Here is a 72,089-nt window from a genome sequence, read left to right as displayed (position 1 = left end):
TGAGCAGGATGCTCTCAGAAAAAACTGGAAAGACTTGAATAGGCTGATGCAAAGTGAAATATACTATGTACATAGTAACAGCAATATTATAAGATAATCAGCTATGAATGACTTACTATTCTCAGAAGTACAACGATCCAAGTCACCTCTGAAGGACTTATGATGAAAAATGCTATCCGTCCCCAGAGAAAGAACTGATGGTGTCTGAATACAGATTGAAGCAAACTTAAAAAAAAAAGACATGGAAAGGGCTTTGCTGCTGTTACTAGTTAGCCTACTAAAAGACAGGCTTGTTCATCTCCCCATCTCTCTAGTACCCTGTCACTGCATATGTTTGGTTGGGCAGATGGCTAAATCCTTGCTCATTTACTTGGGAAAGGAACAAGTGAAAATTAGGCCTCTAGTTAGAACTCTGTCTTTATGGTACCCAAAGAAACAACCAATGCCAATGGGGGGCCAATGATGGGAGCAGTGGTGTCTCGTGCACAGTTTTCAGGTTATTTATTTCTAGAGTTTGGTTTGGGTCCAGTTCTTGCTCAGTCCTTTAGGGGATTTGCTTTAGAAGCAAATTGGTTAGGAGTAGAGCCAGGGAAAGATTTAATACTAGTCCTGCAGCCTATCAGAAGTTCAGAATTATTTTGGGTCCCAAACTAGAGCTAAATCTGGGTTAAGTATGTGATTCTGGGCATCAGATCTGAATCTTTGTTCTATCAGACAAAGCCTTCCATTGCCTGTTCTTCCTCTCCGCAATAATAAAATGAAGCCCAAACAGAAAAACTGATAATTTAGCTTCCCAAAGTCTAAGGAACTAGGAAGAGCCTATTCCTAGTCGGGCTCTCTTGTATAACAGCAAGACAAGCTATGAAATGAGATCTAGAACTCTTAGTCATTAAGTTGTGGTGTAGCAGAAAGAGAAGTGAAGTCAGGAAATGTGGGTTTTTTCCTTATCCTCGTGACCTTGAGTAACTCATGTAAACCTTTTTGTGAAATGAGGGGCCTGGAGTAGATACCTGAGGCAGCTGGGTGGCATAATAGATAGAGCACTGGACTTGAGAGTCAGGAAGATACAAGTTCAAACTCTGACTTAGACATGCGTTAACTGCGTGACCCTGAGCAGGTCTCTCAGCCTCAGTTTACTCATCTATAAAATAATAGCCCCTACCTCCCAGGGTTGTTTCGAAGACCAAATGAGATAATATATACAAAATGCTTTGCAATCCTGAAAGCATTAAAAAATGATATCTATTATTATTATTGGGCGGCTAGGTGGCACAGGGGTTAGAATGTTGGGTCTGGAGTCAGGAAGACTCCCGTCTCCATGAGTTCAAATCTGGCCTCAGACACTTATTAGCTGTGGAACTCTGGGCAAATTACTTAACCCTGCTTGCCTCAGTTTTCTTATCTGTAAAATGAGCTGGAGAAGGGAATGGCAGACTACTCCAGCATCTTTGCCAAGAATGAAGTCATAAAAGCAAGGGACACAACTGAATGACAATGAAAATTATTGTTATTATTTAAAGTCCCTTGTATCTCCAAATTCTATGACCATTCTGGTTTCCCAGTTTTCTAGGAGTGAGTGGAGCTTGTAAAGTTGGAGAAGAACTTTTCCGATCTTTTGCAGACATCTCTTCTGTCACTGGCTGTAATATTTATATTAATAATCTTCGTTTTCCTTTGACTGAGTAGAGGGAAGGGAATAAGCATTTATTAAATGCCTACTATGTGTTGGGTACTGTGCCAAGTGATTTACAAATATTATCTCATTTAACCATCACAACAATCCTGGAAGGCAGGCACTATTATGATCTCTATTTTACGATTGAGGAAACTGAGGCAGACAAAAGTTAAATGACTTAGAGTTATATGGCTAGTAAGTGTCTGAGGCTAGATTTAGACTCAGGTCTTCCTGACTCCAGACCTAGTGCTCTATCTACTGGACCATCTAGGTACAATTTTTCCTGAGGTTGGAGGGGAGAGGGAGAAGGAAGTTTATGGGAGCAGAATTAAATGCTTCTAGAACATTAATTTGTGAGCCTGTCTTCTGGAGGGATGAATCTAAAAAGCTGGTATTCCCCAGTGTTTATGTTTTTCCATTGCAGATACCTTTAATATGAATAATAGTTTCTGTCAGGAAGACAGAATGAGTCCTGACAGGATTGTCTGGGGGCCATGACAGGGCAGAGAAAAATGATGCCAGGCAGCATAGAGATGCGTCATCAATGCCATGCTTTGACCGATCAACATTCAATCAGATCTGTTCTTTCAAAATGCTGGGCATCTGTTCAACAAATGACACGCTTGGTGTGACTTGGGAAGCACTAGGGTGGATTTCTGAGCCTGGCTTATGGAAACTGGTCTCAGTACTTTGTGAGTTCTAGACTACAGTCTAGCACAAAGGTAAATTTCCATGAAATTTTATGGGCATGAATATCTCATTCATAGATTTCCTTAATGTTTTGGGGTCCTTACTGCAGCAAGGTAATCCTCCTCCCCTTCCCAAATTGATTCCTGAGCCCCCTCACCACATTGGCTATTGTAAACCTTCTCCTTAAGCCTCCCATGCTACCCTCCACGCCCTCTTTAGCTGAGGACTTCATCTCATGGGTCAATGAAAAATTTGAAGCCATTTGCCAAGAGTTTCTTCTTCTCCCCTTTTCCTTATTTTATATCCCTTTAACATAATCCCCCAACTATCTCTTTCTTCTCTTCAGTTTCTAATGAAGAGATGGCACTTTTTCTTACTAAGGCTCACCCCTCTACTTATATCTTTGATTAGATCCCTTCCTATCTTCTCCAGCGATTGCCTCTACCACCATCTCCGTTCTCTACCTAATTTTCAATATTTTCCTATTTACTGGATCCTTATCTGCTCCCTCTAAACATACTTAAGTCACTTTCATTCTTAAAAACCCAACCCAACCAAAACAAAATCAAAACAAACCTCCACTAGCTATTTTCTTACATTTCTCTTCCTTTAATATCCTTGAAAAAGTCTTTTACACTTAGGGTTTTAATTTCCTCTCTTCTCCTTTCCTCTAAACCCTTTGAAATTTGCACCTCCAGTCTCCTCATTTCATTGAAACTGCTCGCTCCGAGGTTATTAAGGATATTTTGAATTGCCCAATCGGATGGCTTTTTTTTTCTCAATCCTCATGCTTTGTGACCTCTCTGCAAGATTTGAGGCAGCTGACTACATTTTTCCCTTATCTCCTCTCTTCTTTCTGGGTTTTCAGGACTCTGCCCTTTTTGGATTCTCTTCCCATTGTCAGACTGCTCTTTGTCATTCTCTTCATTTGTGCCTTGCCCACTAACAGTGGATGTGCTCCAAGTTCCTGTCCTAGGTGCCCTTCTTTCTTTCCTTCCTTCTTTCTTTCCTTCCTTCCTTCTTTCCTTCTTTCTTTCTTTCTTTCTTTCTTTCTTTCTTTCTTTCTTTCTTTCTTTCTTTCTTTCTTTCTTTCTTTCTTCCTTCCTTCCTTCCTTTCTTTCCTTCTTTCTTTCCTTCCTTCTTTCTTTCCTTCCTTCCTTTCTTTCTTTCCTTCCTTTCTTTCTTTCCTTCTTTCTTTCCTTCCTTCCTTCCTTTCTTTTTCTTCCTTTCTTCCTTCCTTCCTTCCTTCCTTCCTTCCTTCCTTCCTTCCTTTCTTTCTTTCTTTCTTTCTTTCTTTCTTTCTTTCTTTCTTTCTTTCTTTCTTTCTTTGTCTTGCTTTCCTCTTTCATTTGTTGATCTCATCAGCACAAACGGGTTCAATGATTTCTCCACACAGATGATTTCCAGATTTACATGTCCTAGTTTTCCACCCCAGCTGTAGTCCCCCAGGCCAGCTGTTTGCTACAGTGACTGAACTCTTAAATTTCTCAATGCTGATTTTTTTTGGCCAATTATTTTAGTTAGGCTAAATGTGAAACAATTCTCTGCTTTACCTCACCACATGCCTCCATTCTCATCTGAAGTTGGAGTTTGTTGCTTCATAATCACCACAGAATAAGATTTATAGAAGAAAGCAAAAAATATGTCTCAATTTAATTCCACAACACTTGTTAAATGCTTACTCTATGTGAGGCACTTTGTCAGGTTGTAGGTATATAATGATGAAAAAAGATGTAGAGTCTACTATCAAGGAGCTTACAGCCTCATAAAGGAGACAATCAAGGCGAACAAATGCTTATGATATGAGGCAGAATGTGATATGTTCAAAGGTGAGGTATAGCTAAAATGCAATGGCAAATTTGGAAAAGAAGGCAAACTTTTAAACTGGAAGGATCAAGGAAGTCTTCATGGAAGAAGTGAAGTATGAGTTGGATCTTACAAGAGAAGGATTGCAACATTGAGATATATAGGGGGAGTGCATTCCAATGACTCTCAACAATGTCCCCTTATTGCCAAATACAATGGACTTGTCCCTGTTCTCATCCATCTTGGCCTCTTTGTTGGATTTGACCTTACTGACCACCCTTTCCTTTTGATTGCTCCCTCATCCCCGGGTTTCTATGGAACTTCTCTCCCTTGGTTCTTTTCTTCCCTATCTGATTGATTCCTCCCAGTCTCCTTTGGAGGATCATCGTCCACATCCTGCTCCCTAATTCAAGAACTGAGGCTAAGTTCTGGGGGGCCTTGTGGACTCAAAGGAGAGAAGGCCCTGAAGTTTTTCCTTTTACTGCATTGTGTTTTACCAGATGCTGTGAGTAAAAGAATGACACCCAGCTGAATTGAGAATGGCCAAAAGAATAGATGTAGCTAGGTGGTGCAGTGGGTAGAGCTCTGGGTCTGGAGTCAGGAAGATCTGAGTTCAAATCCAGCCTCTCATGCTTATCGGCTGTGTGACCCTGGGAAAGTGACTTAATCCTGTTTACCTTAATTTTCTCATCTGTAAAATGAGGAGAAGGAAATGGCAAACCACTCCTGTATCTCTGCTCAGAAAACCCCAAAAGAGGTCATGAAGAGTTAGACACTGGGGCAGCTAGGTGGTACAGTGAGTAGAGCACTGGCCCTGGAGTCAGGAGGACCTGAGTTCAAATCTGGCCTCAGATACTTGACACACTTACTAGCTGTGTGACCTGGGGCAAGTCACTTGACCCCAATTGCCCTGCCTTCCCCCTTCCAAAAAAAAAAAAAGAGTTAGACATGATCGAAAACAAGAACAGACGCTGACTCTTTCATCTATCTCTATACCTTTGTTCCTTCGTGCTTGGGATGTCCTCCTTCCCAAACTTTGCCTCTCAGAATCCCTTGCTATTATTGTTTAGTTGTTTGGTTGTGTCCAACTCTACCTAACAAAAGTCCATGGGATTTTCTTGGCAAAATACTGGAGTGCTTTGCCATTTCCTTCTCTAGTGTGCTCCCATTTTGTACATGTTAAGTAATTTGTCTAAGGTCACAGAGCTAGTACATGTCTGAGGTCAGATTTGAACTCAGATCTTCCTGACTTCAGACCTGGTACTCTAGTCACTGTGCCACTTACCTCCCCCTAGAATCCTGGAATCCCTAGTCCCCTTAAAAAAGACTCAGCTCCAGCGTCACTTCTTTCAAGGGACCTTTGCTATTTCCTCCAGTTTTCAGTGCTCTCCCTTCCCCAAAATTACTCATTTTTATTATATGTATTTATTTACCTATGATACATTATATCATATAATATATAATGTTTATATATAAATATGTCATTATATAGCTTTATATATGATATAAAAATTTTATATATATCATTATAGTTATACATATAAATACATGGTAATATAATAAATATATTGTGTCCCCAAAATCTTAGTGTAACTTTAAGCTTTAGTAACTTTTGGGACATCCTATATTTTCCATTTATTCTTTTATGTACATGTTGTTTTCCCCAAGAGATCTAAGCTCCCTAGAGGAAAGGTCTGTTTAATTTTGTTGTCTTTATATATCCAGTATCAGGTACTTATGGGATGAAATGGGATTCCAGGCTGGAAGATGACTTATGGGCATATGGAAAGTGGAAAGGTGAGAATGGGGGTGGAGAAAAGTCTGCTTCAGCCAAAGTAAGTGATGGGAGCTAAAAAGTGGGTGAGAACGAGATGCTGAAGACCTTGCATGCCAGGAGAGTGCATTCACACTTGACACAGTAGGCAGTGAGGAGCATCAGGAAGGTTTTTTGGGTTTTGAATAGAGGAATGGATTGATCAGAATTTTGAAAAGGGACTTAGGGAGGAGCAGACCACAGATGGCAAGACCAGCATTAGGAGACTATTAAAATAGATCTGATGAAGGACCTAAACCTGAGAGGTTATTTTAGAGTGGGAGTATAAAGAAGTATAATGCAAGATTGTGGGAGGTATAATTGACAGGACAAAACCACAAATTGTGGGTGATAATGGATAGGGAAGGGTCAAAGAGGACTCAGGTTTTGAATCTGCTTGCCTGGGAAGATAGTATGGCTATTAGCAGTAATAGAAAAGCCAAGAGAGGGCTGTGGTCGCCTTTTTTTTTTTTTTTACTATTTATTTATTTATTTATTTTTGGCAGCTTGGTGGCTTCATGGCTACAGTGTTAGACTTCCATTCAGGAGGACCTGAGTTCAAATCTTGGCTCAGATACTTACTAGCTATGTGAAAGTCACTTAACCTCACCCGGCCACAGTTCGTTATCTCTAAAATGGGGATAGTACTCATTCAGTTGTTTTGAAGATCAAGTAAGATAATAGATATGAAGTATGTATATCTATATCTAGATATAGATAAAATATGCAAACTTTGTAAACAATAAGAGATAAATAGTATATTTTATCTTTTTTTTTTGCAGAAGGTGGGCTTAGCTATGGAAAATATTGAGTTTCAGATGCTGGTACAAGCATAGCTATCCCTCCGGTAGTGAAAGAATATAGAATGAGTGTTCTGGGGAGAAGCCCTTAAGTGAAGGATAAATGAGAAGGATGGAATAAGAAGGGAAATTCGCTTGGGATCAGAATATCTCCGCAAAGTATGTCTGAGACTTTTACATGGTGATATGCTATTATGAAATTTCTAGACCACAGCCTTTACTCCTCAAAGGGCAAGAAGTACAAGTGAGCCTCTTCGCTACTAGATGATTTGATTGGTTACCTTCTGGGGGAGTCCAACCCTGGCAGGGTACTATTCGAATTCTGACAATGAGATGCCACAGTGGGAAGCCGTATAAATAGGCTATATAATTTTCTACAGCTTGTGATCATGTGTGATGAAATAGGGACTGGCCTCCAAAGTCCTATCCAAACATCAAAAGGGCAGGCCTCTTAAACAAGCGACTGATTAAAGGTTCCCCCAAGCTTTGTTCCCTGTCCTTTCCTTCTTTGGGCCTCGGGTTAGCTTTTTATTGCGAAGGTTAAAAGGCATCATTGCTTTCTCAAAGACTACAGTTTCTGGTCCTTGCCTTTCCACACTTCATCTCTTGTTCCATTGGCACCTCTTTTTCGTACTCTGTTTGGTATAGTCCGACATACACAATCAGTTCTTTGTTGAGCATAGGAATTAAGGAGAATAGTGTATATATTCTGATACTTGGATCTGAGTCAAACCTGTAATTTTATTGGTGTGATCACTCTCCCGCCTCAATTCATATAACAGAAAACATATCTCTTTATAGATAGTCTTCATGAGTTGCTGTGACTGGAAAACTTATCAATCTGGGGCTATCTTGATGATGATCCTCTCTGCATTTAGGTAGACTGGTCCGTGGACAACAGATCTATGGCCTAATACCCAAAGCTTTTGGAGGTTGGTGCAAACTGCTAAAACTTGCAAAGCAATGTCCTTCAGGTGTTGTGTGTGCTGCCGTTATATGCTCACATAGGTTATCTAAAGGTGTCTCAAGGGGAGATGTTGATAAATTTCTTTGGAATCTTGCCCACACTTCTCTAAGGATACTTGCAGTTCTTGCCTTGAGAAGAGTAGAAGGGTCTCTGTTTTCCTTTGAGAGAGGGGTACTAGGTTAAAATTTTATCCACCTATCTTTTTAAATATTGCTTGTGTAGAGGCATGATTGGTTCAGAACAAAAAGTTGCTGGTTTCCCTGGTTGTTATTCCTTAAAGAGAGGAGAGAAGGGTAGTGTTCAGCTTAAACCCACTGGCTTGGTCCCTTCCCACCAAATATAAGTCACACAAAGGACATTGTAAATGGTCTGTAAGTGATCATGAATTGGGAATAGTGAGGGAACCATTTATCCAAGGAAACAGGAAACACAGATTTGAGGAATTATACAGATTAGGATATACCTGAAAATACGGAGTAAATTACCTCACCCTGCTCAACTGAGAGCCCCTGTTATTACCCAAAGGGAAAATATTTCAAGTCTATAGAGAGCTTTTAGGAAAGGAGGGAATTCCCTTTTCCTAGGAAGTCTTTAGGAAATCAGAGCACTGTCCCTCCTGTGTGTCTGCAAGAGATTCTTTCTTTCTCTTTCCTGAAATCAGTCACAATGACAGTCTGGCCCCATGAGGGACTCTTGAAGAAGGATGAAGAGTGTCTCCTTTCTGAAACTCTCATACCAACTCTATCCCCCCACACAGAATCTCATAAAAAATTCTTTTGGCTGGAACCCAAAATCACTGCCCTACCATGATGATGTGTTATAGAGAGAGTTGTTTTGGGAATAGCCTGGCTCTTTTCTTTTGGGGACCCCAGGTGCACCCTTTTCTGGTATTTGGTTGGAGTTTCTGTCTGCTTAACCTCAACTCTCAGCAAATTGACCAGTGTACACCTGGAATGTGCTTTATGGGAATCTATTCTCTTAGCCCTTTTTGGAGAATCTGGTTGGCCCTTCTTTCAGTTTCTTTATTCAGTATACTCTCAATGTGCTAATTTTTCTATCTTGGGAGGGGTAAGGATAAGAATTTACCTTCAAAATATTTTTGGTTTGGAAAATTCCTTTCCAGTGGCCTAGGAAAACAGAAAGAAAAATAAGAAAAGTGATAATTTTAGGTCTCCTGGAAGTCAGCAACGAGGTATTGGCCTGGAGTAACTTCTGAGCTCCTCAAATCATGCCTCATAAATAATGTGTTCTGCCTATTTTTACATCCTCTTTGGGTTCAGATGAATGACAATAAACACAGTATTGGAGGAAAGAAAGAGGAACATGATATATAGTCAGTCATGTTTGAACTAAGAATGCACATTATTTCTAACTGACCTGTCCTGGCCTCCATGTAGTTCACTTCTTGGTAGGATTCAAGGGGTTGAGCTTCTCTATACCCTGGTAGGCAGAGTGGCCTTTGTGCTCACATGCATTCTAGGGAGAAGTAACATGGACTATTGTATTCTGTTTCCATTTGACTTTGGGGAGCCCAAAATAGTCTTATTTAGAATAAGTATTTTGATTTTAAAACTGGGGCTGGGGAGGGGAGAGTATTTCTATTACTGATTAGATCACGCTTATAGTATTGTGTTCAGTTTGGGGTCCCATATTATAGGAAAGACACTGATTACCTGGAAAGCATCCTGAGGAGAATCAAGGTGGTGAAACATGTTAAGATTATGCCATGAGGCTTGGTTGGAAGAACTGGGGGTACTTACCCTGGACAGGAGAAAACCGAGGAAGGAAATGATAGCTGTCTCCAAGTATCTGTAGGGCATTTCAAATATTTGAACACTGTCATATAGAAAGACTAGATTTGAGGGCAAACCAAGGAGGCAAAATGTAGAAGTTGTAGACCAGCAAATGGACATTTGTGGTAGGGACAAACTTCCTAACCATTGGAGCTGTACAAAAATGGAAATGAGCTGCCTCAGGAAGTAGTAGGTTTCTCTATATACTGAAGGTCTTCAAGCAAAGGTGGGAGGATCATTTGTTGGGTAAGTTGTAGAAGGGATTCATTTCCAAGTATAGTTGGACTAGATGGCTTTTTCAGTCTTCCTCTAACTCTGAGATGCTATGATGTTCGAAATTCAAACACAATGTGGTCTCCCTGTACCTCCCTTGAAAGTTTATGTACGGTTTGATGTACTGCTTGGTTTTTCTGAACCATCTGCTTCCTGTATTTTTTCTTTTTAATATTTGTTACAAGAGAAGGATTTCTGGGTGGGGGAAAGTAGGAGGGGTATGTTTAGAAATTAAGGTGATATCAAAACAAAAAACACAAATGAAAATAATATGTATTTTTCAATGACCAAAACCAGATGTTGATGGGACATCCTTGGCCTTTCTGCCTGCTGCAGGATTCTTGGTGTAGGGATGGCAATATTTGAGCATGCTCAGACCTACCTGAATGTTTGAGAAAGTACTAAAAAATGCTGAAGCCATGGGAGGCAGGAAGCATGAGAACCAGGCTTTGACCCCTAGAATCTTGGCAACTTAGAGAATTTTCCAGGGAGTCATTGATTGTCCTGAGAGGCTGGTGAGAAAAAAGGGCACTAGTATTAGGATTTCTAAGACCCATTCTGAATAATGAGGCATAAAAAGAAGAAAATTGCGGAAGTGAGAAAAATAGCTGTCCTTAAAATAATAATAATTAAAAAAACTCAAAATCCCCCTATCTAAACACAACAGCTAAATAAAATGCAGAACTTTTCAAGGTGGAAATATACCAGTCTGCTGGAGCATGAACTCAGGAGGACTACAGAAGGCCCATTTACATTTTCATGTAGATTTTAACAGTAGAAATGTAGGTTCTGCATGGCTAATGCCTCTGTCTCAGAGAAATGTATCAAGCAGAGACATCTGAGCAGAAGCAGTCAGCTGATCTGCAGAAGAGGTGTGGAAAAAGCCAACCTAAGCTAAGGGAGAATTTGGGGGCTTACCCTGAAGTCCTATTTGATTCTTTGATCTATAGGAGGGCTGAGCAGTCAATAGGAAACTCCCCTCTTGAGCCAATAATGACTGGCACTCACTGGGCTTCATTGGGGCTTAGCCCCAAAATGAAGAGAAGTGGACTTTTGCTGGAAATGGAAGGGGTAAGAGTGTAAACTCCTTGAGGGCAGGAGCATATCTACTTTTGTCTTTGTATCATCCTTAGCACTTAGTACAACGCAATTTAGCATGTAATAGATGTTTAATAAATGTTCAATGAATTCAATTATATTAAAATTTTATAGTGTTCTTTCAATCTATTAATTCTTGGTTAGAGGCTGTTGCTTAATCCTACAACTAATACTTTATTAACCCATATAGCACAATGCCTGGCACATAGTGGGTACTTAAATGTTTATTGGATTTGGATTGGATTTTAGGGATTCTGCCCATAGCCAGAAAATTGTCACCACAGTTTAAAGTGACTTCTCTGCATACGGTAACATTTCACATGTGAAAATAAAAGATTGACTGATAAATGAACAGTCAAATAAGCAATTTGAAATATATCCTTATTTCCCAGAAAGTAAACCAGAAACACAAGTCCATTAACATGTTCGATCATACCAAATTCTTCTGGAGATCCAGTCATTCAACAAGCATTCATTAGGCACTTTCTGTATGCCAGACACTGCGCTAAGGGTTAGAGGTACAAAGAAATGAAAAAACAAAAACAAAACACAGCACTTTTTCTTGAGGAGCTCACATCCTAATGGGGGAGACAACATGTGAATAACTGTGTACAAACTCGATAACTAAAGTGTAAATGGACTCCTATTTATTAGGGGGCAGCTAGGTAGTGCAATGGATAAAGTGCTGGGCTTGGAATCTGGAAGACTCATCTTTATGAGTTCAAAATCAGCCTCAGACACTTACTAACTGTGTGTAGTCATTTAACCATGTTTGCCTCAGTTTCCTCATCTATAAAACGAGCTGGAGAAGGAAAATGGCAAACCACTCCAGCATCTTTGCCAAGAAAACCCCAAATGGGCTTATGAAGAATTTGAAACGACTGAACGACACTAGTGTAAATGGAAGATAAACTCCATAGGAATGTGCTGTGGTGAGGGAAGGCAGGAAAAGTCTGCAGAAAGTAAGAATTGAACTAGGTCTTGAAGGAAGGGAAGTTGGAGGTGAGGAAGGATAGTATTCCAGGCATGAGTACAGTGGTTAGAAGAGAGAGCATCATGTACGAGGAATAGCAAGGAGGAAGATGTAGTGGGATCACAGAGTGATAGGTAGAAGTAAAATGTAAGAATACTGGTAAGGTAGGAAAAAGTCAACCTATGAAAGATTTTGAAAGTCAGACAGAGGATTTCATATTTAATCCTGGAGGTAATAGGGAGCCACTGTAGTTTATTGAGATGGCATAGTATAAGACCTATGCTTTAGGACAATCACTTGACTGTAATATGTGTTGAGGTTGAGGGATTTAGGGGTGCTTGGGACTCCAAAATACCAACATACCAGGTCCTGTCCCAATGAATTCGACCCAAGCCTTCTTTCAGCCAAGAAAAACAAAGTTTATTAAAGATTCACCATAACAGATAGACTCTTAAAGATCCTGAGCATTTGTATCACTATTGCCAGTGGGCCAGTTTGAACCTTGAGCCTTTATAATGCTAATGTAAGCAGGCTACATAGAATCTGAGCACTTTCATGGAAAACAAACTGGATCTTATATACAGAAAGACTGAGGAAAGAATCCAGGGGTGGCCAAGTAGTCTGGGGGTTCCAGGGCTGTTCTTGTTAGGAGTAGTCAGTAGAGGTTGAATCTTGGGAAGATCTTGATGAGAATGACCAGCATCCTGGGGTGATTAGAGGTTGACTTTTTATTGTACCTCCTAATTTTCTAAGAGGAATGCCCACTCTAAAGGTGTTTGCATACATGTAGGATCATAGTTTGAGAACTAGGAAGAACCTCAGAGGTCATATAGTTCAACCCCTTCATTTTACAGATGGGGCAATTGAGGCCCAGCGAGATTAAATGATTTAGCTGAGGTTACACAAAAGAAGCCTAAGAGCTAGGATTCCAACCCAGGTCCTGTGACTCTGGACCTCTTTCTATTAGGACATATCAAGATAGAAGTCAAGTCTTAGACTCCTTATTATGATCCTCATTCCCAGGCAGGCTCTGGGACTTAGAGTAAGTCATCCTCAGTGGCTCTGTGTGTGTGTGTGTGTGTGTGTGTGTGTGTGTGTGTTTGTGTTTGTAGTTGACTGTGTGCTAGTAGGATAACTGTGCCAGGTAGAGGGGATACATAGTACTCACATAACCAACCAGGTTAGGTGGGAATCTCAGAAACCAGTGCCTCGGGGCCTCAGTAAGAAGGACTTTTGTTCATAGTCCCTTGCTAGAGTGATGGTCTTCAATTAGCCCTTAATTGAACCTCCAAATTCCTAGAGGGTTTACTCTGTTCAGTTCAAGATGAAGCAAGGCATATTCTTCCTCTCCCAGTTACTTAATCTAAAACGATTTCCTTTTCAAAGTATGTAGAGTCTGAAGTCTTTAGATAATACTGAATTTCAAGGGGAATTTGGAAAAGGAATTCCTATAGCTCACTTGTCTTTTGTTTTGCTTTCCTTTCCAATTAGGATCTTAGGTAGCAACTGTCTCCAATTTAGTTTTATCAACCCAAGGTTAGGCATAGGACAGGGTTTTATCTGTCTCTCTGTCTGTGTCTGTGTTTCTGTGTGTATCTCTCTCTCTCTGTCTCTCTCTCTGTCTCTCTCTCTCTGTATGATGGACCTCTGGCAGTCTGATGAAGCCTATGGCTTTCTTCTCAGAATGATGTACTTAAATGCAAGAAATAGAATACATAGGATTACAAAGAAAAATGATTATATTGAAATGCAGTTATAAAAATATTTTTTTAAAAGTTCATGGGTCCCAGGGCAAGAACTCCTGTAGTAGGTAGGATTTGGATTCTGGGACAGATGGAACCAATAGGGGAAGTAACAATGAAGGTGACAGGGTGGAGGAAATGACAGTGGTTAAAATGCAGGCCAGCTGAAGCTATGTTGGTGGGATGATTGGAATCTTACTGGGATCTTGTTATTGGGAACGAATAGAAAGATACCAGCCTTTGTTTCTAGCCCTATTCCACTTCTCCTTCCCCTCATGCAGATGTTATTTAGATTCTATAGATGCTATAGCTAGGTTGTAGTGTGAGAAAGGAGAAGGGAGTGGTCAAAGGAAACAAAGACAAGCCTGGGCAGAGGAAAGGAGCAGGATTCAGAATGAGGGAAGGAAAAGATGGATGGAGAATGATCCTGAGGGCAGGCATGGGCACTGCTCATTGGTGAGGGATTTCCCTCGCTTCCACCTTATGAATGGATCAGCCATTTCCCTGACTCTAAAGACTCAAGTATCCAGTCAGGAATTCTCTGTGGGAAGAAAAAACATGAGGTTGATTTTTATGTTGATGATGTGCAAGATGAAGAAACAAATCAAGCTTAGTGCAGAGTTCAGAAGAGAAATTTAAAAATAAACTCAGGAATGGAGAATCTGCCAAAAGCAAAGAACAAAAAGAAACCTACTAACTTTTGGAGAAAGGTGAGAGAGAATAGTAGAGATGGTTCCAGTAATGGAACAATTACAATCCATTGCTGGAAACACTGAAATGGAATAGAAATTCTAGAAATTTAGAGCTGGGGGGATCCTTATACATCACCCACTTCAAACACCATTATTTTACAGATAAGAGAACTGAGGCTGAAAAGATTAATTATGTTCTCAAGGCCTCATAGTTAGTAGCTGAGCCAGGACCATAACCCAGGCTTCCTGACACCCCATCTTATCATGCTATCTTGGTTTGTCTTCCTTAGGAAGGAGACTCTTATTATATTCTCCATGCAAAATAGCCTTATCCCCTTATTATTCTCTGTTTTGTTCTTTGCCTACCACATCTGGAGCCTCAGGATGATACTCTAAGGACTTTTTCCTATTTATCTATACAAGCAGATGGCTCTAGCAGCTTTTTCCGGGGGAATACAACGCTCCAAATGGCTTCCATCTCTTCCTGTGCTGGATCTGTAAGAGATGGTTATGGTGAGGTCACATGGTGGTCACAATTCATCAAAACATTTAAAGCATGGACACCTTAATCTTAGGTCTCTTATATGTTCAATGTGAAAAGTGATGAAAAAAAGGTTGTACTTAAATATTACTTCAATAATTTTAATGGATTTGTAATCTCATCTGTATATTTCTTCCCTCAGTGTTTTTTTTGCTATTTTTGTCCATATTTTCTTACAGATCCTCTATGGAGGAGCTTCCTAACGTGGTAAAAGGGCCCTCCTCTAGGTCTTTTTATGTTTTGTGGGGGTGCATGCAGCCCTTGGGCTCTCCACCTGTTTGTTATCCTTCAATAGTATTACATAACAAGTCCATTTCCTTTTTCAGTGATACATTTTCTGGATGATATGTCAACTTTGATCATTTGTGTGTGTATGTGTATGCATGCACATACATATATATATATATATGTATATATATATATACACATATACACATGCATACATATATGACTATATGTTGCAAAGCAGGTGCCAGTCTGCATTGGTTGAAGGAGTTTCCTCACTGGGTTTTTCCCTGTACAAAAGAAGTCTCAAGTCTGGTACTTTTTCTTTTTTTCTCTCTGTTTCTGTCTCTCTGTTTCTCACTTACTCTCTCTCTCTTTCTGTCTCTTTTTCTCTCCACCCACATATAGATGCATATAACATCTTTGAAAGGCTTGGTACATAGAAAGCAGTCTGGGAACCAGAAAGACCTGAGTAATTCTAAATTACTTAGCGTAATGCCTGGCACATAGTAAGTAATGTTAGCTATTATCATAATTATAATTATTATCCTGCTTTTGACACATACTACTTGGACAAATGACTTAACCTTTTATTGCTTTAGGCAATTCTTTGAGACAGAGAAGGCACTGACCTGCAAGAGGGAGTTTCTAGGTGGTTCAGTGGATGGAGCTCCAGGCCTAGAATCAGAAAGACTCATCTTCTTCAATTCAAGTCTAGCCTTAGACATTTTGAAGATGTGTGACCCTGGACAAGTCACCTAACCCTGTTTACCTCAGTTTCTTTATCTGTAAAATGAGTTGGAGAAGGAAATGGCAAATCACTCCAGTATCTTTGCCAAGAAAACCCCAGATGGGGTCACAAACAATCAGACATGACTAAGCAACAACAATATTAAGGGAATCTGACGTATATTATCTATCCATCTTTTTGTCTATCATCCTCTTTATCTTTCTATTGGCCATCTGTCCCATACAACTTCTTGCAAGTAGGCCTTTTGTTGTTATTATGCTACAATGTATTTGTGTCATATGTTTCTCCATTTTTCTTCGGATCACTTTGTAACTTTTTCTTTGGAGATTTCTCTAAGGATCACAACTAAACAGCACCAACAGTAAGATATTTTTTCAAGAAGTTTTTGTGCAAGAGAGTATCTTGGCATCAGTGAAAGCATTGAGCAAATTTCTCAGATGTAATCCAGCTTGATTTCTTTCTTTAATTTAATTCTGATCCCAACTCATCATCCACCAGCAATTTCTACCCCAAATACCTACCTCTGAGGTCTAGTCCTGTATTTCCAGCTTTTGGATGGACAGCTTCATCTTTATGTCCTATAGGCATTATCAAATCCCACATGTCTAAAATGGAGCTCATTGTTTCACCTGCCCCAGACTTGCTCGTTAAATCCCACTACACCTGTACCCCAATCCCTGCAATTTTTTTCCTATTTTTATGGAGAGAAATCTGCCATCCTTCCAATCACCCAGGTTTTCAACCCAGAGTTATCTTGGGCTCTCTACTCTCCCTCACAATTAACTTCTTGTGACACCTTGGCAATTCTACAACCTCAACATCTGTCACATCTTTTCTCTCAACTCATATGGTCACTACTCCAGTTTAGGCTCTCACCTGTACTATTGCAATAGCTTTTAATTTTGGCTCCATGCTTCCATTTTACTTTCTCTCTCTTTCTCTCTTTTCAACTAAAATTTATTTGTCAATCAGCAAAAATATGCTTTATCTTTCTCCCCCTACCCCAACTCAGAAAGGAAGAAAAACAAAACTCCTGAGGTATCATCAACAAAACAAATTTCCTCAATAGCTATGTCCAAAACAGAGACTCGTTCTGCACTGAATCTCCCACCTGTCCCTCAGGGAGTGGGCAGCCCATTTTCTCATTAGTCTTGGGTAAGCCTGGTTGATTGTTCGACCCCTCAGAGTTTCAGTCTTTCAAAATTGTTCGATTGTATAATATTGTCATCATTGTACAAATTGTTCCCTTGATTATACTTTACTTTGCATCAATTCATAGGAGTTTTTACAGGTATTTCTAAAACCATTCCTTTCATCATTTCTTACTGAACAATAGTGTTCCTTCACATTTATATACAATAACTTATTCAGCCCTTCCCCAAATGATTGGCATCCTCTTGGTTTCCAAATCTTTGCCAACCCAAAAAGAACTATAAATATTTTTGTACACCTTTAGAATTTATTTTGCTTAGGACTAATCCTTCCCTTTATTTATCTTCCTTCTAATTCTCTCATACCCTCTGCCACCCCCTACTCCCAGCCTTTCCTCCTACGTCCCTGAGGAAAGAAATGTATTTCTGGACTCAACTGTATGTGCATATGCATTCCCTCCTTTGACCTGATGAAAATGAGGTTTAGGTGTCAACTGCTTCCCCTAACATTTCCTCATTATTTATTATGCATTTTATTTATGTGAAGTAATTTTCCCAAAATAATTTGCCTTAGAGACATCTAGGTGGCTGGGTGGATGGAGTGCTAAGCCTGGAATCAGAAAGAGTGGAATCCAAATAACAGTTTCAGACACTGACAGCTGTGTGACCCTAGGTGAATTCTAACCTTCCTCTCCTTTTCTGCTCTAGTATATTCCCCTTCCCCTCCCTTTCAATTCTTTTAGATTATCAAGATATGTCAGATATACTTCCATGCCTTTGGTATAATTAGACACCCACTATGACCCTCTGCTGGTGATAGAGTTCAGAGGGGATGCATGTATTATCTCCCTATATTAGAATGCAAACACTTTATCATTTATGATTGTTCATTTATCTTTACCTTTTCATGTTTCTCTTGACTTATTTTTGTACTTCAAAGTTTCAACCTAGGTCTGTCTATTCATCTCTATCTATCTATCTATTTATCTATCTACACACATATACATATATATATATATATATACATGTATATTATTTCCCACATTACATGTTAAAACAATTTTTTAACTTTTTTAAGTTTTGAGTTCCAATCCAGCTCTTTCCTTCCTTCCTCTCCCCCTCCCTGAGATGGTAAGCAGATATAGGTTATACATGTGCAATCATGTAAAACATTTCCATATTAGTCATTTTGTACAAGATGACTCAAATAATGAAAGAAAGAAAGTGAAAAATAGTATGCTTCAGTCTGTACTCAGACAATATCAGTTCTTCTCTGCATGTGGATAGTATGCTTCTTCATTTGTCCTTTGGGATTGTCTCGGATCATTGTATTGCATAGAGTAGCCGAATCATTCACAGTTCTTCATTGTACAATATTGTAGTTACTGTGTACAGCATTCTCCTGGTTCTGCTCACTTTACTTTGCATTAGTTCGTGTAAGTTTTTTCAGGTTTTTCTAAACTCATCCTGCTTGTCATTTCTTATAACACATGAATATTCCATCATATACTACAGCTTGTTTAGCCATGCCCCAACTGATGGGCATCCCTTTGATTTCCAATTCTTAGCCACCACAAAAAGACCTGCTACAAATATTTTTACACAAATAGGTCCTTTTCCCTTTTTTATATGTTTGGGATATATCAACCTGGGTCTTTTCATCAGAAATGCTTGGAAGTCCTTTATTTCACTAAGAGAAGGGAAGGGAATATTATATAGTATTAAACATCTCATTTGATTAAAGGTCCATTTCCCACACTCCCCCATTCCTCCCCCCCCCATAATATTATTTTCAGTTTTTCTGGGTAAATTATTCTTGGCCTATATCCTTTGTCTTCTGGAATATTGTATTTCAAATTTTCTGATCTATTATAACGGTGACTGCTAAATCATATATGATACTGAGTGTGGCTCCTCAGTATATGAATTCTTTCTTTCTTGCTGAATGAATTATTTTTTCTTTGATCTGGAAGCTCTGGATTGTGACAACAATGTTCCTTAGCATTTTCTTTACTTTTCTTTTTTTTAGGAGGTAATGTGTAGATTCTTTCTATTTCCACTTTGAGCAATAGTTCTGAACACAAAACAATTCTTTTACAATCTAATCCAGTATTAGCATTGAGATTAGATGCCATTTTAAAAACAAGGGTTTAAAAAAATTACAGCTCTATCAACAAGGTAGTAACTTAAGTTACTAAACTTAAGTAACTATATATTCTTCATAGTTGTTATGTACATTTTCAGCTACTTCAAAAGAACATAAGTATCTTGAAAAATTTTTTTCTATTAGTTTTCATTGTGTTTTGTAGAAAAAGTTCAAAACAGTAAAATAACCAGAAATAAATACAGTAAAGGAAACATGGGGAAAAACCTGAAAACCAAAAAATGTTCACCTAACTCCCAAATCACTGATTAGTCTTCCTCATCCTTTTAAATCTCACCTTACTAACTTTTTTTACCTGTCAGCTTTACCTTTTTCATGCTCGGAGGAAGCACTTTAAGAGACTACTCAGAAAATGCCACTGTGGCCTGGAAGAGATATTTAAATTTTGAAGTGCCATTATTGCTTTAGTTGGATAATTGCCACATTTCTCTAATGACTACCCATAATTAGAGGACCCATGTCTTGTTGCTTATAACTGTTCTGAGGCTCATGCTGAAGCTGAGGGTGGAGGGAGAACACCCAGACCCCACTGCTGCTCTTCCTCCAACCACCCTAATGCCAGCCTCTCAGGGCTGATTCTCCCCTGGCACTCAGAAGGAGCCCCAACAACAGAGCAGTCAGGTAACATTGTAAGTATTAAGAGTAAATGAGTGATAATACTTTTTTATCTTTAGAGTAAAGGCCACTGAAAAGCTGTTCTTTATGAACATTTTCTACTACTTTTTAAAGGAAAGTCAGTATATGTCAAAAGTTGCAGCTGTATAAATCTAAATTATTTCCCATAGTCAGAAATACTATGTGTCCCCCTCAGAAGCAGTGTAATTTCTGAATTTCACTATTCAATTTCTTTGTCTTCTTCCATTAGTAACTACAGCTTTTGAATGTACAATGGCCATTATATACACACACCATTTCTATACATTTTTATGTTACCTCAATATTCATTATATTCATACTATAGGAAAGATACCAGTCTTTACTTATATACATTATTCCAATCCAACATTGTTCATGCTATAGCCAATTTATTTCTGAAGAGAAGGGAAAATATTTACTGTTTTTCATACATTAGATATGCAGCTGTGAACAAGAAAATACAGAAAATAGTTATTTAAAGGATAATTTTTTAAAGCATTCTATTTTATTCAGTGAAAACAAAAAAAATCCATTTGAATGGCTGGATGATATAATAGACACTCTTGCTGCTTGAAAGTGGCTCAAAATGAACAATTTTCTTCAGAAAATGGTTTATGTCAACTGACAAAATAAAGAAGTAATCATCAAAGTGTTAGCCTCCAACACAAGATGACTGACTAGTGACTAAACTCTAAAACTATCACCCTTTCTCTTCCACAATTCATTGGATTTTGTCCAAAGCATTGATCTTAATGTCTTCTGGAGACTCAGTATCGATGCCTGGCAGTCACATTTTAAATGCCCATCTCCTCATTGCTAAAGATAGCTGACTGTAGGCCTCTCCAGGGTTGGCTTCTCTTTTCATCTTCAAATCCCTCTCATTACTTCTGGGTAGAAAGGAAGGGAAAAGTGTAACTTGGCAGTTGTTTCTTTGGGTTCAAATGACGTGTAGACTTGTGGCTGCAATATTGTAGCAATCTCCAGAATAAAGAATTCTAGAATTAAGCAATTTCTAGAATTTAAAAATCTATTGAAGATTTTAATGTTATAAGGAGCTGATGATATAAAGTAATTTAGATTGCTGGACAGTCAGGATGATATAGTGAACTACAAAATGCCAATAACACATAGATTTAGTAGCAATAGAATGAACTGAAGCTCTGTGAATTTTCATATATTTTACAGGATATTATATTGTTTGAAAAATATTCAACAGAATCTAGGTTGTTCGGATAAGCAATTGAGTGGCTTCATACATTTTTGGTTTCATTTCTGTCTCATAACTCAAAATGATTTTCTGTTTTTTCCATATTAACATTTCTATTTTCTCCATATTAACACATGCTCCTGTTCCACAGTGAAATTATTTACTCAAATAAGGAATCCTCCTATAGTATCCATATTGTTGAGTTGATTCTGTGTAAGAATATAATGAACATACAAATGTACAAAAGAGGCATTTGCATACAATATAGCCTGTGCCCTCTTTAATAACTGCACAATTTGATCTTTATACTTCTGTCCAGGGAAAAAACAAATAAAACCCAGTACTTATCAGGCTGAGAAAATGGTTCAGGTGACAGCCATGAAGAAAGTACATATAAAACAATGAAAACGAATCACATTCTTAGGTTCCGTGATTACTGAGAAGATTTCCCCTGCTATAGGTGCTTTATATGTCTTAAAAATATATAGGAGAAGTGGCTTATCACAAGTCTCCACTACTGTGCAGTAATGATGGTATCAGAACACCACAACAGACTTTCAGATGAGGTGGTCGAATGATGGGACATCACACCCTTATGTTTCTTCTTGTTCTGGATAATTAAGAATTTTGTGGTGTGCTTGACGCAAATATTGTTGCTGTCTGAAGTAAACCTTAAATGCTCCTTTTATGGTAACAAAAGCAATTCTACCCAAGATTGTCCTTTGTGGGTTGGAATTAACACTACTGAACATACTTTCCAACTATCGTAGCAATAGAGGGAAAGACAAGAGCTCCACACAAAATTCGAGTAGCAGAGACACGATCTGCTAAAGAATTTGCCTCAGCTGGGATACGAGGAATAGGACATCCAATTCCTGGAAATATGCTGTTCAAAATCTGTAGTTCATTAGAGTATTTGCACCACAACATAAGAATGTAGTCTTCCTGGTGAATTATTCTGCCTAATATCAGCATAACAGGAATAGTGAGGAGTCCAATTAAAAAGAATAAAGGATCAACTCTTTTCATAACATCCAAATCTACTTTATGGTCTACCTCCCGTATCACTGTCACAGAGCCATAAATCACAGCAATCCAATAGATAGAGCCAACCATTATTCCTTCTGCAGGAAATGGATGAGCTTTTGAGATCAGTCTATCTGCAAGATCCAAGACAAACAACTGGACCCAACTTTGGAAGTACTATTAAGAATTCTGCATTGCACTGAGGATGTGCCACTCACGCTTTATGATTTCCTCTTTGTTTTTCATCTACCCAGCATTGTAGACAAGCTTGGTGAACCCATTTTGTAGCTCCTCTGCACCTGTGTGGTCTCACCCACTCAGCTGTTTGATCATCTTCATCACTAGCAAAACATACCAAACAATTTTTATCTTGCAGTGTTGCAGCCTTGGGATTCCCTTCCCTTTTCTGGAAATCTGAACATCTGTTCTTATCCAGTCCTGGGGCACATCTCTTTTATTCTATCATCTTTCGAAGAGCAGTGACAATGGTTCAGCTATCACATTTTCCGGTTCTTCAGTTCTCTGGGGTCTAGTTCATCTGTCCAGCAGCAACATAGGTGGCAGCCTACCCTATAGTTCTAAGAGATCTGGGCAGTATTCCCTTATGATTTCTTGAAATGTGATATCTAGGCTTTTTTTTTTGTTTTTGGTCATGGCTTTCAAATAGTTTAATGATCATTAAATATTCTCTCCTTGATCTCTTTTCCAGGTCAGTTGTTTTTGAGATAACTATATTACCTTCTATTTTTTCAATCTTCTGACTTTGTTTTAATATTTCTTGTTGTCTCATGGAGACATTGACTTCTTTTTGTCTACTCTAATTTTCAGAGAATGTGCTACTTAGGTGTTTTTTCTTTCTTTTTTTTAACCTCTTGCACCAAGCTGTTAATTCCCTTTCAAATTTTTTCTTCTATAGATCTCATTCTTTTCCATTTTTCTCATTTCTTTATTTAAAAAATTAACTCTTTTAAAAAAATAGCATGTTTCATTTCTTCCAGTTGAATTCCCTCATTTTACAGATGAAGAACTGAGGATGAGAGAAATTATGTAACTTATTCAAGGTCACATAGGTAGTAAGTAGCAGAGCTCGGATGGACTTCATTAATGAGGACCCATCTGAGGCCTCACACAATCAGTAGAATATCTTCGAATAGGATTATTTGGAGGACTTCACCATCTATAGTAACTCCTTCTTCCTTTTGGAGCCTGTGTAGGACACTGCCTCCCTGCTGCCATCACAAGGACCAAGAGATCTCTGCGACATCCCTAAGCACCAAATCCTTCAGCACTGAGCCAAGATCCTTTTTGACCCCTGCAAATGGGCCCAGGAAATTTAGCTCAGCTTTGTTTATACTTCATTGTGTATGTGGGAGTGCTGATTACCATGTCTATATCGATATCTATCTATTGATTGATCGATCTATCTAATCTCCTTCCTGATACCTCTTTTGAAAAGAACTCTAAATACTTTCAAGAGTATATTATCTCTAGAATAGGTTCCTCAGGGTGTATTTTGCGATGAAAATAGATTTTTAGAGATGATGACAAATCAGTTCCATTTTTTTGTTTATTTGTTGCCCTACCACCAGTTTCATTTGGGATGACCTGGCAGTTGGGTCTTATGACAAACTTTCGGTAGACTTATTTTCGTTTCCTCTGTTTTTCACTATTTTATGAGGCAATACTGCTCATAAATCTCCCACCCTTCCCCTCTGTGATGTTTTACAAATGTGCTTATATTTCAAACTGGTGTTGCCCTTGGCTAACATATCTGTCTGCTTGGCAGAGATCTTGTCAAGAAGATCAAATATTTGCTGGCTAAGGCTGGTTCTGGGCTCTTATGACCTGTGTATTATGGCCAATGCATTACATTGGTTAAACTTTTGCAGGAAATAATGAAGCTCAAGGTCAATTTCATTGCCTGTTTCCTTCCTCCATGTTTATACAGCATTCTCCAGAACTTGAAGAGGCTGTTAGGAGGACAGTAGCAATCAGAAGTCACAGGTGGATGGATTCATAATGGTGAAGAAAATCAGCCCTTCAAACATCTGAGGTAGCAATCATATCCCTCTCTTCTTTCTTTCCCTCCATAAAAATCTTGTCAACCTTTCTTTTCTCCAGACTTAACACCTTTATCTTCTTCAGTTCTATAAATTGATCCTCATATGAGATGGTTTGAAGTTTCTTTACTATTCCATTGATATCCTCTGGAAGCTCTCCAGTTTGTTAAAATCCCTCTTAAAAATGAACTGAATATAATAAAGGACAAAAGTGCATTTCCCAAATAGTATCTGGGGACTCTGCGATATTTTATATACTGTTACAAAGAACTTGAAGAGGTTATTAGGAAAGGAATGGGGATTAAGAGTAATGAAGCAAAGGCAGCCCATTCCCAAAAACTGCTTGTGAAAAATGCTTAGTAAAATATCCAGGCAAAATTTTTCATTTGAATTTCTTGTGACTTCATCATCAGTAGGGCAAGCTAGATGGCACAGTGGATAAAGAGCTTGGCCTGAAGTAAGGAAGACATCTTTCTAAGTTCAAATCTGGCTTCTTACTTACACTTACTAGCTGTGTGACCCTGGGCAAGTTACTTAACCCTTGTTTGCCTCAGTTTCCTCACCTATAAAATGAGCTGGAGAAGGAAATGGCAAACCACTCAGTACCTTTGCTGAGAAAACTGCAAATAGGGCCATGAAGAGTTGGACAGGGCTGAAACTATTGAATAACAACAATAACAACATTACTAGTACTATAGGAATAGAATTAGCTCAAACTCTACCTGCAATATAACTTCGTCCTATTTCTCTTCCCTCATAAGAACCACAGGGGTATGTTTTTCAGGAAACAGAAATAGAAGAGAGGCTCAGAGATAGATCAGGCTGCTCTGGGCACTACATATCCCAGATTCACTGCCTTTGGTAACTCTGAAGCTTGGGACTATGGGAAGCTTTGTGACCATGTGCAGGGATGTTTTTTTAGAAGCTTTTTCCTTCTTGCCCCTCCCACCAATCATTGAAAATCTTCATAGTTCCTTGCAGCTTTGGAGTATACTCCAAGACTCATGTATAAACTAGGCAGTACCATGCCAGAAGGAAACTGCTGGGGACTAAACCAGAGGCTCATGGAGTAACAGATTATTTGGCCACCAATCCCACACCCTAGACTGACTTTAGCCATGGAAAAATCCGAAAGGCCATCCAAAACCACACACCATTCAGAGTAGCAAGTAGAGCGTGAGAGTATGCAATGGTTTTGGCATCATATAGATAACAGAGAAGAGAACTGGAGAAAGACTAATCTAAGAGATTAATATCTTCTTCTAGCAGGCAAAGGGAAAATCAAAGTCAATATGAAGGAATGATACTTCCTTGAAAGCCTAGCTCATTGTCACCTCCTACATGAGTCTTTTCCTAATTTCCCTAATTATTAGCACCCCCTACTTCTTGAAGTTACTTTGTTTATACCTTGCATTGACTTCCATATCCCTAGCATAACATAAGCTCTGAGGTCAAGGACTGCTTAACTTTTGGTTTTGTGTTCCCTTTGCCTAGCACGGTGTCTTGCCCATAGTAGGTTCTTAATAAATGTCTATTCGTTACCACTAATTCTAATAATAAATGACAAAAAGCAGTCATTTTATGCACCTGATTGAACATCTGCAGAAGATGAAATATAAAAGAATAGTGACTTGGGCCAAGACCATTTCTATTTTAATTTCACCAGAAAAGAAAGTGAAGAATGAAGCTAGAGCAATAATATATCGATATAGCATCACTATGCAGTTTATAAAGTACTTTATATATTTCTTATTTGATTCTGATGACAACCCTTTGAGATGGACAATTCCAATATTACCCCTATTTTACAGATGAGGAAACTGAGGCCTAAAGAGGTACGGTAACTTGCCCAAGACTAGGAAGGAGGGGGGCTGAAATAGGACTTGAGCTAGTTCCCCCTGCCTCTGCATCCAGTGCTCTTCGCTTCTACACAAGGTAATTTATAGAACTTTACCTCATTCTTTGATGCTTTTAAATATGTGGTTTCATATACGCATACGTTGTTTCCCCAAGAGCTATAAGCTCTTCAAAGATAAGGACACTATGGGGCAGCTAGGTGGCGCATTGGGTAGAGTACTAGCCCTGGAGTCAGGAGGACCTGAGTTCAAATATGACCTCAGACACTTGACATACTTCCTAGCTGTGTGACCTTGGGCAAGTCACTTAACCCTAATTGCCCTGACTTCCTCCCCTCTAAAAAGGAATACACAAAAAAAACCAAAAAAAGATAAGGCCACTATTGTCTGTTTATTTTAGTTTTATTTTAACCAGTTTTCACGGCTGAATATTTATTCGATCAAAACTTTACAGATTGTACAGTTTATATATAATTCAACTACTGAACAAAAAAAATAGGTCCCACAGATGCAAAAATACTGTTCCAATCCAAGGTAAGGGCAGGTTTACATGCTATAAAGCTCTCCACGAGGAAGGGGAGGTGGTCAGTTCCAAGTACAAACTTCAAAACTGTACAAAAATAAGGTTTGATTTTATTTCATTCTTCATACATTCAATACATTGCAAGCACAGATGCCAAACTAATAATAGGCATCTGTAGTCAGAAATCAGTAACCACTCCTGAAAGGAACGCAAACATGTCTATTTACACAGGCACTCTTGTACACGGTACTGTATACAGTATATAGTGAATACATAAAAACAATTATGTCTAACATAAGGTAGTTTTTGAAAGGAGTTTCTGTATTTAATAGTGTGCCAAAATAAGTTTAACATATTAAATAAAATGTATTCTAAGTGAACCTAAAAATTATACTTTATGAACATAATATTTTTGGGCATAATACATCAATTAAAACAGCAAATAGAAAAATTAAACTGTATATAAAGTAGGATTCTCACTCAGCAACAAGAAGCACTTATATGGTTATTCTTCAAAAAAGTCAGGAAAACTAACTTAAAACCCACTGAAGGCTAAGAACTTTCACACATAAGATAGTCAGTGGTTCACTAATGTTGCAAAACAAGCTTTCTTCTAGAGACAGTGGTTTCTTCATGCTAACTGGGTAAGAATTGGACATGTCTTCAAAAAAAGGGCTTACTGAGTATAAATCCTGAGCACATATTCAGTTTTGGGGATGTATTCATCACTTGACTTCTCATTAGAGGGGTCTAAACCAAAGCCTAAGACTTATTTTGATTTACAAATTTCATCCTCTAAGGTATTTGCACCTTCTTGGAGACAGACTCAGCCAACATCTCTGATCTTACTGACTTAGTGAGCAGGCAAGTTATTCACTCAATATTAAGTTCCTATGTGTCAGACACCATAGGAGGAGCTGAGGATACAAGCCAATACACATTTATTAAAAGCCTTCTATGTACTAGGCATAAGTACTAAGTACTAAGTCTTAAGTACTGGGGATACAAGGAAAAGAAACAAAAGAAGACAATTATTTAAAACAAAACAAAAACAAAACAAACCCAAACAAAAACCAAACAGCCCTTGCTTTCAAAGAGCTCAGACTAATGGGAGAGACAATATGCAAAACTGTGTGCAAATAAGATATAGACAGGAAAAATTGGAGATAATTAGGAGAGGGAAGGCAGCAGCACTAGAGGAACTTGGTTTCTTGCAGAAGGAGGGATTTGAGTTGAGATCTGAAGGAAGTCAGGGAAGCCAGGAGATGGAGATGAGGAAGAAGAGAATTCCAGGCAGGGGAGACAGCCAACGAAAATGCCTGGAGTTGGAAGATGGAACAGCAAGAAGGCCAGTGTCATTGGATTGCAGAGAAGGCGGAAGGGGGTGGAGAATAGAGTAAGGTATAAGAAGACTAGAAAGGTAGAAAGACATCAGGTTGTGAAGAGCTTTAAAAGCCAAACAGAGGATTTCATATTTGATTGTGGAGGTAATAGGAAGCCTCTGGAGTTTATTGAATGGGGTAGAGGACATAGCATGGTCATACCTGTGGAGTGAAGGATGGACTGGAGTGGGGAGAGACTTGAGGCAGAAGGACCAACCAACAGACTATCGTAATAGTCTAAGCATAAAACGATGAGTGCCCGCACCAGGACAGTAGCAGTGTCAGAGAAGAGACGTATACTCATACGAAAGATGTTGCTAAGGTGTAACTGACAGGACGTGGCAATGGTTTTGTTTCTATGGAGGTGAGAGAGAATAAAGAGTTGAGAATTATACCTAGGTTGTGAGCCTGGGTGACTGAGAAAATGGTGGTACCCTCACCAATGAAAGGGAAGTTAGGAAGAAGTAAGAGCTTGGGGGTAAAGATAATGGGTTCAGTTTTGGACATGCTGAGTCCAAATACAAAAGTGAGGCAGTCTCTGCTCTCAAGGATGTGGCAATCTAGACAATCTCCTTCCTCTGCTGTTTTAGGGTCAAGGAGAGGATATTTGTAGTGGTACTTATTACTATTTTACTGCTGCCATTGATTTTCCATTTGATAGCAATGTCAGATCTTGGTAGTATCAGTTTATAGTAGAGATTTATCAGTTGGCATGATTATTAAAAAAAATCTTTAGTCTTAAATTTTTAATATAGCTATTAGATGAAAGAAAGTACTGACAGGCATAGGAAATAACCTCTTAAGAGGAAATGATGAAGGGAGAGAGGAAGTTAGTGGGTACCACAAAAAGCTTGTCAGCAGTTTCATGCGAGAGTGATATAATTAGTGGCTTAAGATGCTGAGGCCTCAAAGAATCCACAAGAAAAAAAAATCCCTTTATTATCCTTCCTCTTCCCCCCCCCCCACAACAAGACAAAAGCACAGAAAAAATCTTGGATCATTACCTCATAATGTGTGGCTTAAGTTGTGGGGAAAGGCGAAGGGCAGACAGTGATGCAGAAAGATCGCTCTGGTCACTTACTGTAACCAACTCTAAAGAAAATTCCAAACATAGTTATTGTCCCTAAAAATACCAAGAACTATAGCCAGTAACTTACAGTTAGCCATTTCTAGGTAAAGGGAAAGGCCCCAAACATCAGGACAATTCCCTTAGCCAGGGAAAGAAGACTGAAAATCTTTGAAAACAGGACTCCTTATCAGTCTATGCAGATATGGAATCAGCAGGCACTGTTTCCTTTTTAGGGCTCCTGAGTCCATAGCCCTACTCACCTTAGCTTAAAGGTAGCTGTACTCAAAGGTATCTTGGAATATAATATATGGAGATGTCAGTGTAATGTGGTAAAAGGGGCACTGAGCCAGAGGACCTGAAGTTGAATACCTCAGCTGCTCACTAGCTACAGGACTTTGGACAACTCAATTAAGTTTCTGGGCCTCAGTTTCTTCATTTGTAAAGTAATGGATAGTATTTATGTAGCACTTTAAGGATTACAAAGTGCTTAACAAAGGTTGTCTCATTTCATCCCCATGACCACCCTGGGAGGTAGGTGCTGTTATCATCCACATTTTAGGGAAGAGGGAACTGAGCCTCAGAAAATCTAAGGAACTTGACCAGATTATTTACATCTAGTCTTTTCAGAGTTGGTCTTCCTGGCTACAAGTCTGATTCTCTAACCAGTAAGCCACGGTGTCTCTCCAAAAGTGCTACCATAGCAAACATGGGGGGCCAGATTGAGGAGCTTCCCAGTTGCCATGGCTAAGTGGGTATCTGGCCTTTTTTTTTTTTTTTTTTTACTATCTAGCCTTCACTAACTTCTGGCAGTTGTCCCTGGTGGCAATAACCTAGAGTTCATGAGTGAGATGTGTAAGTAGAAATGCCAAGACTTGGCAACAGATTGGATGTAGGGGTGGAGGATATGAGTGGGGGGAAAGTTGAAGATAATTCTGCGACTGCAAATCTGGGAGACTGGAAAGATAATGATACTCTCAACAGAAACAGGGAAAAATATGAACCCTACCTACCTTTCCAACCTTATTTCCCATGTGTTCTATGGGCTAGCCAGACTGGCCTACTCCTTGTAGGTCAAACAGGACTCTTGCTTTCCTACCTCCATATCTTTGTTTCTATTGTTCGCTCTTCTGGGAATGCCCTTCTATCACTGCTCTACCTAATGAAACCCTAGCCATCCTTCAAGTCCTAATTTCAAAACCCACACCATCAGTGAATCCTTCCTTGGTCATGCTAGCTGGAAGTGATCTCTTTCTCTGGTAAATGTCTATAGCACGTCTTGTCTGTACCCACTCTTATGGTGCTAATCAAACACTTCCTTCTCCATATTCATTTTTTTTTTGTTCAGCAAATATTTACTGGTTATGCTTGTGCTAGGCAATGTTCTAGGTACTGAGTTCAGAAATGAAGTTAAATAAGACATCATTCCTTATTTGCAAGGAACTGCCAATCTAATAAGGGAGACAAGTCAGCTATGCAAATAAGTACATAAAATTTTGATAAGTGCACAAAAGAGGTAGGAAGAAAATACTGTGAGAGTTCATGGGAGGGAGGGATTCCTTTGGGTTGCTTCTATTGGAGAAAACTTAATTGAAGAACTATCTAAATTATGCTTTGAAAGGTGGATAGGATTTTAACAGTTGGAGATAGTGGGGACAGCATTCTGGCAATAAGAGCTTGGCATTAGCTGAGACTCAGAGGCATGGGATTAGGAGCATTTTTAGGAATGATGAGTAATTCAGATTGCTTGGAGGGTGGGGCATATGTAAGAGACCAGTGTTAGATAAGGCTGGAAAGGTAAGTTGGAATCTGATCGCAGAGGGTTTTGGGTATCAGACCAAGCAATTTGGACTTTATTAGGTAGGTAGTGGTGTACCACTGAAAGTTTCTGAGTGGAGAGATATGTAATAAGAGCAGTTTGTTGAGAAAGTTCACCCGTCAGTATTTCACAGCATAGTATATAGGAGGTGACAGAGGGCCTGGACTAGGGTAGAGGTGGTGTGAAAGGAGAGAAAGAGATGAATGCTCAACACCATGGAGGATTTGAAAAGTGATTGGATGGGGATAGGGTGAAATAGAGGAAGAAAGTCCTCTTGACTACGAGATTTCAAAGATTAATAATGGGGGGGGGGGGAAATGGTGGGAGCTATTTGCACAGAGTCTAAACATTACTCGCTCCGTCCCAATCTCCTTAAGGGTACTAGAGAACCCTGGGGGAGGCATGAAATCTGACCTTCCTGGCCTTCTGGGCAGTGAAGTTTAGAGATAGTCTGTGTTATATCAAAAAAATAAACAGCATTTTTGTTGTTAAAAAAGAAAAAGAAAAATAGGGAAGTCAGGTGAGCAAACACATTACATTGCACTCAATAAGGAGAACAGTTATTTGTAGATAGCCTTATTCATCTCCTCACTCCCCAATTAGATTGTAAGCTTCTAGAGCCCATCTCTGTATGCATGTCAGTGCCTCTAACACATGCCTTGCACATACAGCATCATAGGATCAAGAAGAGACCTTAGAAGTAGGCTGATCCAATCTACTTATTTTACACATGAGGAAACCGAGGTCCATAGAGGCTAAGTAACTTGACCAAATTCAAAATGGTAACAAGTAGCAGAGACAGGTTTTGGACTTACTTTCTGACTCCGAAGCCAGCACTCATTCTATTGAACCATACTAATGGTTAATGTTTTGTTAAATTAAGGAGTTATTACTTTTGATTCTTCCTCAGGTTTTAGTAGTATTAGACCCCTCAAACTATATCATTGAATTGAATTAATTATCCCCTTCTCCTCTGAAATCAATGAACTTATATATTATGTGTATTATATGCATATTATATATATTACATACTTCCCAAACAAATTTACCCAACCACTCAATTTTGGAGATTCCCTTCTCCTTGTCACTAATTACTGTTCCCTGTTCTGATGTGTCCAAATAACTGATGAAGATGCAACAGCTGCTTATGGAGGAAGACAACAGTGGGGAAATCCACAGGGTGGAGGGGGAAGTGTCTAGGAACAGAGAGATCGAATGTGGACAGGGTTTTATGGCATCTCCATTTCCTAGTTTCTTCATTTACCCTCCTCCCAAAATACAGGAGATACATGATCAAATAAAAGGAGTCTGTCCTCTCTTTCCCAATCCTTACTCTTGCTGTCACTCAGTGGGGTAAGTATATACCGTAAGGGAAAGGGGGTCTTTCCTTTTCATTTTGCCTAGTACTGGGAAGCAATCTCCAATTTATCAACCATGTGGCTTACCTACCAATAGCTGCTTCACGTAGAAGGCTGCTGGGGATTTCCCTCTCCGTCTCCACGCCTTTACTCTCATGACTGTATATCCCAGCTCTAAAGACCCTGAGGGAGCATGGGACTTCCCTCTTTTGATGCTTCTCCCCACTCCCCACCCCCAGTGCTCCACTTCCCTATTTCTCATCATGCTCCACTGCACGGGGTGGTAGGGATGGCTCTGTGGTGGCAGAGGGTAAGGAGGTGAGAGTAAAAGGTGAGAAGGAGAAAAGTTCAATGAATGGGGGAAAAGGGAAAGAAAATCCCACTCTATCAGTACCACATAACTCTTAATCTACTTATGTACCTCCTGCTCCTCCTCCCTCACTGCTGTCTGTGGGTGGGCAGTAATGGAGGGGAAGCTATGAGGCTCTTACAATTGTTGTTTGTCCTTCATTCTCGAAGAGGACCATGACATCAGGAAGGTGATGCTGGGACTGGCAAGTGAATTGGATTTAAGTGAGGCAGGGCTATACAGAATCACCAGCCTCACTCTGTCCTCCAGAGCCATCCAGGTTCAGTGGTGAGATATAGATGAGGACGACTGGAGATGGCTCTGGATGCAGTGTGAGACCTTGGCGTTTTTAAGCTTTTTTCTTTAACAGGTCTCAGTTTGACTAACTCTCATAGGGTGAGGGAGAAGGAGGAGGAGGAGGGAGAAAGGGAACTTCTCTATCACTGCTCCTCTGTATTTACCATAGCACCCTACTGCTTGAAGTATTCTTCCTCACCCTTAGCCCCTAGACTGTCCCTTTATTCTCTATCTCCCTAGCCCAATCCTTAATACTCATGTTAGAGTTCCTGCCTCAGGTCTTCCCCCTGATGTTCCTAACCTCAATCTTATCCTCACCTAAAAGACCCTGCCTCGTGGGAGCCATCACTGCCACCATAATAGGGACTTTTGGGGGTAGTCCTTGACAGGAAAGTCCTTGTTGCCAAAGCTGCAGTGAGGAGCTGTGTTCCTGGGTACCAAACAGTACTTTTCTTGTTAACAATACAATACTCAACTTTAGATATATTTTGCTTTAAATGGGCATTTGTGGGCTGGACTGGAAATGGAGAATCCTAGGATTTAGAAATAGAATAGAATAGAACTCAAAGGTCATCTGGTCCAACTCTTTCATTTTTTGGAGGAGAAAACAGAGACCCAGAAAGTTTAAGTGGCTTTCCCTAAGCATCACCAATCTTCATAGGAGCAAAGCTGGAATCTTTCCAGTCCAAACCTAGTGCTCTTTTCACTAGATTCTACCAAATTAAAAATTATTCCTCAATTTCTTTGTAAAAATTTAAAACTTTTGGGGCACAGCCCTACTTCTAAATTGTGATCTGTTGTTAAAGTGCTGGGTTGTTGTGATAAGGGCTGCCAAAAGGAATTTAGAGATAGCCACAGCCCATGCCACTAATCTTACAGCACGGGCCTAATAATAATTGCTGGCATTTCTATTGTTCTTTAATGTTGACAGAGTGCATTATCTCATTTTATCCTGTGAGGTATTACTTATTACTCAGATCATACAGATGAGAAAACTGAAGGTCAGATGGAGGTTACATGATTAGGTGTGGTCACACAGCTAGTACTACCTTACTTGAGAGGCAGAATTAAAAGCCAGATCAGAGGATTATTGATTTATTGTTGGAAGGGACCTTTGGGGTCATCTCTGATTATAGATGAAGAAACTGCACATACTGGTAGTTAATTGGTAGCGCTATGATTTATAGGTAACAAATAGTATGGTAGATAGAATGTTAGACATGGAGTCAGGAAGACCTGAATACAAATTCTGCCTCAAATACTTACTGGCTGGGGCAGCTAGATGGTGCAGTGGATAGAGCATATGGTCCTGGAGTCAGGAGGACCTGAGTTCAAATTTGGTCTCAGACACTTGACACTTACTAGCTTTGTGACCCTGGACAAGTCACTTAACCCCATTGCCCCCCCCCCCCAATACTTCTTAGCTGTATGATCACACTTACCCTCTGCCTCAGTTTTCTCATCTGTAAAAGGGAGATGATAACACCTACTTCCAGGTCATTGTGAGGATAAAATGAAACAGTATTTATAAAGTGTTTGTAAACTTCAGAGTGCTATATAAATGCCATTGTTTTTGTTGTTATTCAAACTCTGGTTTTGACTACAAATCCAGAATTCTTTCGTTGTTCCACATTGCTCCAACTCCCACATCTACTGATTCCAGATCTCACCTAACTCCAAGGCCAGTGCTTTTTCCACAGAGTAGACCCAAGATTGGTTAAAGTCACCATCAAGCAGGTCTGCTCCAAGGCTAGGTTTAAGACTCTAAAGGCTAAAAACTTTGGAGTTGCTTTGAAAATTTTGAAATAGTGAGTCCTCCAATTTCCATCCTCTTCATTAATTTCAACCTATTAGCTTGTGGTGGAAGATACAGTTGGAATACAAATTTGCAAAGAAACTTATAAACCCAGCCTTGAGCAAAGTATGGGCAAAGTAAAGTACTCAATTTAAAACACGGATCTGAGTCGTCCCCCCCCCCTCAATCCTAAACTACTTAAGGGACAGCTTTGGATGCTTAAATAGTCTTGCTGGAAACCTACCATACCTCTCCCAAATTACCCAGGGTGTCTGTCATATTTATCTTTTAAGGAACAAAAATTGAATGCAACATCTGGCAATAATGAAAGAACAAATAGGGTCAGATTCCAGAACTAATCCCAGTGGCAATGCAAAATATATTGCTTCAATGTTCTTATTTTTTGTAATATTTTAATATTTTTTTTTCAATTACATCTAAAAATAATTTTAACATTTGTTTTTTTATAATGTTGAGTTCTACATTCTCTCCTTCTTTTCCCCCTTCTTTGAGAAGCAAGTAATTTGATATAGGTAATACATGTACAGTCATGCAAAGCATATTTCCATATTACTCATGTTGTAAAGGAAAACAGAGACCAAGTACAGAAACCATGAAAAAGTAAAGTAAAAAATAATATGCTTCAATCTGACTCCATCAGTTCTTTCTCTGGAGTTAAATAGCGTTTTTCATCCTAAGTCCTTCAGATCTTGGATCTTTGTATCAATGGGAATAATTGTCAGTCACAGTTGATCTTTGTATAATATTGCTGTTTCTGTGTACAATTTTCTCCTGGTTCTGCTCACTTTACTTTGCATCAGCTCATATAAGTCTTTCCAGGTTTTTCTGAAACCATCCTGCTCATGATTTCTTATATGATACTCATTTAAAAAAAATCTTTTGCTCTCTCTGTATTTCTCTTTTTGTCAATTTGTGGACTCTTCTCCTCCTGTTCTCTTCCCCTGCTCCAATCCCCCTCTGTTTTCTCACACCTAAAAATTTTCAGGTCTTCAGATATAAAATCTCCTATATCTTCACAGCATCCACGGAATAAATAGCACCTCAGAACTGGAAGGGATCTCAAAGCACAAGTAGTTCAGTCTGTATTTAAATAAGACCCCCCCCCCCCCATTAACAAAAGGTCAATACTCTACTTGATAACTTCCAGTTATAGGAGACTTATTATCTTTTTAGCTGTTTTTTGGACATCTCTGACTATTTGGAAGCTTTTCCTTATACAGTACTGAAATATAGCCTAGTTCTGTTCTCTGCTGTTCAGCAGAACAGGTTTTCCAACCTACCCTCCTCCCCCACTGAATCTTCAAGAATTTAAGATTCAATTTTGAATCATCAGTCCCCTCTTTACTTCAGGATGACCATTGCCAGTTTCTTCTACTCATCCTCGTATGGTATTGTCTCTAGTCTCTTCTGCCACTTTGGACCAATCACCCATTTTTTGGTTTTCATTTGTAGAGGCAGGAAGAAAAACATTCTCCATTTTTCTGAGTAGAGATTGAAACAGACTGGTTCAGTGAGTTGTCAAGATAACAAAATGAGTCAACTATTCAATAAAAAAATAAAAACAAATGACAATAGGTAACAATAACAAGGAAGTCAACATACATCATTTATTCTATGAATAGAACAGACTTAATCTTGTTTCCTTTTTGAAAAGAAAATGTATATGCTCTATGGGGGATCGTTGATCTGAAATTAAAACTTGGGAAGTTTATAGAACTTGTTTATTTTCTTTGATGTTTAATGTGAAGTCAGGACCTTCACCTCTAGTAAAACAAATTCATAAAACAAATTCAAATTCATAATTCATGTGGCACTGAGGACCCCAATCACATGGGACCTAGATTTGAGGACCTTATTCCACATAGATACAATGTAACTTTAAATCTCAGCCTTAATCTATGGGATAATGATGCAACCTTACATTTGTATTCTTATTTCAGAAACTTCTTTTTCCCTTTGTCCAATTATTCCCATTAATATTTAGAATGAATGTTATCGGGGCAGCTAGGTGGCACAGTGAGTAGAGCACCAACCCTGGAGTCAGGAGGACCTGAGTTCAAGTCCAGACTCAGACACTCGATACATGTACTATCTGTGTGACTTTGGGCAAGTCACTTAACCCCAACTGCCCTGCCAAAAAACAAAAACAAAAAAACAAAAAAAAAAGAAAGGAAAAAAAAGAGAAAGAATGAATATTATCCTTCATATGACTATACAAGAGTACCAATGTACCCAATCATTTGAATAAAAACAGCAAGATTTCACATATTTGCATTAATCAAATTTTCCATTTCTCCCCATAAAACTGTCTAGGTCTGTGGGTATATACCTTTCCTTTCATCACTACTTATTTTTGATTACAGAGACCTGCCTTAAAAAAAAAAAAAAGGTAGCATCACGTCATCTCCCTCAGAGGGTTGGTTCTTTTACATATACTTTACCCAAGACCCACATCTCAAAATCTAATCTTATCCTAAATCAGTTCTGCTGACTTTAAAAAGCCAGGTTTGGAGATCCGATGGCTTCTGACCCCTGCTGTATCCTGATATCAAGAGGAATAGTCTAAAAACACTGGAAAACATAGGAATAAATGGAACCTTCCTTAAAATTATAAACAGCATCTACCTGAAACCATCAACAAGCATTATTTGTAATGGGGATAAGTTAGATGAATTCCCAATAAGATCAGGGGTGAAACAAGGATGTCCATTATCACCCCTACTATTCAATTTGGTACTAGAAATGTTAGCTGTAGCAATAAGAGAAGAAAAAGAAATTGAAGGAATTAGGATAGGCAAAGAAGAAAGTAAATTATCACTTTTTGCAGATGATATGATGATTTACTTAGAGAATCCTAGAAAATCAAGTGAAAAATTACTTGAAATAATAAACAACTTTAGCAAAGTTGCAGGATACAAAACAAACCCACATAAATCCTCGGCATTCCTATACATTACTAACAAAGCCCAACAGCAAGAGATAGAAAGATAAATTCCATTCAAAGTTACTGTAGATACTATAAAATATTTGAGAGTCTATCTGCCAAGACAAACCCAGGGCCTATATGAACATAATTATGAAACACTTTTCACGCGAATAAAGTCAGACCTAAGTAAATGGAAAAATATCCGTTGCTCATGGTTAAGCTGAGCTAATATAATAAAAATGACAATTTTACCTAAATTAATCTATCTATTCAGTGCCATACCAATTGAACTACCAAAAATTATTTTACAGAGCTAAATAAAATAATAACAAAATTCGTCTGGAAGAATAAGAGGTCTAGTACATCTAGGGTATTAATGAAAAGAAATGCTAGAGAAGGTGGCCTACCCATACCAGATATTAAACTGTACTATAAAGCAGCAGTCCTCAAAACTATGTGCTGCTAGCTAAGAAGCAGAATGGTGGATCAGTGGAATAGGATAGGTACACAAGATAGAGAAGTGAATGACTATAGCAATCTACTCTTTGATAAACCCAAAGAATCCAGCTTCTGGGCTAAGAATTCACTATTTCACAAAAACTGCTGGGAAAATTGGAAAATGGTAGGGCAGAAACTGGGCATAGACCAATATCTTACACCATATACCAAAATAAAGTCAAAATGGGTTCATGATTTATGAATAAAGGCTGATACTATAAGCAATTTGAGAGAGCAAGGAATAGTTTACCTATCAGATTTATGGAAAAGAAAGAATTCATGACACAACAAGAGATAGAGAGCATTACAAAATGCAAAATGGATAATTTTGATTATGTTAAATTGAAATGTTTTTGTATAAAAAAGCCAATGAAAGAAAGATTAGGAGGGAAGCAGAAAATTGGCAGAAAATCTTTACAACCAGCATCTCTGATGAAGGCCTCATCTCTAAAATATACAGGGAACTGAGCCAAATTTATAGGAATACAAGTCATTCCCCAATTGAGAAATGGTCAAAGGATATGAACAGGCAGTTTTCAGAGGAAGAAATTAAAGATATCTATAGGCATATGAAAAAATGCTCTAAATCACTACTGATTAGAGAAATGCAAATCAAAACAACTCTTAGGTACCACATTTCTCCTGTCAAATTGGCTAAAATGACAAAACAGGAAAATGATAAACCCTGGAGAGGATGTGGGAAAATTGGAACATTGTTACATTGCTGGTGGAGTTGTGAACTGATCCAGTCATTCTGGAGAGCAATTTGGAACTATGCCCAAAGGGCTATAAAAATGTTCATACCTTTTGATCCAGCAATACCACTTCTAGGGTTGTATCCCAAAGAGATCACACAAGTGGGAAAAGGACCCATGTGTACAAAAATATTCATAGTGGCTCTTTTTGTAGTAGCAAAGAATTGGAAATCAAGGGGATTCCCATCAATTGGGGAATGGCTGAACAAGTTGTAGTATATGAAGGTAATGGAATACTATTGTGCTATAAGAAATGGGGATGATACAGACTTCATAACAACTTGGAAAAACCTACATGATATAATGCTGAGTGAACATAGCAGAAGTAGGAGAACATTATACACAACCACAGATATATGGATTCTGTGATGACTAACCCTGATAGACTTTGCTCTTCTCAGCAACACAAGGTACAAAGACAACTCCAAAGTACTCATGATGGAGAATGCTATCTACATCCAGAGAAAGAACTATGGAGTCTGAATGCAGATTTGAGGCACACTTTATGCTTGCCTTTTTTTTTTCCCCTTCCTCTTTCTCATGATTCATTCCATTGGTCATAATTCTTCTTCACAACTTGCCTAGTGTGTTACACAAAGAAGATATATCGGATTCCATGCCATCTTGGGGAGGAAGGTGTAGAGTGGGGGAAGAAAACCTGGAACTCAAAATTATGTAGAACCGAGTGTTGTAAACTAAAGATAAAAATTCTCAGAGAGTCACTAAATTTTCATGAAGAAAATCAGTTGGACAGCTCTAAAATGATATATGTCTCCTCCTTAAAGCAAAAATAAACCTTTAACATTGGGATTCATTCACAAATACCAACAGTGCCATCATAAATTAGTCCATAAACCTCCAGATTAACATATGTAAGTGTATCTTTAGATGATACAGGCTTGAAAATCACACCCCTATATTTTTCCAAGGATTCTCATTTGCTCAATAGGAATTCTACCACACCTAAACTTTTTGCGCAGAGACAGAGTTTGGAAATCTATCCTAATTTATTCACTCTTTATTTTATACATATATGTTTTGCACAATTCTTAGCCCAACATCTAGATTATAAGAAAATTTTTTTTCATAAATTCCCAAAGTATTATAACAACTCAATTCTTTGTTATTACAGAATTTCTAGATATCACAAAGTTTCCAAATTTTCTGTTCACAAAACCTCTTGTACATAAAAATTACAAGAGGAGATCTCACAAAGTCTTAGTTAACAATCTCACAAATGCTATTAAGTGATAGCAAAACAATTTTAACTGAACAATAACAGCTTTTTAACCCACTCACCAATTTTCTCTGATAGTAACAATTCTTAACAACATTTAAACCATATAAATTTAGTGCCTTAAACATTTTTATGTATTTAAAACTTGAAACTACCCATCAAATTAGGTGAATGCATTTTTAAGTCTCCTTATACAGGAAGTCACTCATCTCATTACCAACACGTGGAGATTAAAAGTAATATTACTTGTTCATAACCAAATATAACAGTTTCAAACTATCACACTTTTATCATACCTTTTTAAAAGATCAATTCATTCTTCTAACAAAATTTAGACCTCACAAGGGTCTCTCAAATTTTACAGCCTAAGAGAACTCTACAATTCATCCAGATTTGAATTTGGCCCCCTGACCCTCATTGGTCAGCTTTCACCAAACCCCACCTTCATGGCATTCCAATTCCTGACTCCAATTCTTCAGAGTTTTTACAAAAAGGTTTGAATTAACAAAAGGCCTAATGAATTTGAAGGAGGTGGGTCACCTCCCTTTCAAGCAAAAGGACCAAGCTAAAATATTTTTAGTTTCCCCTTCGTTTGTCTGCTTCAGATAGCAAGGGAGTGGACTAGGAGTCCAGGATTATCAACAAAGATCTCATTCCTAGGTGAATTACCTTTGACCTGGCAGCCCTTTGAGATACCAGAGACCTTTCTTAGAACAAAGGACCTAATGCTTTAGATATGCTGATTTTCAGGAGTCCAGCTTCCTCAACCACTTAAGAAGGCAGTTTTTTATTCCCTACCCCCAGCCACTAGTATATGGCTTCAAATCATAATTCTATACAATCTCCGTGGAAACAAAATTCAATCATACCTTACACAGGCAAAGCTTATTTTATAATTATACAAATCAGTGTCTTTACTATAATCAATACCCAGATTCAATAAAACCTCTAATTACTAACTAATCAGCCTTATTTTTCCAATCAGGGTGCAAGTTTCTTTTACCTTCAGATTGACACACCCAGTCTTGTAAGGTGGATTGGGGGGGGAGGGGCTGGCTAAGAGCACATGGACCCAGAGCCAGGTGGACTTAACTGCTGTTCTACCCCCACCCAAATCCCTTATCTCCAGTTTCTATCTCTCTTTCTTTCCCAGTCTTTACTGAAACATTTTACTCTCCATATTCTTGCTCCAATTTCAATATTTCTTTCCTAATCTTGACCCAAACACTTAAAACATTTCAAATAAATGAAAAAAATTATACTCACCAAGCTTCTTCTCCAGCTGCTTTAATCTTAAAACTTAAAGTTAAATGACTAATAATTTGTATACTAAAGGACCTTACCTCCATCCCCCAACCTCAGTTGTCTTTCTCCACAGCTTTCCAGAGATCTTTCTTTTGCTAATTAATTCCTTCTAACCTCTGGGTTCCTAGAGTTAAGAATTTCCACACGAACATAAAACAAAACTTTTCTTAAACACACAGACAAGACATTAGACAATGATGAGGGTTTGGGGTGAGAGGTGCTCGACACCCCAAAGTACAGAAACACCGGGTCCTGCCGAAAGAATTCGACTCAAGCCTTCTCAGCCAAGGGAAAAGAAAGTTTATTAAGAGTTAGCCACATAGGCCTGCCCCCAGAGATCCCATCCCTTGCGACGCCTGTAAGGAAAGCGGGCCAGACCAATCTGAGCTAGATTGGATCTGACCACCTTCATGGAGGCAAGATGGAGATTATATACACAAAGGTTGTGGGAGGGATTGAGGGGTGGTCTGGGGTGGCCAGGGGAGGGGTCTAGGGAAGGACTTAAGGAGGAGTCTAAGAAGGAGCCTGAAGGGACTGGCGTGAGGTCAGACTCCAGGGTGGGGGAAATAGCTGAAGGCTATATGGAAATGACAACCCATAAAGGGCTGGGGTAGCAGAGCTAGGGTATAGATATTTTGATCAGGTTTAAGGATGGGAAACAGGATTAAGGGCGGGAGGTCATTGGGAAGACAAGATTAAGGGTAGGAAACAGCTGGACAATAGAGGACTGGGCAAGGTGGGCATTTGGGCTTAATGGTTATAGCCTCAGGCCAAGGCCAGGTAGAGTGGGAAGATTCAAGGAGAGTTCAAGGGTTCAAGGGGTTCCCAGAGACTGTGCCCTCATCAGACAAGACATTGCACACAAACAATTTAGAATTCGAATTCAGACCCATCTCAAGCATAAAATTAAAAATAACACATTTCATGCTTCACATCTCCCCTTGTGGCTACAAAACTCTTTTCCATGAAGCAGTGAAAGGTTTTGAAATGCAAATCAAATCTACCCCTTCCTGAGAGAGAATTTTTACCATCCACCAAACTTCCCAATCCCTTTTCCCTGGGTCAAGCCACCAGTGCTTTTCTTCAAAGCACTAGGAGAAATCCATTCTCCCAACCTAGGTCAAATATTTTAAGAGCTCTTTTCCCCATTCCTAGTAAATCTTATTTCTCAACTTGGAGCGAATCAGACATGACAAAGCAGTACTCCCCCACCTTGCTCAGGTACCTGACTTGACCTGTCTATGGCCATTTTCCTTCCCTTTTCCCCCTTTACTCACATTCCCAGGTTCCCAAGGATTCCAGAAAAATACCCCCCGGGAAATTAGCAGTCTGAAGAAGGAAATTTTCACCTGCAGATGCTAGGGCCCACTGAAAAGTGGTGGGGGCATCACCCATTCTCTTCATGAAATACCTTTCTTCTGATGCTATATTGATCCCCCAATGAGCCCCCAGCTATTAGAAACACACTTACATTGTCTAGGAATAAGCAAGACTCATTGGGAAGCCAGGAACGTTTTAATTATAACTTACATTTATTCCCTCTGAATAAATGGGTACCTCGCCTGAACAGAGTATGGGAGAAAGTACAAAGGACTCAGATGGACCCCAGTCTTTTTATAGATCCTCACCTTGAATCTCCCGCCAGGCTCTTCATTGGCCAGATACAACCCCCTGACTGCCTAGGTCATGCCTTCCTCAAATGGCTGGTTTAATCATGGGTACAAGCCTCTGACCTTTCACCCGACCTACCTGAGGCCTGGTTTCTGTTAAAGCTGGGGTTGGGGAGGGGGAGGACACCTTCAACTCTGTGGAAACAAAACCCCTCCCCCTCCCTTTCTTACACGTTCAATTCGATAAGCATCAATCAAAGCACCGTGAATAATAATAGCTAACATTTTATAGTGATTAAAGATTACAGGATTTTTTAAAAAAATCTTATTTGATCCTTATAATTCAATGAAGTAGGGAGAGACACTAGATGTGATTTCATTAATGTTGGGAAATCCCTTAACGAGGAAATTCCTTCTCTCAGTGCAGGTTAGCACCATGATCTAAGAGACTTACTCAGAGTACTGAGAAAGTAACCAACTTCCCCTGCATCACATGGCCAGTATCACAGGTAAGCCTTGAACCCTAGTCTTCTTGGTTGCATTCTGGCTTTCTATTCCCTAGGACATGCTGCCTTTCATAGGAGGATGATAGGATCATGTATTTAGAGCTGGAAGGGATCTTACAGGATAGCTAGTTCTACCCTTTCATTTCATGGATAAGAAAACTGAGACCTGGACAGATTGACTTGCCCAATGTCACAAAGGTAGTAGAAGCAGCTGAGTGCCATAGAAGACAGTGTACTAGACACAGAGTCAGGAAGACCAAAGTTCGAATCTTGCCTGGAACACTTATTAAGTGTGTGACCGTGGGCAAGTCACTTGACTGGTCTGCCTCAATTTCCTTATTCCGAAAAATGGGTATAATAACAGTACCTATCATATTTGTTGTGAGGATAAACAGAGATAATATTTGTAAAGTGCTTTGCAAACCTTAAAACATTAAATAAATGCTAGCTGTCATTATCATTAGTAGTAATTGTAGTGAAAAAGCTAGGATTTGAATCCTATGAAAATAAGTATTATTATTCATATGTATTATTTCATCTATTGGCCCAGAGGGGATTTCTCTTCGTTGGTAGTCTTCAGGAAGGACCTGGATGATCAATTGGGTTATTGTAAAGATTCCTTTTGGGATGGTAAAAGGGAGGGGAATAAGCATTTATATAGCATCTACTATGTGCCAGGCACTGCGCTGAGCCCTTTATAATTTTTATCTCATTTGATCCTCATGATGGCCCTTCGAGGTAGGTGGTGTTATTCTCATTTTACAATTGGGGAAACTGAGTCAAACTGAGGTTAAGTGATGTGCCCAAGGTTACACAGTGCTCTATCCACTGTACCACTTAGCTGCTTCTCTGTATGGCAACCCATTAGATGGCTCATATACTTCCTTCCAACTCTAAAATTTTGTGATTATCTCTGTTTAAGAAAACCGAGCCTTAGGTTCAATAGTTAATAAATAGAAGAGCTGGGTCTTTCATTAAAGTTCACAGACTCTTAGGTCCAGAGCTATTTCAGGTATATCAAGCTATAGGGCAGCTAGGTACAGTAAATAGTGTGCCCTGCCCGGAATCAGGAAGACTCATCTTCCTGAGTTTAAATCTGGCCTCAGACACTTACTGGTTGTGTGACTCTGGGCAAGTCACTTAGCCCCCATTCACTTCATTTTCCTTGTGGAAAATGAGTTGGAAAAGGAAATGGCAAAGCACTCCAGTATTTTTGTGGAAAATGAGTTGGAAAAGGAAATGGCAAAGCACTCCAGTATTTTTGCGAAGAAAACCCCGAAATAGGGTCATGAAGAGTAAGACTTAACGAAACAACAACATATCAAGCTGCGTTTCTCTTTATGCAATTGTAATTATCTTTCTCTTATGTATATTTCTACCCTCTACCCATCCCCCATTTGTTTTTAAGATGAATATTAGCTAATTTTAAGAAAGGAATATAAAACTTTACATTTTTCAATGGCACGTAGTTTTAAAAATTGGGCTCCAAATTCTTTACATAATTGTTACGTGCAGTGCAAATCAACTACAGAACTCACATATCTGTAGCCGGGTCTTGGAATTAGATTTCTTAAAAATAGGTGAATGTCTTTAAAGCAACAGCAAAGGAGATCTTTTCCTTTCCATACTACTCTAAAACAAAAAGTCAGGCTCTTTGTGGCGCTTAATTTTGTTTTTCAGTGATGCTAGAGCAACAAAATGAGTTAATTCTTGTTCCTTTGCTTAATATTCCATAAGCATGTCAAACTCAGCGTGTCCACTGTAGGACACATTAGCCTTCCTCTCAAGCTCTTCCCCCTCTGAACTTCACTATATTATTGAGGTCGCCAATATTTCCCCAGTCACCCAGGATTGTAACCTTGGTGTCAGACTTGGCTGTTTACTTTTATCCCATTGGTTTGATCAGTTGCTGGTCATTTCTACATCCACAGCATTTCTCGAATGTTTACGTTTCTCCACTCACACAGCTAACAAACACTATGGTATAGGCCCTCATCATAGATGGATTGGTGAAGGTGAGTGTTTGAGTGCTTGGCACATAGTAGGTAGCTAATAAATGTTCATTGAATAATAAATACTCCCTCTATCAGTCTATAACTTAGTAGATATATTAGAAGGTATTAGCTAAGGCATGGGAAGATTAAGTGGCTTGTGGGCAGGGTCACGCATCTTGTCAGTATGGGAGATGGGATCTGAATTCAGATATTTCTTTGACTCTGAGCCCAGTATTCTATCTGTCACACATTCATCCCGGGCCATCACCAGTTGTCTTGACTTACGTCTTCTGTGACTCTGGAGGAGAAAGTGAGGCTGATAACTTTGCACAGCTCTGCCTTGCTTAAATCAAATTCACCCACAAGTCCTGATATCACCCTCATAATGTCATTGGTCCTCTTGGAGAACAAAGGATGAACAACAAAAAAGATTATATCTACTAAGCCATGCTACCTCTACACAGATATAACAATTCTTAAATTGAGAGAAGTGGAATGAGTTACAAAGGGAAATTCTAATCAGGGTCTGTCAGTCCAGTGTTATAAAAAGAGGCTGGATCTGGTGTCAAGAGAGAACTGTACGCAAATTTGGTGTTTGATGTTTGTTAGTTGACTTGATTTAGCTAGCTGTATGACCATGGCGTCACCTCGTGAAGCCTCAGTTTCACAAACATGATGATATTTGTAGCATCTTCCTTCTAAGGTTGTTGTAAGGAACAAATGGGATGGCATATGTAAAGTATGTACTTTTTAAACCTTAAAATACTATATAAATATGAGTCATTAATATGATTAAGGATCACAATAAGTTGGTATCAGTTTAAGATCACTAAGAAAGATACTAACTTTTAATTACATATTTGTTTTCTTAAAAAAGGCGACTAAATACCATAGGATTTTTTGGGGGGAGGGGGCACATCTGTGATTTTTTTTGGTATGGGAACTGGTAAGGAAACTCCTTGCACCAATTCTAGTGGTATTTTTAGATACCACACAGCAGACTGATAAAAATAAGAGTAACACATAGAAGTAAATGGGCTTGTGACAATGGGCAAAATTACATTGAGTTCGGCACTTTGAAAATGAAAGTTATATTTCACATAACTGTCCTCGTTGGTAAGATGGTACAATATGAGAAGTGGTAAGAATGCCCTACTAGAATCACAATTAGAATTTGTCTTGTGGTTTTTTTTATCTTGTCAATGACTCTATTGACTTCAAGGAAGGTGCATGAGAAACAAGTGGCCCTCCACACATTCCCACTGCCCCATTGTCACCCCAACCCATGGGGAACTTGGTTTGGTGGTGAATAAAAACTTCAGGGTGGCAGGGCTGCCAAGTCATTTAGATAATTTATCACAGGGAAAAAACTACCACCTGTGGTTCATGGATGAATCATGCCAGCTTCCAGTTGAAATTTTTGACTCAGTCATATTATATGACTGACTCATCTTCTGGAGTTTTGGACTCTGGGTAGACAATGAAGAAAGAATGAATGATCGGCCAAAGGAACAGAGGGGCAAGGAACAGAAAAAGAAGATACCTGGCCAGCCAAAGGGTTTCTGCTCTGGCAGTGTTTGGCACTGGCAAGGTGTATCTGAGAAATCTAATGAATGAAACTGGGCAGCTAGATGGTACAGTGGATGGAGGACTAGACTTGGAATTAGGAAGACTCATCCTCCTGAGTTCAAATCTGGCCTCAGACACTCACTAGCTGTGTGACCTTGGGCAAGTCACTTAACCCTGTTTGTTTTGGTTTCCTCATCTATAAAATGAGATGATGAAGGAAATGGCAAGCTACTCCGGTATCTTTGCCAAGAAACCCCCACATGGGGTCACAAAGAATAGGCTATGACTGAAACAATCAACAACAATGAACGAAATTAAGCTCTCATTTGACAATTTTTTTGTGTGCTGAAGCAGGGTATGGCAACCCGAAAGTTGATTTTTAGTGGTATGATAGCTGAAGTGCTGAGGAGGGGCAGGTACTGGTATATGCACAATAGGAAAAAGGCTGCCAAATCATCTTTCCTTTTCTCCTAATCAAGTATTTTAAATGGCACAGAAAAGGCAGCCCAGAGAGGCTGAGTTACTTGACCAAAGTTACATAGCAAGTGGATGGATAGTGGATTTTCTGTCTCCTAGCCCGGTGTTCTTCATGCTCCATAATTTTCCCCGTCTCATTCCCTCAAAAAGAGAGAAAGCCTGAGTAATGGATGATTTATGCTAATGACAATTCTCCACGGAAACTACCTCTTTTGGGGGTGTATGACAGTGGTAATAGTTTGTCCCTTGGGGATTGATGATTCTATTTTTCTAAAGGTTGGCATGAGACGTAGACAGTCCCCAAAAACTTTTTAGTCATTTTTCAATTGTGTCTGATTCTTCACGATCTTATTTGGGGTTTTCTTGGCAAAAGATATTGGAGTGGTTTGCCATTCCCTTTCTGGTACATTTTACAGATGAGGAAACTGAGGCAAACAGGGTTAAGTGACTTGTCCAGGGTCACACAGTTAGTAAGCATCTGAGCCAGATTTGAACTCAGGAGGATGAGTCTTCCAGACTCAATGCCTGGTGCTCTATCCACTGCATCACCTAGCTGCCCCACAAGAGAACTAGTAACCAGCAATATTACAACTCTTCTGGTATGGGTTTGTGCCTTGTACTTTTTGGGCCTGAAGTTAATGTTGACTGGATTACTATTTCTATTTTTGTTTTTTGTCTTTTTGGTGGGGAGGCAGCTAAGGGTCAGGGGATCTGGATAATTTGCCATTCTTTGCACCTGGGAAAAAGTCCGTGATAGCGTGCTATCTTTATAGTCCCATTTGCCCTACTACATATTCCAGAGAGAACCACCCTAAGTCCCAAAGAATAATGTGATCATTATTATTACAGATACAAATGAGGATGAATACCAACCAAATGCCAGATATTTTAAAGCTTTAAAAAAAATAGCAACTCACATACCAAATTATGTTCTGGATCACTGCAAAAGAAATTACCTCTACTAACAAATCACAAGGTGATGGAAGACAGGAGCTTTTCTCCCTCATTAAGAGTTTGGTCATAAGGTAAGAACTGTGGGGAGATAGGGCATATAGAATTATCTTTGATGTCATTGTATCAGAAATTTAATGAGGTTTTAAAAAAGTTTTTTTTTAAAGGTGTCACTAGCCTCCCTTCTATTTATACCATTGAGGATTCTTTTTTTTGAACCTTTAAAAAAATTTTTTTTTGGCCCATGAAAAAGTACCCTACAAGGTCTGTATCTAAATTTGACACTGGGATTTACTCCCTTTAGATTTCCTGTTCAGGAAGGACCTTGCCTTGTGACATCAGTTCCACTGTGTTTACCTCTAGTGTGAATCAGTGGCTGTGGTGCAGGCCCAGTCAGCCCATGATAGGATCTACCCTCCTCTGACTAAGGGGAAGACACTGGAACAGCAGCAAGGGGAATCTGGAAGATCCAGAGGCATTTTTTCCCCTTTCTTCTTGGTCACTTTTTCATTGAAGACTAGAGGCATCTCTGGGTTTAGCGAATTATTAGTTGGTTCCTGTTTCAGAACATTTCTTTTGTGAAACTCCTGTACCAAGGCCCTGTTACCTCACAGCTAGACTGTGAGAATTGTCTCCCAACAGCTCCTTCTGGTTCCAATTCATCCTAAACATTGTCACTATTAATCTTTATAAAATATTACTTTGATTACAGTATTCCCCTGTCCCAAAATCTTCCATGACTTCCCATTGTCTAAACATTTAATCTTGCATTCAAGGCCTCCTCAATGTTGTTTTTAACCTATTATAATAGGGTCCCAAACTGTTACTCTGACTAGAGTTGCTATTCAATTGCTATTCAATCACCTGAAAACAGCATGGTTTTCAATGAATGTAGAATTGTTTATTTTGTTCTTTCCACTGCTTTAACACTTTTCGGTTTAGCTTTTTGTCTTTCATTTTCAATTGGAATTCTGGACTCTGAGAAGACATTCAAGAAAGAGTAATCAATCAACCAGAGATACAGAGGGACCCTTAATTGTTGTTTAAGGTGTCAAGAATTCTGATATGTTTTGTTTTCTGGATTTCATTCTATATATTTCTTTATGGGTTGGTTTTAATGGAGAAATATGGTGTTCAAGTTTTCAACTATGCTTCCAGCTAAATATTGATACACAATCTTCTAATATCTTTTCACACACCTTATTAATTTTCTAGCCATTTATGTCATGGTTGTATCTGATGCTTGTCCTTAGGGGTATTCCTAGATGCTTTCCTCACAAAAACTATGTGAGATAAATTTAAAATTCCCATTTTAAGACATTAGTCCTTTTAAACATTAATTATTAACAAATAAACTGTTTTTCTTTCCCCCTTCTGGTTTTGCTTCTAACTCTCCAGACTTTATCACCATGACTCAGCTGCCTTTTCACCCTGGAACATCCTTTGTCCTGCTGGCCCACTTCTGTCACTGATGAACTCCTTTTGAATGGCCTTTATTGTGTGGATAAGCCCAATGAGGGTTAGTTTCAAAATTCCATTCTAAGTATGCCCATTTCCTTTTAAAAATATCTGAGGCATTGGAGTTATTTTTGCCTCCCATTTCATCATGAATCAGCATGTCTAGAGTCTGTTCCATATCAATTTTCGATGGCTCAAGGTTCTTCAACTTTTCCCTCTTCAGATTTCTGTAAATCTTTAATTTCTGCTCTTATGTAAGTTAACCTCAGTTTAAGAACATGGTTAATTTGGACAGTATACTGATATGCAATACGTTGTGTAAATTGGACCTGATGTCATTGACAAAAATGCTGAACAATCTTTGCCTATAACTGGCAGGATCTGTTTCCAATTTGCCAATGCAGTATGGGTGCATAATGAAAGTACTCACATCTTCAGTCTCTTTCATGCATGTACATAGTTTGCCCACTTTAATGGTGGTTAGTGCCATTTTTGCTAAAGCATTTCCATTGGGGGGTGCGTTGCTGTTTCTCTGATTTGCTCATTGTCTTTGAATCTTGCCTTCTTGTGGCAACAGAACACAAAGAAGCACCATTTGCTACTTTGTCATTGGTGTCAATCTAATCATCGATATGTTTTCAAGTAAGACCAGCCTGAGATGGCTGAGATGATTAATCTCTTAGATTCATAAGAGTCACAAATGACTATAGAGCTATCCCAGTCAGTGGTATCACCAAAGCCCGATTGGCCAATATTTATGTTTCCTCCCAGGTCTTCATATTTATCCTAGATAAATCCTATCATCCTAGATAGCATTTATATATAGCACCTACTGTGTGCGAGGCACTGTGGTAAGCTCTTTACAAATATCTCATTTGATCCTCATGACTCTGCCAGGGAAGTGCTGTTATCATTCACATTTGACAGTTGAGGAAACTAAGGCAAATGTCCTTGTCAAGGGTCACACAGTGTTTAAGTATCTGGACCTGGATTTGAATTCAGGTCTTCCTTACTCCAGGCCCAGTGTCTAATCATTGCGTCACTTAGCTGACTCTAAACATAGTTTTCATAGTTGAATAAAAATATTAGGATGAATGATTTTGCTCTCTAGGCCAGGTCTCTGTACTTTAAGAGCTTAAGACTGGGCATCAGTTCAGTTTGTGATGGGGGTCCAGTAGAGTTTATTGGTTGAGTTCTTAAATATAGACACACACACATATGTGTGTGTGTGTGTGTATCTAGATACATATATGTGCACGTGTATAGCTATATAGATATAGATGGCAAAATAACCTGGAGATAATAGTCCAGTATAGTTTATTGGTTGAGTTCTTAGATATAAATGTAGATTATAGATATAAATATGGGTATATAGATATAAACTGCAGAATATTCTGGAGAACTCAATCAGCAAACTTTACTGGACCATTATCGCAGAATGAACCATTTCCCAGTCTTCCAGACATGATATTTGATCTTAAAAACTTAAGATCCATGTTTGTTGTGGATGTTACCATATCAAATATCTTTAGATACATAAATATGTATATATAATATTTGTATTTTATAGAGTTCATATATATCTAAATATAAATTTAAATAAGTATGTGTGTATATACATATATACTCCCACATATATGTATATATATATATATATATGTGTATATACCCCACATACACACTCATACATCATGAAGATCTGTGATTTATCAATCCATGAAAGATAGTGAATTTCTGATGTATAATTCAAACCATGAGGCTGTGTCTGGTTAGGAATTGAGTAGGAGCCAAATTTTTATAGCCTATAGTGATGTCAGCCAGTCAGTCAATAAATATTTATTAAGCACCTACTATGTGCCAGTCTTTGGGCAGTAAGTTACACAGTCTCCACTGTTCTTATATAGTCTCCATTGCTCACTAAGTCTTGGCTTCTTTAAGATAATTGGTTGTTTCTGGTGGTGATGACCTGGTCCTGAATTTTCATGATGAACCTCTCCATTTCCACAAATAAATATGAAAGTGAGAGAAGGAGAAAGTATGTGTGATTGAAAATATTCTCTTAGACTAGGGGTGGGGAACCTGTGGTCTCGAGGCCATATATGGCCTTCTAGGTCCTCAAGTGTGGCTTTTTGACTGAATCCAAACTTCACAGAGCAAATCCCCTTAATAAAAGAACTTGTTCTATAAAACTTGGGCTCTGTCAAAAGACTACACCCAAGGACCTAGAAGGCCTTGAGGCCCAAAGGTTCCCCAACCTAGTAAGACAAACCATTAAGCCAAATTGAGCCATGGACAAACTGAGTTGAGGCCTGGGTTAGTAACTCTGTAGTTGATAACTGGAGCTGAGGCTTGGTATTGGTGCATGTGGTCAATTAGCAAGGAGTTCTTCCAAGGTCAAAGTCAGACCCCATCAGACCTTGCAAGCCAGACAACATTTATTGTTGTTGTTGTGACTATTATTAGTACTGGGACCATTAGGAATTCCATTCTTTACATGCAGTACCCCATTATATGTGGGAGCTCTATGTCAATACTATATTTCAAAGTAGAACAATACGGTTCTTCTCAGACCTAAATGGTAATTCTCTTTAATATACTAATGTGTATTGTGAATCCTTGAAAAGGAGAAATGATCAAGGTGGTGTAGTGGCCAGAGCACAAGAGTTGGAATCAGAAGAACTGGGTCTTATTCCTGGCTCTAACACTTACTAATTGTGTGATTCCTTGCAAATCACTTCACCTGAGTCTCAGCTTCCCCATCTGTAAAATGGGGATATTACTACTTGTACTACATGAGGAAAATGCTTTTTAAACAGTAGAGTACTGTACAACTATGAGCTATGAGCTGAATGTGAGGGACAAAAACTGTCTATCTTGATTTGATGAAGCTGTGGTAGGCACAGACCCTACTAGGAATCTAGCAACCTTTTTCAAATTGACACTAATGTTTCTGAATCAGCAGCTGCTGGTGGAAATTCACAGAATCATGAAATTAAAAATCTCAATTGGAAGAGACAGAAGAGGGCATTTAATGCAACCTGAACTCAACCAAGAATCTCACCTAAAACATGCACGACAGGTAATTACCCAGACTTTGCTCAAAGATTTCTGAGAAGGAACTTCACTTCCCTGAGGGACCTCATTTCAATTTTGAATACGTTGTTGTTTAGTCGTTTCAGTAGTGTCTGACTCTTTGTGATCCCATTTGGGGTTTTCTTGGTAAAGATATGGGGGTGGTTTGCCGTTTCCTTCTCCAGCTCATTTTATAGATGAAGAAACTGAGGCAGACAGTGTTAAGTGATTTGTCCAGAGTCACACAAGTAGTGTCTGAGGCCAGATTTGAACTAAGGAAGATGAGTCTTCCTGACCCCAGGCAGGGTACTCTATTCATTGTTCCAATTAGCTGCCATGTAAATGTGTAGTTCGAATTATAAGAAGTTTTCTTGGAAACCAATCTTAAATATTCCCCTCTGCAATTTTCACCTGTAGCAGTATTTCTGCACTCTAGTACCAGGTAGAACAAGGGAACCTCTCAAATATTTGAAGATGGTTATCATTCTGCACTGCCCCCCACCCCAAACAAATCCATTTCTTTTTCAGGATAAACGGTTCTAGTTTCTCCAACTTGTGTGGCATGCTCTCAAGACATTTCACCATGGTGGTAGACTTCCCCTGGAGGCTCTCCAGACTTTATTAAATGTGGCACACAGAACTGAGTGCAATCCGCCAGATGCGGTCTGACCTGGGCATAGTACCCTCGGACTATCCTCTCTCTAGTTTAGCACATAATTTCTTCCTAATAACCTCAGACCACATTAGATTTGCTTATTCATCAATATTAATGAAACTAAATCATAGCAGAAGTCCACATTTGTTTCAATAAAAGCAAAACTATAAGATTTTTGCCTCTAGTCAAGATTCGGATCTTAGCTTTTTTGCTTCTTACAACTTATTAGAATTGCCTCACCTTATCTTGGAGTTCTCCTTACCACGGCCCATCTTCTAGAACTGGGGCAAGACATAGCTGGGAGTCTGTCTCTACCATCTAGCCTCAAGTGATCTCTACAAAGTCTCTCAAGAAGGCTGAAGCACATGCTATCAACTCTCTAAATTTAAAACCCTTCATAGTTCAGCTCCTTCCTACCTTTCTAGTCTTCTTACACATTACTGCACATACTTTACAATCCAGTCTACCTTCCTGCTGACTCTCCACATGGCTCCCTATTTCCCAGCTCCATGCATTTTCATGGGCTCTTACTGAACCTTTTCCCTCATCACCTCTATTTCTGGTTTCCTTCAAGATTCAGCTCAAATCTCACCTTCTGCGGAAAGCATTCCACATCCCCTTTCCCCAGGTAGGACACTGGTAAATGTTTAGCAATTGACTCTCCAGGAAAAAAAAAACTGTAGGCATGACACACTTTTAATTTTAATCTGCATTATTAACATTTTTTTTCTATCACTTTCTTAAGTCTAAAGTGGCTATCTACAACAAAAAATAAGTCAAGCTCTATTTTGTGGCCTTTGCTGATTTCTGAGGTATAGATACTCCTGTCTCTGTCTCTCTTTCCTTTTCTCCGCTCCCTCCCCTCCCCTTCTCCTCTTCCCTTGTAGGTGATTTTTCTTTGAGATCACTTCTCTCTTTGTCTCTCTCTCATATGATTGTCTGCTTTTATCTTGTCTCTCCTATTAGAATGTGAAGGCAGGATAGCCTTTTTTGCCTTTAATGGCCCCAGTGCTTAACCACAATGCCTTGCACATGGTAATGCTGAGGTTTAGGGGTGCTGGGACACCAAAATAGCGATATGCTATTGAATATGAATTCAACTCAAGCCTTCTTTCAGCCAAAGAAAAACGAAGTTTGTTAAAAATCTGCCACATTGGGTAGACCCTTAAGGAATCTGAGCATTGCGACGCTTACGTTGACAAGTGGGCCAGACGGAATCTGAGCACCTTCAGTGAGGCACGATGGATCTTATATACAGAAAGACTGTAGGAGGCATCTAGGGGAGGCCAAGTAGGAGGGCTAGGTTAGGTTAAGGGCAACAGATTTGGGCATAATGGAAGGCTTATGGCCTCAGGCAAAGGCCAGATCAAGTGGGAAGATTCAAGGAGGGCTCAAGGGGGTTCCCAGAGCCTATACTCCAACAGTAAGCATTTAATAAAATCCTTGTTGAATGCTGACCTGTTTACTCTCTAGGGCAGTAGGTCCAAGGGTGAAAGGGGAGAGGGAGATAAATTCATCCTAACTTCTCCCAGGATGGGGAATTTAGGTGTGGACTAGAAACAGATGACCTCCATCTCTGACAATAATGATCTTAAAACTGATACAGTTCCTTGAGTCTTACTGATTTCAAATCCTCTTATACTTTCTGAAGAGGTTAAAGAAAAATGATGATGGTAAGGGAACCATAGGTTTTTAGGAGGCTCAAGACCCCAAAATACTGACATGCCGGGTCCTGCTAAAAGAATTTGACTCAAGCCTTCCCAGCCAAGGGAAAAGACAAAGTTTATTAGGGATTCACCATAATGGGATGTTTTAAGAAATCCCACCGTTTTCATAAGTGGGCCAGATTCAATCTAGCTCTGAACACCTTCATGGAGGCAAGATGGAGATTATATACACAAAGATTGTGGGAGGGATTGAGGGGTGGTCTGGGGTGACTAGAGGAGGGGTTTAGGGCAGGTCTTGAGGAGGAGTCTAAGGAGGAGCTTGATGGGACCGGGATGAGGTCAGACTCCCGGAACATAGAGAATGGGATTAAGGGTGGGAAGTAGCTGAAGGCATAGATATTGATAATATCAAGGGTGGGAAGTAGCTGGACAATAAAGGGCAAGGCTAGGTGGAGATTTGGGCTAATGATAATGTAAGGTTATAGTCTCAGGCCAAGGCCAGATCAAGTAGGAAGATTCAAGGAGAGTTCAAGGGGGTTCCCAGAGACTGTACTCCAGGTTCAAGGGGGTTCCCAGAGACTGCGCCCTCATCACTTTCCATCTTCTCCTATGTTAGTTTCAAGCTGGAAGTCCTTTGAGGCTGGGGTCCTACTGTCTGAAGACCATGGGCTCCCCTCTGTTCCTTTGTTATCAACTTCTCTGTTTTCTAGAAGAACTACTTGATACCACAAAGGTATCACAGCTTGAGGGGCAGTGCCCCAAACTGCCTGCAGACCTGCTGAGGTTTGGGAGGGCAGGTTTCTTCCTGTCTATTCCAAACTCATGTCACCTGACTCTCCTTGCTCAGTTCTGTTGCTGGAGTCCTGTCCCTTCCTCATGGCAGGTCTGAGAATGCCCAGCTCTTACTCATCTTTTCCTGGGTGGACAGAGAGTATTGCAGTGGGGACCAAGAAGAAGAGAAAAGAAGCGAAGGGGCAAAAAAGGGGAAAAATGGAAAGGCCTTATCCTCTTGGACCTAACACTAACCAAGAGACTAAAAGCCTCTGATTTTTATTGTTCTACAGAAATGGTAGCTATAGAGAAATGTTTCTTTAAACAATGATCTCACTTTGATTGTTAAAAAAAGCAAAAACAAAAACAAAACAAAAAACCAAACCATCCCAATACTACCAGAAGACCTCAACTCTCTACCTTGAAAAGTCTAAAATGAGATAAAATGAAAAACTGTGTATGTCCTGGTTAAAACATGTTAATTATATGATTAGAACTGAAAAAAAGTTCACATATTTTTACAAATTCATGTTTTTCTATTTGCAAATAGACAATAGAATGAATGAGTGAATAAAAGAAGCATTGGTTAAGTTCTTGAAGTGAGCAATGAGTAAAGCTCCCTGATAAATGCTGGGGGTTATAAACCGAAAAGCAAGTAAATAGTAAATCCATCATTTGGACCCAAGTATTATTACTTCAAGGGCCTATTTCAGGTTTACTTGGTCACTTATGGTCAGGAAAGAAGCCCAAAGCAGAAAAGACAGTTGGGGCCTCAAAGCCCATTTTGATGCTTTAGCTTCTAAGGGTTCCTAGTTCGCCATTTCTGCTAAGATGGGAAGGGAAGGGGGAGTGACTTTCTATCTTGATCCCTCATAGGAATTTTAGGGAGGAGATTTTAGAGTCCTGGCACACTAGGCATGTGGAAAAATATAGAACCAGAGGGCAGAGTCACTTCTCTTGGCTTAATGGCCTGTTGGTCTATTTCCTCTGACACTGTTTCAACAGTTTCTCTCCTCCCCTTACTCCCTACCCGTAACCCCAACATTCAGCTATCACAGAGCATATGACAAAGTGGCCATCCATGGTTTGCTGTCATCCTGAAGAGGTCAGGGAACTATGATTTTAGGGGTGCTAAAGACCCTAAAATACCAACTGTTCAAATTTGACTCAAGCCTTCTCACAGCCAAGGAAAAACAAAGTTTATTAAGGATTCTCCATAATGGGTTGTCTTAAGAAATCTCACTCTTTGTGAGGCTGGTTTTCACAAGCAGGCCAGATCCCATCTGAGGTATATGGAATCCAAGCACCTTCATGGAGGTAAGATGAAACTTATGTACACAAAGATTGTAGGAGGGATCTAGGGTGGTCCTGGGGTGATGGGAGGAGGGGTTTAGAGAGGGTCTTGAGGAGGAGCTTGATGGGACTGGGATGAGTCAGACTCCAGGAACCAAGAGAATGGGATTAAGGGTGGGATGTAGCTGAAGGCTACCTGGAGATAACAGACAATGTAGGGCTAGGCTAGTTTAAGGCTAAGAGATTTGGGCATTGAAACTTTGATAGGATCAAGGGTCAAAACTAGCCTGACAATGGAGGGCTAGGCTAGGTTAAGAGAAACCTAGCCTAGAGATTTGGACCTAATAATAATGAAAGGCTTATGGCCTCAGGTAAACACCTCATCCAGTGGGAAGATTCAAGGGGAGTTCAAGGGGGCTCCCACAGTCTAAACCTCATCAATTCCAAAGCATCTGAGTCCTTCAACCCTAAGCCACATATGGACACTAGGAAATAGCCAGGACAGCTGAATGCATGCTCCATGAGAACATTTTCAATCCAACGCTTATTACACAAGGTAGTTTGGGAAAAGAAGATACTAGTTGTTAAAGAGGGGGAAGGTCAAGAAAGGGTTTTGTAGCAGAGGAACCAGGGGTTCCAAGAAGTGGAAGAGAGGAGGGGGTAAATTCCTGGCAATGGGTCAACTAGGTCAAAGGCAGAGAGAGAGGAAATGGAGAGCCTTGTTTGCCCCACAGTAAATCTGCCAACATGACTGGATCATAGAGCTCATGGAGGGGACTAATGAGGAAGAAAGTGAGAACAAGGAAGAAAAGTTCAGGCTTCAAATGCTTCAAATGCCAAGCAAAGGAGTTTATGTTTGATGATAGGGAGATAGATATAGACAGACAGACAGATAGATAGATAGACAGATGGACAGATAGACAGATAGATTTGAGGCATGCATGGTTGCATCAAATTCACATCCAGATGTGGCATTACTACCAGATAAATCCTAGTCTCCTCTAACCATGGGCCGGGTCCCACAAAGGTGATTCCTCTGGGCAGTACTAGATTGGCTGCAAAAATCCAGCATGGACTTGGACTCAGATTCCCTGAGGCTCATTTGACTGCCCTTTCAAAACCCACAAGGCCAGAGCTTCCAGATTAACCTCCTACACTAAAATGGTGAGGCAAGAAGAACCAGGCCTATTTTCATGGGATCATACATCTGTGTGGGGGGTGAGGTGGGGAGGGGGGTATGTGTGGAAAATCCCAAGGCCCTCTCCCTTACTGTAGCATCCTTCACTGCATGTTCTTGGTGGAATCAAACCAAGAAAGAGCAACAGAAGAGAATGAATGGCAGAGGCTTTTTTTTTTTTAAATGCAATTTATTTATTTAACATATTTGGTTTTCAGCATTGATTTTCACAACAGTTTGAATTACAAATTTTCTCCCCATTTCTACCCTCCCCCCCCACTTCAAGATGGCTTATATTCTGGTTGCCCTGTTCCCCAGTCAGACCTCCCCTCTATCACCCCCCTCCCCTCTCATCCCCCTTTCCCTTCCTTTCTTGTAGGGCAAGATAAATTTCTATGCCCCATTGCCTGTGTATCTTATTTTTTAGTTGCATACAAAAACTTTTTTTGTTTTTGAACATCTGATTTTAAAACTTTGAGTTCCAATTCCCTTCCCTCATCCCTTCCCACCCACCCTCCCTAAGAAGTTGAGCAATTCAACCTAGGCCACACATGTATTATTATGTATAACCCTTCCACAATACTCATGTTGTGAAAGGCTAACTACATTTTGCTCCTTCCCAACCCATCCCGCTTTATTGAATTTTCTCCCTTGACCCTGTCCCCTTTCCAAAGTGTTTGTTTTGATTACCTCCACCCCCATCTGCCCTCCCCTCCATCATCCCCCTGCCTTTTATTTTTTTTTTTTATATTCCTCCCTCTTCCTTCCTGTGGGGTAAGATACCCAACTGAGTATGTATGGTATTCCCCCTCAGATGGCCGAGGCTTTTTGAAGGCACTCCCAGTTCTGGTCATGAAGCCTGTTAAAGAGACTTCTTTTAATCACATGGTTGCCAGAACAGAACAAGTTACAGACTGTCTGCAGTATACTCCAATGTTTCTCCAAGGCACTTCTATTATGTCATCACAACTCTTTCCAGAATCAGGTTCCAAATGTACCTTTTCCAAATGCACAAGTCCTCTGTTACATAAGGAAATTAGATTGGATTTGTTTTTGATGAAACCATGATGGCTTTTGTGATCCTGACTTTGTTTTCTGAGTATTCACTAGATCAGTTTGATAAAACGCTGTAGAATTTTACTAGGAGTCCTGCTCACTGGGCTATAGTTTGGAAAGTCTATTTTCATCCCTTTTTTTTTTTAATTTAAATTTATTTATTTGACATATTTAGTTTTCAGCATTGATTTTCACAATAGTTTGAATTACAAATTTTCTCCCCATTTCTACCCTCCCCCCCACTCCAAGATGGCGTATATTCTGGTTGCCCTGTTCCCCAGTCAGCCCTCCCCTCTATCACCCCCCTCCCCTCTCATCTCCTTTTCCCTTCCTTTCTTGTAGGGCAAGATAAATTTCTACCCCCCATTGCCTGTGTATCTTATTTTTTAATTGCATGCAAAAACTTTTTTTTGTTTGTTTTTGAACATCTGATTTTAAAACTTTGAGTTCCAAATTCTCTCCCCTCTTCCCTTCCCACCCACCCTCCCTAAGAAGTCAAGCAATTCAACCTAGGCCACATGTGTATCATTATGTATAACCCTTCCATAATACTCATGTTGTGAAAGACTAACTACATTTTGCTCCTTCCCAACCCATCCCGCTTTATTGAATTTTCTCCCTTGACCCTGTCCCCTTTCCAAAGTGTTTGTTTTTGATTACCTTCACCCCCATCTGCCCTCCCCTCCATCATCCCCCACTTTTATTTTTTTTTTCTTCCTCCCTCTTCTTTCCTGTGGGGTAAGATACACAACTGAGTATGTATGGTATTCCCTCCTCAGGCCAAATCTGATGAGCGCAAGGTTCACTCATTCCCCCCTCACCTGCCCTCTCCCCTCCTCCCACAGAACTGCTTCCTCTTGCCATCTTTATGTGAGATAATCCACCCCATTCTATCTCTCCCTATCTCCCTCTCTCAGTATGATGCTCTCTCATCCCTTAATTTCATTTTATTTCTTTTAGATATCTTCCCTTCATCTTCAACTCACCCTGTGTCACACATATATATACACATAGATATATACATACATACACATTCACTTATATATATATACATAAACATATATATATATATATATATATATATATATATATATATATATATATATATATATATATATACATATTCCCTTCAGCTACCCTAATACTGAGGTCTCATGAATCATCCATGTCCTCTTTCCATGTAGGAATGTAAACAAAACAGTTCAACTTTAATAAGTCCCTTGCAATTTCTGTTTCTTGATTACCTTTTCATGCTTCTCTTGATTCTTATGTTTGAAAGTCAAATTTTCTATTCAGTTCTGGTCTTTTCACTGAGAAAGCTTGAAAGTCCTCTATTTTATTGAAAATCCATATTTTGCCTTGGAGCATGATACTCAGTTTTGCTGGGTAGGTGATTCTAGGTTTTAATCCTAGCTCCATTGACCTCCGGAATATCGCATTCCAAGCCCTTCGATCTCTTAATGTAGAAGCTGCCAGATCCTGGGTTATTCTGATTGGGTTTCCACAATACTCAAATTGTTTCTTTCTGGCTGCTTGCAGTATTTTCTCCTTGATCTGGGAGCTCTGGAATTTGGCGACAATATTCCTAGGAGATTTCTTTTTTGGATCTATTTGAGGAGGCGATCGATGGATTCTTTCAATTTCTATTTTGCCCCGTGGCTCTAGAATATCAGGGCAGTTCTCCTTCATAATTTCTTGAAAGATGATATCTAGGCTCTTTTTTTGATCATGGCTTTCAGGTAGTCCAATTATTTTTAAATTATCTCTCCTGGATCTATTTTCCAGGTCAGTGGTTTTTCCAAGGAGATATTTCACATTGTCTTCCATTTTTTCATTCCTTTGGTTCTGTTTTATAATATCCTGGTTTCTCATAAAGTCACTAGCTTCCACTTGCTCCAATCTAATTTTTAAAGTAGTATTTTCTTCAGTGGTCTTTTGGACCTCCTTTTCCATTTGGCTAATTCTGCCTTTCAAGGCATTCTTCTCCTCATTGGCTTTTTGGAGCTCTTTTGCCATTTGAGTTAGTCTGTTTTTTAAGGTGTTGTTTTCTTCAGTGTATTTTTCAGTATTTTTTTGGGTCTCCTTTAGCAAGTCATTGACTTGTTTTTCATGGTTTTCTCGCATCCTTCTCATTTCTCTTCCCAATTTTTCCTCTACTTCTCTAACTTGCTTTTCCAAATCCTTTTTGAGCTCTTCCATGGCCTGGGACCAGTTCATGTTTTTCTTGGAGGTTTCTGTTGTAGGCTCTTTGACTTTATTAATTTCTTCTGCCTGTATGTTTTGGTCTTCTTTGTCAGCAAAGAAAGAATGCAGAGTCTGAGACTGAATCTCGGTGCGTTTTCGCTGCCTGGCCATAATCCCAGCCAACTAACTTGACCTTTGAGTTTTTCAGTGGGGTATGACTGCTTGTAGACTACAGAGTTCTATGTTCCACATTTGGGGGGGAGGTGCCAGCTCTGCCGCACCAGCACTGCTCCTTCCCCAAGGACCCCCAACCTGAACTGGGCTCAGATCTTCGGCAGGCTGTGTACCCCTGCTCTGATCCGCCACTTAATTCCTCCCACTAGGTGGGCCTGGAGCCGGAAGCAGCAGCAGCCGTAGCTGCCCCACCTCCGCTGCCCCTGGAGCTGGAAGCCGAACCAGGAACTCCTTCCACTCCTGCAGCTTTTCCCACTAACCTTCTCAGCAGTCTTTGGTGTTTGTGGGTTGAGAAGTCTAGTAATTGCCGCAGCTCACTGAATCAGGGCGCTAGGGCCCCCTCCGCCCGGCTTCTGGTCTGGATGGTCCAAGTCGCTCAGGCTGGGCTCTGCTCCACTCCGTTCCCAGCTCCCAGCTCCGTGCGGGATAGACCTCACCCAGAGACGATCCAGGCTGTCCTGGGCTGGAGCCCTGCTTCCCTCTGCTGTTCTGTGGGTTCTGCCGTTCTAGAATTGGTTCAGAGCCATTTTTTATAGGTTTTTGGAGGGGCTCGGCAGGGAGCTCAGGCTGGTCCCTGCTTTCCAGCCGCCATCTTGGCTCCGCCCCCCCTTTTCATCCCTTTTTTGAAAATCAAGATAACCTAGTCCTATGGCACCTCTTTTCCATTCTCTAGATTTGAAAGATCATTGGCAAGGGTTCATCAGTCATCTCTGCCAGTTCTTTCAGGACTCTAGGAAGGAGTTCACTGGGGCCTGGTCACTTGAACTCAGCAAGGGAAGTAAGGTGGACTCTCACTATCTTTCTAGTTTTCTTTGCTTTAAACTCCCCTTTCTCTATCTTCCTATTACTTTCCTGCACCCCGCCCCCCACAGGCAAAAGATCATTCTTGTAGGCAGAGAAAACAGAAACCAATTAAGAGATGAATAATTCTTGTCTTTTCTGTTCTGTCCATCATCACCACTCCATCCACTCTAAGGAGTAGTCTGGTCTCTTCTTGAATCTTTCTCATTTCTCAAATCTAATTAAATTGTTTTTGTTGTCCTTGTCTTTTCTTGATAGCCTCAGCTCAATATGAGCTTTTGTGTTTTTAATAGTTTTCTTTCAAGACTGGGCTATGCTTTTTCATTCCTCTTCCATTACTTGCCCTTACTTATATCTTTCATGGAGGTCCTGCTCTGGACTCTAGTGCTAGATTGGCTGCAAAAATCCAGTGTGGACTTGGCTTCTCAGATTACCAGAGGCTCATTTGAATGACCTTTCAAAACTGCCTCGTTTGCCATTTCCACGGAGTCTGAGGCTTAGACCATCTTACCAATTTCCCTGCCACTGCCCAGCTCCTCCTAACCCAGAAAAACATCCTTCAGAAAGCCTAGACCAGTCCTCAGGGTAATTAAACCATTCACTTCAGGAATTCCTGCCCTCAGGTCTGCTGTGGCTGTTTCGAGTCTGTGAAAGTTCACATAGACTACTTTGTTTAGCTGGACTGAGACTAGACCATACTTCACATCCTGGAGGCTTTCTAACCATTCACTGAGGCCATCTTGCCGCCTGGCTTGTCATCATAGGTATACCTTCCTACTGTCCTCAATCAATAGAGGATCAATTCACCATTCCTGTAACTTCCCAAACCAAGACTCCCTTCTGAGGCCAGCAGTCTCTTAAATGTGTTGTTTTCTCCTATTAGAATATAAATTCCTTGAAGGCAGGAACTGTCTCACTCTTGTATTTGTAAATCCCCAGGATTTAGCATAGTATTTGTCACAAAGTAAGCCTTAATCAATGCTTCTTTATTCATTCAGCTATTCTATAAACCAAGTTGATCCAAGAGTTCCCTGTGCATCCACATTGGTCTCTTTTTCTCATCCAAATTTTCTTTTGTGTCTACAAAATTTTATTTATAAAATCTCATCTTGAAATATACAGTATCCAAAGGAACAACAAACTTGGGACATAAACCCACACACTTACTTTGTTCTTAAATGAAATGTGAAAATAAAAATTAAGTCATGTTAATCTTGGGTAGTGAGGAATATAACAGTAGGATGGGATCAGAATATAATGGAACTGAAACAAGATAGAGCTGATGGGAGATAGTAGAGGGAGGGCTGAGTAGAAGCAGAGGAGGCCATGAAATAGAAGCACTGAAACAGAATGAATCACTGTGACAAATTCATGTTGCACTTTGTTCTGAAGGTAGCTATGAAAAGTAAGCTTAAATTTATGGGAAGACATTAATCTTTGGAAAAATGTCTCTAGGGTCTTGGTGCCCATGGAAAATGGCTATACATGAAGACTGATAATGATAAAAATGTTTGATGAACACATTTTATTCTTAATTAGATAAATTGTCATTTACAGAGGCATTTATGGAGAGCACTTTTATTACTATGACTTGGTCCTTGTCTCATCTATAGCTCTATTGAGCTGTTTTGGCATCTGCACCACCCCGTACCTGATTTATTTCTCTGTATTTATTCTTCTGATATACGAAATCTGAAAGGGGCAATAGATATTGAGACTGGGCCTACAGGAAATTAAAAAAACACAAACAAACCAAAAACCACAATCGGTTTAGTAAATTTGTAGTGGAGAAAAAAAAAATCAGTCCAATCAATTTTGTGTCTGTTCGATTAATTTTTATCACTTTCTAAATGGTGTGTGTGTGTATGTGTGAATCCCAAGCATGAGTTAAAGGAGGCTTGGTCATATCCAGCAAACGTCCCAGGCTCCCTCCCTGTGCCCCCCCCCCCCACCCCATCTGCTGTTGGTCCATTCCGAAAATCTCTGGGAATAGCTGGGCGAAAGTTATGAGAAAGGAAGGAAAGAAGGAAGAAAGGAAGGAAGGAAGGAAGGAAGGAAGGAGGGAAGGAAGGAAATAAGCATTTATTAAGTATCTACTACTTGCTGGGCACTCCTCAGTTTATTTTTTTACTTTTTTTTTTACATTTTATCAGTATGTTTTATTATTAGTATGGATATGTACTCAGATAAATAGATACAAGAGAAGGAGAGAACACTAACATACCTTAGGGAAATAAGAAAGTTTCAGAGAGAAAATGGCAAGTGAGCTGAGAGGGAAAGAAGAAAAGGAAGCTCATTTCAGTCATATCAGTGCCAATCAAGAACTCTGGAAGGTTATTGTTTTTCCTGGCTAGCATTCTTAAGAAAAAAATTCTGAACTTAACAAACATCAAATAAAATGGGCATTTCCATTTTTATAGTAGAACAAAAAAAAAGAGGACTGTATATGAAACTGTGGGTCTATGTTATGTCATGTCCAACTTGTTTTCCTTTTTAAATATATAAAAATTCAACATGTGACTTTTTCAAAGTTGTCCTGCTTGTCTGTGACTGTTTCTGGCCTTCCTTCTGTTCTCTTCTGTATGTTTAAAAAAAATGCCTCAATGACCTTCTTTTCTTTTAACAAATATTTTGGCAGCCCTGTCACTTGTCACTTTCTTCCTCCCACTCCTCATTGGAGAAAAAAAAGAAAAAAAAAGTCCTTGTACTAAATATGCATAGTCAGGCAAAATGAATTGCCACATCGGCTATGTCTGAAAATGTCTTATTCTACATCGAGTCCGTCACTTCTCTGTCAGGAGATGGGTAGCCGCTTCATCATCATTCCTCTGGAATAGTGGTTGGTCATTGCATTGAGTGTACTCTTTTCATGCTTCTCTTGATTCTTGTGTTTGAAAGTCAAATTTTCTCTTCAGCTCTGGTCTTTTCACTGAGAAAGCTTGAAAGTCCTCTATTTTATTGAAAATCCATATTTTGCCTTGGAGCATGATACTCAGTTTTGCTGGGTAGGTGATTCTTGGTTTTAATCCTAGCTCCATTGACCTCCAGAATATCATATTCCAAGTCCTTCGATCCCTTAATGTAGAAGCTGCTAGATCTTGTATTATCCTGATTGTGTTTCCACAATACTCAAATTGTTTCTTTCTGGCTGCTTACAGTATTTTCTCCTTGATCTGGGAGTTCTGGAATTTGGTGACAATATTGCTAGGAGTTTTCTTTTTGGGATCTTTTTCAGGAGGCAATCAGTGGATTCTTTCAATTTATATTTTACCCTCTGGCTCTAGAATATCAGGGCAGTTCTTGATAATTTCTTGAAAGATGATATCTAGGCTCTTTTTTTGATCATGGCTTTCAGGTAGTCCAATAATTTTTAAATTATCTCTCCTGGATCTATTTTCCAGGTCAGTGGTTTTTCCAATGAGATATTTCACATGGTCTTCCATTTTTTTCATTCCTTTGGTTCTGTTTTATAATATCTTGATTTCTCATCAAGTCACTAGCTTCCACTTGCTCCAATCTAATTTTTAAGGTAGTATTTTCTTCAGTGGTCTTTTGGACCTCCTTTTCCATTTGGCTAATTCTGCCTTTCAAGGCATTCTTCTCCTCATTGGCTTTTTGGAGCTCTTTTGCCATTTGAGTGAGTCTATTTTTTAAGGTGTTATTTTCTTCAGTAATTTTTTTGGGTCTCATTTAGCAAGTCATTGACTTGTTTTTCATGGTTTCTTGCACCTCTCTCATTTCTATTCCCAGTTTTTCCTCTACTTCTTTAACTTGCTTTTCCAAATCCTTTTTGAGTTCTTCCATGGCCTGAGACCAGTTCATGTTTTTCTTGGAGGCTTTTGATGTAGGCCCTTTGACTTTGTTGACTTCTTCTGGCTGTATGTTTTGGTCTTCTTTGTCACAAAGAAAGTTTCCAAAGTCTGAGTCTGAATCTAAGTCCATTTTTGCTGCCTGGCCATGTTTCCAGCCAACTACTCGACCCTTGAGTTTTTTGTTGGAGTATGACTGCTTGTAGAGTAGAGAGTACTTTGTCCCAAGCTTTAGGGGCTCTGCTGTTGTTTTCAGAGCTATTTCTACACAGCAAGCTCTGCCACACTAGCACTTCTCCTCCCCCAAGAACTGCCAACTTGGACTGGACTCAGATTTAAGCAGGTTCTGCACTCCTGCTCTGATCTGCCACTTAATTCCTCCCACCAGGTTGGCCTGGGACCTGAAGCAACTGCAGCTGTAGTTCTGTAGCTGCACCACTTCTGCTGCCCTGGGTGGGGCAGGGGGGTGGCGGGGTGGCCAAACTTCAAACTGCCTTCACTCTGTCCCTGCCACTTTTCCCACTAACTTTCTCTGTTGTCTTCAGTGTTTATGGGTTGAAAAGTCTGGTAACTGCTACAGCTCACTGATCCAGGGCATTAGGGCCTGTTCTGCCTGACTCCTGGTCTGGTTGGTCTGGGCGCAGCCCATGCTGGGCTCTGCTCCACTCCACTCCCAGCTCTGTGCGTGATAGACCTCACCCAGTGACCATCCAGGCTGTCCTGGGTTGGAGCCCTACTTCCCTCTGCTATTTTGTGGGTTCTGCTGTTCTAGAATTTGTTCAAAGCCATTTTTATAGGTGTTTGGAGGGTCCTGGGGGAGAGCCCTAGGCAAGTCCCTGCTTTCCAGCTGCCATCTTGGCTCTGCCCCACTGTTTATTTTTTTAAAGATTTATGCAACCTGGGCTCAACCTATCTTGTGGGCATTATTTGGACATTACTCCTCCTCCTGAACTTGACAATGAAGCCAAACTGACCTTTTTGTTCTTATACTTGGGACTGTATCTCTGTACTTTCACACCTGCTGTTCCCCATGCCTGGAAGGTATTCCTTTACCTCAGCTTTAGAGAGTTTCTCTCTTCTTTTAAGATGCAGCTCATACACCATCTTCTGCATGTTGTTGTTCAGTTGTTTTGTTCATGTCTTATTCTTTGTGGCCCCATTTGGGGTTTTCTTGACAGAGATACTGTAGTGGTTTGCCTTTTCCTTCTCTAGCTCATTTTATAGATCAAGACACTGAGACAAGCAGGGTTAAATGAGTTGCTTATGGTCACACAGCTAATAAATGTCTAAGGCTGAATTTGAACTCAAGTCTTCCTGACTCCAGGCCCAGAGCTCTATGCATTGCATTGCCTTCTACATGAGGCCTTCCCTTTCTGATATCCAAAGTTGCTAGTACCCTCCCTCCCAAATTACCTTGACTTTCCCTGCCTTGTATATTTGTATTTATTAACTTTTTTACTTATACCTCTCAGGCTCCCCATTCCAAAACCATCCCTCTTTCTTCATTCCTCTCTTTTTACTATTAGGAGACACCCTATTTTCCAGAGTTAAGGCCCAGCAAGCAGGCTGTGCCCTGAGCTTGGCATAACAACAATCCTTTGTGCTCACCCTCTGGATGAACATCAGCCCCAGGTGGCCCCATAGTTCAGACGAGCCCTACAGGAACCATGTTCCGGTCATGAGGACCTGCTATGAATCATTGTTGCTTTTGCCCCTCACTGCCACAACTACAGTTCATTACTTGTTTCTTTGTCTAGCCACTAGGATATGTCTTGAGGGGAGGTCTTGCTAAAGTGGATCTCCTAGGTATCAGAGCAGACCTCGACATGCTTTTCTAGTTTCCCTCCTCCAACAGGATAAAGAATGCTTTTTGCTTATAACCACAGTTAGCTCTTTTGTTTTGTTTTATTTTATTTTATCTTTCAGAGTTAACATTAGGGGTATTACCTCTGCAAGCTCTTTGGTATTTTTCAGATTTAACAGTGGTTGTCTAACCTCTGTGAAAATTTGTTCATTTATTTTCAGAGTTTGACATATTGTATATATTTTTATATGTACTTATTTCCTACATTAGAATGTAAGCTCATTGTAAGGAGAGATTGTCTTATTCTTTGTATATGTAGCCCGTCAAAGGGCCTGGCACATACTAGGAATATAAGTACTTCTTGATTGATTGATGGAGGGATGGTCGTCTTCTGACCTGAGAAGTTTAGGTCTTAGCTTTGGAGAATACCCAGAGTTCAAGTTGGTTTCAGGGCACGGATGACTCAGGCCAGCAATTCAGACAGTCTGTGGGTTTGGAGGGGTGGGGGTGGTGAATTTTTGGGTTGCTTTGGGTTAACCTTCAGAAGACATTCACTCTGAGCCTCATCTGAAATCCTGGATTAACCCTAAATCAGTCCTGTCTTTTCCAAATTTCCTCCTTCCTTGGATTTTCAAAGAGAATCGCCACTCATATTTCCTTAGCAGAAGAATTTCCAGACTCTGTCAGCAATTACGTGAACTTCAACTTTTAAAAATTTCCCAAGCCCTACTATGTTTTTTTCTTTTTTAATAAAGGACAATTCTGCAGAATAGCATCAACTCTAAAACCAACTGAGCTCTTCCAAAGTCAGGAAAACATGACGTATTTGAAATTGATGTGTTGAATTTTAAAAGAAAATAATTTCAAAAATCACTTCCTGTGCTTATTTGGAAAAAAAAAATCTAATTCCAGTGAAAGAATAACTGCAAAGAAAAGTACTGAAATGACTGCTATTTATAAAGGAAATTAAAAGATACCCTGAACAAGTAATTCTATGAGGTAAGTGGAGAGATGAGTCAAACTCAGTCTCACCCCGGCTTCTAATTGGCTTACTAACTGCACACATCTTCGATGTTCTTTCCTATGTTTCCATCCTCTGTAAATGCTTTATGTCTGCACTTGCAGATGCTAATACAGCAGGAAGTACATATGTTGAAATGACTCTGATCACCAGAATTTTCACACAGGGAACTTTAAAGGACCAAAGAAAGCGTCTTCTCTCCTTGGGTCCTCTTAATCCAGCATGAGCCAGTTAATTTCATAGAAATTAACACACAGGCAACACCACAGTAATATTAGTCATCACAACCTAGGGAGCGTTCCAAGATAGAAGGAAAAGTTTTGGAACTAGAAGTCGGCTCAGAAAGGAGGATTGGGTGCATGTGAATGATATTCTTTTTTTGTAGTCAAATGTTACTCTGTGTGAGGAACTGGGATCCAGAGAGGTGAAGGTACTTAAAATATAGGAAAGATTTCAATCCATTTGGGTGGGGTAGCCGTGGTCTGGCTGAGAAAAGGGTGACATTTTTATGGTCACTTGATATTTTCCTTTGTGTTTATCATTTGGGAATTATAGGTTTTTTTTTTAATTACCAGCTTGATTATATTAAATCTTCTGTACCCAAACAGACTCTCAAAGCTTCATGGAGTAAAGAGTGCTGGACCATGAATTCAAAAGACATGGCTTCAAATCCTGACTTTGGCACTTACTAACTGGGTAAACCTACCTAAGACATTTTACCTTGCCTGGGCCATAGTTTTCTCATCTGTGAAATGGATATAGTAATATAGTACATTACCTATTTCACAGGGCTTTTGTCAAGTAGGCATTTTATAAACTTTTAAAGTGTTATACAAATAAGAAAAAAATTATCTCTCCATGACAATTCTTGATTCCCTGTTGTGTCTGCTAGGAGAGAACTCAGTTCAATAGAGGCATAGGTCAGTTTTTTACAGGTGAAAGGCGAGATAAGGAGGGAGAATTGCACTATGTAAAATAACTGGTCTTGCCAACAATATTCCGGATCATTTTCCCTTAGAAGACTGGTTCCCAAGCCGGTTTTCTCTGTGTTGAGTCAAGTAAAACAAAACATTTCTTCGGTACCTACTGTGTTAGACGCTATAGGAAAAAACAAAGTTTAGATTAGGCAAAATTCTTAGACCCAAGGAACTTTACAATCTAGTAAGGAAATAAAATACCATACACATAAGACATCCTATAACACATAATGATAATAGCCATTATAGAACATTTTAAGGTTTGCAAAGCTTATTATTTTATATTATTGCACATATTACACATATAATTACACATATTATTTTATCCTTACCACAGCCCTATGGAAAGAAATACTATAGATATTATTATCCTCATTCCGCTAATGAGGAAACTGAGAATTAGAGAGGTAAAAATGACAATCATAAAATAAATAAATCAATGCTAGCTTGAATTTACTATGTGCCAGGTACTGTGCTAAATGTTTTACAATTATTATATCACTTGATCTTCACAATAATCCTGAGAGGTAGGAGCTATTATTACCCTCATTTTACAGATGAAGAAACAGACATTAAGTGACTTGTCCAAGATCACACAGCTAGTAAGTATCTGAGGCTGGATTTGAACTCTGGTCTTTCTGACTCCAGACCCAGTACTCTATTCACTATTCCACCTAGTTAGTAAGTGTCAAAGACAGGATTCAAACCCAGGCCTTGCTAACTATAAATCCATCGTTCTATTCATTATGCTATTGTGTGTTAAATATAATAGTTACAAAACAAAGTGCTATGGAAGACCTGAACTTTTGAATATAGACAAGAAAGTATCAACTGATCAAATCCATAGATTGCTACTAGAGAAAAACCTTATGCATAAGACTACAAGGCATGTAGTGGCTAAATCTTACAATTAAATTACCAACAGATATTTGCAACTGATTTTGCAAGCAGCTAGGATAAAGGCCTTGAGGTATGGAGGAATGACAACTAGAATAATTCAATATTACCCTTCAACTATGTGCAAGGCATAATGCCAAGTGCTAAGGACATAGAGGCAGAGAAGACATCGGACCTATTCTCAAAAAAGGTTTTGCAATCTAATGGGGAGGGCACTTCTATGTGACCATATGTGACCAATATGTGACGTCATGTGACCAATATGATAGAAAACTAGACATTTTTTTCCCAGTCCTCATGAACTCTCAAAATTTCTTCAAATAGGATTTGTGTGCAAAACGTCAAGCAGTTGCAACTGGTTCCTCTGGCCCAAGATGCTAAGAAGGTGAAAGAGGTAACAATCTGATGAATTAATAGTGCTCCATCTCCTCCTCAATATCCTCCACATTTTGGCAGAGCTGCACAACCCATCCCACCACCTTGAGTTCTAACCATTCAACAATTTCTTTGTTGCTGCTGTTGTAATGTTCCACCAACATAACCTGTATCTGTTTTCATTCCACCATTCTGTAGCACCAAGCAGCAAATATCGACTTTGCCACTTACATGTGGAGAAAGAAGAGATATAGGAAAACAAAATCATGCTCTGCGAGGGGATACAGTACTTAGCCAGAGAACCTAAGAGCAGAGGGTACTGGGACAGGGTGTTAGGGTATGTATGGGGCTGTACTATGCCTGAAGGAAAGGTGACTAGCATCCAGCTAGGGCCAATTCTGACTCCCCAGAAGTCACTAGGGGAATAGATCCAGGAGAGAAAATTTAAAAATTATTGGACT

At 39.5% G+C, this 72,089-nt stretch overlaps 1 long non-coding RNA gene and 1 pseudogene across 1 annotated transcript; one reads left to right on the top strand and one right to left on the bottom strand.

Moving 5' to 3' along the window:
• Nucleotides 1-21,590: 21,590 nt before the first annotated feature.
• LOC118837173 lies at nt 21,591-23,618 on the bottom strand (annotated as a pseudogene).
• Nucleotides 23,619-23,988: 370 nt separating this feature from the next.
• Nucleotides 23,989-48,442, top strand: LOC118840154. Its single transcript, XR_005009652.1, has 3 exons — nt 23,989-24,076; nt 43,303-43,389; nt 48,276-48,442. It is a non-coding gene; the product is annotated as an uncharacterized LOC118840154 (long non-coding RNA).
• Nucleotides 48,443-72,089: the final 23,647 nt, after the last annotated feature.

This window comes from Trichosurus vulpecula, chromosome 2, assembly GCF_011100635.1.
Source record: "Trichosurus vulpecula isolate mTriVul1 chromosome 2, mTriVul1.pri, whole genome shotgun sequence".
Taxonomy (NCBI): Eukaryota; Metazoa; Chordata; class Mammalia; order Diprotodontia; family Phalangeridae; genus Trichosurus; species Trichosurus vulpecula.
Note: the sequence above shows the minus strand (reverse complement) of the source record. Positions and strands in the feature narration are given on the sequence as shown.